Source organism: Phoxinus phoxinus, assembly GCF_949152265.1.
Source record: "Phoxinus phoxinus genome assembly, chromosome: 4".
Classification (NCBI taxonomy): domain Eukaryota; kingdom Metazoa; phylum Chordata; class Actinopteri; order Cypriniformes; family Leuciscidae; genus Phoxinus; species Phoxinus phoxinus.
The window spans coordinates 19900662-19961609 of NC_136879.1; the positions used below are offsets into that span (position 1 = coordinate 19900662).

Below are 60948 nucleotides of genomic sequence, written 5' to 3' on the forward strand. Positions count from 1 at the left end.
GGACCGAATAGGATGGTTCCCCATCTACGAGACGCGGCGGTGGGGGAACCGGGACAGGCGGATTAATGCGAGAAAAGAAAACGGGCTTAATTTTAGACACATGGAATACCGGATGAATTCTCTTGTACGCTAGAGGAAGGTTGAGGCGGACTGCCACCGGACTAACAATCTTGGTGACAGAAAACGGGCCAATGAATTTAGGAGCTAATTTATTAGACACGGAGCGGAGCGGAATATTCTTGGTAGAAAGCCACACTTTGGAACCGACGACGTATACGGGAGGCCTAGACCGGTGGCGATCGGCCTTGGCCTTGGTGCGTGCCCGTACACGGAGGAGAGTCTCCCGGGCTCTCGTCCATGTGCGGTGACATCTCTGGACAAAGGCGTGAGCAGAGGGGACCGCGACTTCGGATTCCAGACTAGGAAAAACAGGTGGCTGGTATCCTATACTACACTTAAAAGGAGAAAGGCCCGAAGACGATACTGGCAACGAATTGTGGGCGTACTCCACCATAGACAGTTGCTGACACCAGGAGGAAGGATTCTTCGCAGCCGTACATCGCAAAGTTCTTTCCAAATCCTGGTTGGCTCTCTCAGTTTGACCATTGCTCTGGGGGTGGAACCCCGAAGACAGACTGACCGTCGCCCCCAGCAGCTTACAAAACTCTCGCCAAAATTTGGACACGAATTGGGGTCCCCTGTCGGAAACCACGTCTGTCGGGAGGCCATGTAACCGAAAGACATGATTAACGACTGCAACCGCTGTCTCCTTGGCTGAGGGCAATTTGGGCAAGGGAATAAAGTGAGCTGCCTTCGAGAACCGGTCCACCACGGTTAAAACTACCGTGTTACCCTGGGAGGGTGGGAGGGCGGTAACAAAATCTAGCGAGATATGGGACCAGGGTCTCGAAGGCACCGACAGCGGTTGGAGTAGCCCATCTGGGGGTCGATTGGACGCCTTGCCAATGGCACAGACTGAGCAAGCCAAAACAAAATCGTGAACGTCGCGAGCCATAAGCGGCCACCAGAATCGTTGCTTGACTACAAATAGAGTACGACTAACTCCTGGATGACAGGCTAGACTAGAAGAGTGACCCCACTGAATGACGTCTGGACGAAGTTTCTCTGGCACAAATAAACGGTTAGGAGGACACCGGATCGGAGGCGTTACCCCTTCTAGAGCCTGCTTGACTCTCGACTCGACCTCCCAAGTGAGCGCAGAGATAATTAAGTTCTCAGGAAAAATGCGCTCGGGAGTAGATGCGTGTTCGGAACGATCAAAAATACGCGACAAAGAATCGGGTTTGATGTTTTTGGAACCCGGACGATACGAGAGGGAAAAATCGAAACGGCCGAAAAAAAGTGCCCACCGAGCCTGCCTGGAGTTCAACCTTTTGGCGGTCCTAATATATTCCAAATTCTTATGATCGGTCCAGACCATAAAGGGTACCCCTGACCCCTCTAACCAGTGGCGCCATTCTTCCAAGGCTAACTTGACTGCCAACAACTCCCTGTTGCCAATGTCGTAATTACACTCAGCAGGTGATAGACGATGAGACAAAAACGCGCACGGATGCATCTTGTTGTCTGAAGGAGAGCGTTGGGAAAGAACTGCGCCTACCCCCACCTCTGACGCGTCGACCTCCACCACGAACTGACGTGAAGGATCAGGGGCGATGAGAATGGGAGCCGAAACAAAGCGGCTCTTGAGTTTGGAAAAAGCAGTTTCGGCTGCTTCTGTCCACCTGAACGCAGTTCTGGGGGAGGTCAAGGCAGTCAGAGGCGCGGCTAGTTGGCTAAAGTTGCGAATGAAACGCCGGTAGAAATTGGCGAACCCCAGAAACCTCTGTAGGGCCTTACGGGAATCTGGGTTTGGCCAGTCTACCACAGCCTTAACTTTGTCAGGATCCATACGCATTCCCTCAGCCGACACGATGTGTCCTAAGAAAGGAACCGACTGTGCATGAAAAACGCATTTCTCCGCCTTGACAAAAAGCCCATTCTCTAACAACCTTTGGAGTACTCGTCGGACGTGCTGCACATGTTCCTGGAGAGACGAAGAAAAAATCAGAATGTCATCCAGGTAAACATAAATAAACTGATCGATCATGTCTCGCAGCACGTCATTGACGAGTGCCTGAAAGACTGCTGGACTATTGGACAGCCCGAAGGGCATGACCAAATATTCAAAGTGTCCTCTAGGGGTGTTAAAAGCAGTCTTCCATTCATCCCCCTTCCTGATGCGGACCAAATGATAAGCATTACGTAAGTCTAATTTTGTGAAGAGAGACGCTCCCTGCAACCTCTCGAAGGCTGAAGACATCAGCGGCAAAGGATAAGTATTCTTCACCGTGATGTTGTTCAGCCCCCGGTAGTCAATACAAGGTCGCAGTGATCCGTCCTTCTTCCCCACAAAAAAAAACCCCGCCCCCGCCGGAGATGAAGAAGATCGGATGAACCCAGAAGCTAGAGAATCAGAAATATATTTCTCCATAGCCTGCCTCTCAGGAACCGAGAGTGAATAAATCTTGCCCTTAGGCGGAGACGTACCTGGCAGTAAATCTATAGCACAGTCGTAGGGACGATGCGGAGGAAGAGAAGCAGCCCTTGACTTACTGAACACTTCTCTCAGGTCGCGGTACTCCGAGGGCACGTTTGACAAATCCATCACCTCCTCCTGTAACACAGGAACAGACACCACAGAACATGCGGACACAAGACAAGACTTATGACACTCAGTGCTCCAGGCTGATATGGTTCTCTGTTTCCAGTCAATGCGTGGGTTGTGATGATCTAACCAGGGATGACCAAGAACAATGGGTGTGTGCTGAGAGTCCATGATGTAAAATGCAATGGTTTCTGCGTGGTTTCCTGAGGTGATGAGTGTGAGATCCTCCGTGATCTGAGAAATGGCTGGAAGAGGCTGTCCATTGAGAGCATGTACCGTGATTCTCTGGGGAAGTGTTCTGAGGGGAATTTGAAACTGTAACGCGAAAGAGTGATCCATAAAATTACCTTCTGCCCCGGAGTCCACCAGTGCGGTGCATGGGTGATCGTGGATAGACCATCGGAGTCTTACCGGGAGGATGGTGGATGTGGATGAGGACTTCTCGGCGGAGATCCCACCCGATAGTAGCCTCAAACTTACTATCGGGCTTGGCCTTTTACCGGGCAGGCGAATGCAAAGTGCCCCGCTCCGCCGCAATACAAGCAAAGGCCTTGGGACCTCCGCCTCTCCCTCTCCTCCCGGGAAAGCCGAGCTCTACCCACCTGCATAGGCTCGTGATCGAAGGGACCGGCCGCGTCCATGCCACTGGACCGTAGATGTTCCCTACCTCCGCGAGGCATGTCTGATGGTCCCACCCGAGCTAGGCGAGAGTCCACCCTCAGGGCCAGATCCATAAGATTGTTAAGGGAGGTGGGCAGGTCCAGGGCGTAGATCTCCCTCTGGACGCGGTCGGCCAGCCCATGCAGGAACCTATCCCACTGCGCCTCCTCGTTCCAGCGACACTCGGCCGCCAGGGTCTTAAATTCGATGGCGTAGTCAGACACCGAACGATCCCCCTGGCGCAGTTCTGATAAGACCCTGGCAGCCTCTCTCCCCGCAACCGCACGGTCGAACACTCTCCTCATCTCGGCTGAGAGTGCCTGGAACGAGGAACAGCAGGTCTCCTGGTTCTCCCACACCGCCGTTCCCCATAGTGCCGCTCTCCCAGTCAGCAACGTGAGTACGAAGGCCACCTTAGATTCCTCCCTCTCGAAGATTCTGGGCTGCAGGGCGAAATGCATGCCACAACGTGTAAGAAATGGACGACAGAAGTTGGGCTCACCAGAATATGGTTCCGGAGTGGGTAAGCGGGGCTCCGACTGGGAGGCGGGCACTGGTGGAGTGGGAGGAACAGGCGGTGGAGCTGGCGCAGCGGGAGGTTGCAGCTGTTGAAAACGCTGGGTAAGCTCGGACACCTGCGAGACGAGAGCCTGAATCGCACGCGCTGCTTCCTCCTGATGCCGATCCTGTGCATCCATCCTCTGAATGCTAGCGCGCACAAAATCGTCCATGGTTGCTGAAGTTCCACCTGCTGCTTCCATGATGTGGTCGGATTGTTCTGTCACGGGGGGAACACAGGAAGCAAAAGCAGGTACTCAGAATATTTATTGTACACAAAGAAGTACTCAGTCCACTATCCACTAGGCTGGCGATTCAGGCTCACGCAGGGACCCGATGGTCAGACGAGTGCAGGTGAAGTGAGTAGTGCTGATCCAATCCAGGTGCCGACGTGAAGTGAATAGGAATACCACACGGAACAGGAAACACAGAAGGAACCCAAGACACGACCGATCTCATGGAGAGGAACAAACAACAATCCGACACTGAAACAGAGAATGAGGTGAGTATTTATGGGAGATGGAACGAGCTGCAGCTGTGAGTGATAATGATGGTAATCAGCTGGAGCGCTGATAGACACGTGAGCGGGACAACGCCCACTCACACATAAACAAACAAAGACACGAGACGAAAAGGAGGCAATGCACTTGACCACCGTGACAATCGTGTGGTCTGTTCCCGAACGTGTCAATCAAACGCTGATTCGGCGGATCACACCTGATGAAACACTTAGCGAAACACTTCGAGGCTTCGTTTGGCCATAGTCACGTGACATGGGTGTTTTGAATCACGCTTCGGATCAGTGTTTCGCGTCAGCCATCCCTAGCCTACGCACGTTCAGTGCTAGGCCCCTAATTAAGGTCACCACCAATGATAACCCTTTTCCACCAGCATGAACCGGCTGCTAGTTCAGAGCTAGAGCTATTGCCAGTTCGGAGTTGGTTCAACTTGCAAGTCTTCAAAGAACCGGTTTGCCTTTCCACAGGGTAGAGACCCACCACAGAGGCAGGTGTTATGTCACTGTATACATATTCCCAGCAACGCTTGCGCCAAACACAAACACTCCATCAACAATGGCGGACGTTGAGTTGCGATTGATGCTCATGGCTTTGCGAACCTACCTCGGCATCCAAACACGGCGGATCCAATGTGTTCGTGCAGCTCGCCGTAATTTATTAAGACGGAGGATACAATCGAGAATAACGGTAAGCATGTTTTATTATTAACATCGAATAATAAGATATCAGTGTTAGCATGTAGCCGTCACAGGTCGGGGCGGGCCAAGCCAGACTGCACCCACCCCTGAATACCGGGAACCACCTCGAGGAACGTATCAAGGACCAGACAGACAAGGGAATAAAAATAATGACAGTACTTTATTAAGTTAAAATTGGTCAATTGGATAATCCTAATTAAAAAGCTTCTTCTTGCCGCCAGGACCGTTCGAGCGTCTCTGGACCTCCTGGGACGGGAGGGGAGGAACGATCGTAGTGGGCCGGGGGCTCGTTGAATGGGGATCAGGGGAAATCCTCACGCCGTCCAGGTAGGTCACCAGGTAAGTATACAAGTGTGGGGGCGAGCGAGTCACTGGAACGATAAGGCAAGGTTTAACCGTTCGTCAGTATATGAACACTCAGCTGAGGTACCTTCTTTTCTTCCGTTTCGGGCAGATGCTTCCAATGAAGGACGTGTGGGGACCACCAGACGGGGAGGACACTTGAAGTGAAACGCTCCACTTGGTTGGGCACTGGAACGACACAGTAAGGTTAGCTGTTCAACAGTATATGTAGCTTTCAACTAAAATACCTTCTCTTCTTCTGAACAGGGCAAGACTTCCAATAGGGGCGGGTGGAGGCCACCAGGCAGGGAGAACACTTTGGACGAGAACGCTCCACTTCGTTGAGTACTGGAACAGTACAGCAAGGTCTTAACGGTTCAACAGTACATGAAGCTCTCTACTGATATACCTCTCTCTTCTTCTGAACAGGGCAACAGCTTCCAATAGGGGCGTGTGGGGACCACCAGGCAGGGAGAACACTTTGGACGAAAACACTCCGCGTCGTTGGACACTGAAACAGCACCGGAAGGTCTTAACGGTTCCAACAGTACATGAAGCTCTCTACCGATATACCTTTCTCTTCGTCTGAACAGGGCAACGGCTTCCAATAGGGGCGTGTGAGACCACCAGGCAGGGAGAGCACTTTGGACGAAAAACGCTCCGCTTCGTTGAACACTGGAACAAACACAGCACGGTTTTAACAGTCCAGCGATATATAAAACACTCAGCTTAACAGGGCCGGGTCTTCTCACGGAGGAAGTTGGGCTCTTGATTTGTCGAAACCTTCCCTTGGAGACAGCGGGTGGAAGACTGAATGGGAAGAGTGCACGGCAGACTTCTAATATTCCTCCACACAACAATTTCACTTCACAGCACAAACCGGGTGAATCGTCACTTCAGGCACTGTAATTCCACTCACACACCGTGCATTAGGGCCAGCACTCACCCACCGGTCTTTCTCCCACCAGATCGAATCTAGTCCTTGGCCAGGCCTCGACTTCGCTCCAGGAAAAGCAGAAGAATGTTGCAGCTGTCGTTACATTCGGCAAAGAGAGGACTGAAGTTGGAGACAGATCGTGCCACACACTTCCAAACTTTCAACACCACTTCAGTGTTAGTGCATATAAACAACGGATCCAATACTCATCACTTGCGTCTTTCCCACTGCTGACGATATTCCTTAGGTTTTCGCTGACAAATCCTTCACTCCTTCCTTTCTCTTCCTTAGCTTCGATCTTCGCCACTCCACAGCCCAGCCTCAATAAAAAGAACGACCCGCTGACAAACACAGTACCACACGGGAGGAGAACCACCCCACAGTCTGTTTTCTCTCTGTTTTTATAGCCCCATCTGAACACGTGTCCCTCTCACAGCGTTCCCTGTAATTGCCCCACACCTGCTGTCACTCAGGCAATTGGCCTCGCTGCCATGGCAACAAATTCGCAGTGCATTCACCAGGATCTTGGTCCTGTTCAGGTTTTTGTCACCCCGTGACATAGCTACCCTCCTAGCATCAACTTTGCTGTTAATTGATCACATTTTAGTTAAATAAAAATGTATTAAACATTGACGTTTATTATAAGTACAAGCACTTACAGTATTAAAACCTAAAGTAGTTAATCTGCAGGAAAATGTGTCTAGTACCAGTGTTGTACTATTCTATATTATGTCTTTTGATTAATAAAACTACCTGCCTAAGTGGTACTATATTAAGTGGTTCTTATAAATAGATGAAACTTGATAGTAAAAACATAGCCCCCTATATGCTAATAAATGAAACATAATAAAATGTGTATCTTTACAGGCAATCTTGTAGCTGAAGGCAAGACGGAGGTCACCTGCATTGTGGGCATACCCAAGATCTGATGCTTACAAGTTGTTAGAAATGGCCACTTTCTTTTTAACACAGAAGGGGCTGACATTAGAGCTGCATTAAAGATGCATTTTAACAGAGGGAACGAGTGATTTTTTTTGGAATATTATAAACAACAACGCCACATTTTTGTAACACTTGTCATTTGTGTTTGAGAACACCTGAACCATCATAAATTGTATTGTATTCTCCTCCATTGATTAAAGAAACTAAACCAGACATTTGTATTCCAAATAAATTGTTTATTTAAAAGAGCACAGTAAAAAAAAAAAAAAAAAAAAAGAATTCAAGTGCAGTAAATGAAAAAGTGATTTTTTTTTTAAATACATATTTTACAAAAAAAGAAAAACAACCTGTGGTGTGATTTATTTGCAATCATTTTTGCAATTGTGCCTCAATTACCGCCACCATGCGACCCATGAGTCCAAGCAGAGAACGTGTCTGCTCTCATTTCCTTCCATCATCCATTTCCTTGCTTTGCTGCAAGAACCTCTTATCTGCCCTTTCCAAATATTGGACGAGTTCAGAAGTAGTCTCTCTTCCCTTTTCCTGTGTACATCAACAGCAAATGACATAGGTCAATGTGTTGTCATAGCAATGCAAATAATTGTTCTTTTGCAGGGTATTATGCGTATGCATTTGCTACATGGTGATCATATTTTTGTGACGGGAATATTCTACTACATGTTATATTGCAGAACTATAGCATCATACTATATCACAACACTTCATCTTTTGCTCACTTCTGCTTTTTCTATACTTTAGCTTTAGGTAGTGTTATCTAATTTAATGAATGTTACATATCAAAGCTATTTGAAATGATATTTATTAAGTTAAATTAAGAAAAAATATAAACCTTATTTCAGTGTCTGATAGTAATATACAATATACGTATCTCTCAATGTTTGCATAGTGTATGGTCACGGTGTGACAACTATTTGCATAGCAAGTCTTACCCCGTTTGTCCTGTTCTGAAGATGCGGGACATGTATCTCCAGAGCTGCCACACGAAGGGACGGGAGAGCTGCACCGCTAGGTGGTGTTCAACTCAACATTGTCATCACCGTCGTTGATAGCAGACAATTCTATAAACAAAAACAAAACAGTGTCCACTACACTTGATACAATGTTCTGCAATACTTTATACACTGAAATCAGAGCTAACTTGCTACAATCCTAGCTAGCCTAGCTAGCAAAATTGCAAACACTGATGTGAGAAATTAGTTAAACAGATAATAAATACATAGCTGGCTGGGAACAAATGAGACAAATGTACGAATTGAACTTACCAGGATCAGTGGAACTTTGCTGCAGTGAATCATCCACCATTGACTCGAGTATTATTGTTGCCAAGATTAGAGCCCCGGTCACCTGGCATGACGGTCTATTGCAGAGGACAGAGTCGAGAACGTCAAAATGTGTGTTTCTACCATTGCATTGCAGCTTCGACCAAGGTCCCTTTTTTGGTTCCTGTACGCTTTCATTTTTTTTAGTTTGTTGCTGATCTGTTCGACATTCCTGTCGAACCCTGCTCCAGCCATCTCGCTCTGAGGCCACATTTACACATAGCCGGGTATTTAGAGAAACGAATATTTCTCCCCCTCCGTTTTCAATAATAACATCGTGCACACAACCCGCATAAATACGCCGTCGAGCGCCTTTATAACTATGCTAAACCTATGGGCGGCAGTGTAGGGAGAAGGATAAAGCCATGCAAGCCAATCAGAATCCTCAGAATCGACAAGAGAGAACCTAAAACCCCGTTTCTCCCAGTTGACACGACAACATATAACCGGCGTTTTCAGAAATCTCCACTTTGGCGGGAGTTTTTAGAAATGATCGTTTTCTGGGATAAAAACGGCGTTTTCGTGTAAATGACAGGCCAAAACGCAGAGAAATATCTGCGTTTTCCCATCGTGTAAACGGGGCCTGAATGTGCTCTGCTGTAATATGGGTTTCGTCCGTGAAGCTCCTCCCAATTTATTCAGGACTTCTGCCGAAGACCAGTGTGCAAGGAATCAGTTTGTTTCCTCCTCTGACCACTGTTGTTTGGGCTTAATAGCTTCCATCTTCTTTAGCTGCTGCTAATTCAAAAATGGCAGTCAAAACTTTATGCTTGTCTTGTTGGTCCCGGTAACCCAGCCCCTGACGCTACGGTTCTTAATTCTAGACCAGCAATGTATTGGTGCTACTTACGAATCACTTTTCCTGGTTCAGAGCTGGTGCTTTGGGTGACGAAAGACAAATAACTGATTTGAAACTAGACTCTGGCTCTGAACCAGCACTCAAACTGCCTTGGTGGAAAAGGGTATCTTGACAATTTTTCTTCTTTTGTATGTTCTTATCCAAAGCAGACTTTGTGTTCATTGAGGGAATCATTGTTTTTGCAACCTCGCAGATAACCTACCACTTCACTTCACTTCACTTTGTTTAGTGAAGTGCAAACAAAATGATAATGGCCCCAGTCAATCGGACACTGGCTTTCCTAATCTTTGAGCTACATCCTCTGCATCGCTCATTTTTTCCACAAGTTCAGACACCACTCCTTAGCAGATTTCCGTAACTTTGACCTTAAAATTCTTAATTTCTTTTTCTTGAACATTTAGTCACCACCTTAATTTGTAGTGCTGCTCTTCAGTGATTCTGCTTTCCGAATAAGTAATAGCAACTGCTTGTTCGGCAACTTTGGCTGTTAATTCGCCTTGGCACTTCTGTAAGTCTACAATTCTTCATTGACAAAAATGGGATGATTTCAGCTCTTCAATCTTGTTTGAATTTGTTTTGATCATTTCTTTAAGGGAGTCTATTCTCTCGTTGAGGATTGTGATGTTCTCGTGATGCTCATGTAATGAGAGATTACCTTTTGATTTTAGATTTTTTTTTTTTTTGCCGATGGAGTACATCGGTGTACATATATATATATATATATATATATATAATATGATTCTCATGTTTACTTTTCCACACTGCACTTTTAGTCTGCTAAGATAGCAGCATATTGTACAGGTACATTAGAGAGGGTTTTATTTATTCGGAATAGTTTCGATACAGAACTAACCACTGCCACAGGAAGTGAACTTCATGCTCAGATGACAGAATTAACATATCTCTTTATCTCTACCAATAATATGTGCTTTTTGCCTTTTTCTTTTATGTCTGAATGTTTATGTATGTAAATATAACAAGTTAGAAGTACACATGGGTGAAGTTCTCCTTTTGTTTCTCGGTTTGAATGTTGTTAAGCTGCCCATTGAGAACAACTTATTCGATTTGAAGGTAAGAGAACTTGCATTATTTTATTTTTATCGTAGTAAAACACATTTAGTTGTCAAATGACAATCTGTTAAACTGAAAAGCTCATGCAAGACTAGCACTGTGCTTCTTCAAACAAAACTTGTTTGCATGTGATTGTGTAATTTTAGTGTGTACATGTTTGATGTCATTAAGTTCTAGATTTACTTTGTACTGTGTAGGGAATAATATTTGTCAATTACAGCAATACATTATTTAACTTGGAGCAGGGCCGGATTAACCATTAGGACAAATGGGCAATTGCCCAGGGGCCCAGGACATCTAAGGGGCCCTGGGCACCGTCAAATATTATGTCAAATATTATGATTAAAATGTCTCCACGATCTGCTTTTGAAGAAATATCGTAGGATCGTGCATTCTATCAGTTTGCCGTTCTGGCGCCTCCGTCTCAACATACTGTACAGCGCGACGTAGGCTATATTCACATGAAATGCAGAGGAACGGGACACTGTAGTTCATAAAAATTAATTATTTGCATGTGCTTTAAAGCCTTGCCGGTTAAACATGTCATTCGCTGCTGATGTGCTGTTCTAACGGGCGCTTTTCTGAGCGCAATAACGTTACACCCGCCGACGCGCACATGCACATACTAAAAGCCTGTCTAACAGCGCCTGTTACTGGACTAAGTTATCTTTCGAGTCTTATTGCTCTAATACTGTCAAATACACACAAGGTTTACATAAACAAAGTTGGTTATGTCTAAAGTGAAAGAACAGTAGAAAAATATAGCTGCAAGCAGCCATTACGGGGCCAAGCGCAAAAGCAGACGACGAGATATGCCTACATGGCTGAAAGTGTGAGACAAACTGCAGCAAGGAGCAATTAAAGACATTTGAAGATGAATTTTGGCAAAATGGTTGAAAAATCACATACAATAACTAAAAATATGATTATCACTTTCGACCAATAGGTGGCGCAGTTACGAAACTGATGTGATGTGGTCAGAGTGAAGTGACAATGACACATACAAAGTTTGGTGTCAATATGTCAAGGCATTGCAGAAATAAAGCCTGAATAGTCATTTTGGCATCATGCCTCAACTTTGACACTGCGGTATACGAAAACGGTTTTGTCTATCGACACGAAATCCATAACTTTTACTCGGCACGGTCTGGAGATGACACGATCCGATTTTAGTGAAAATCGGACGTTCGGTCTAGGAGGAGTTCGAAAAAGTAGGTTTTAAAACAAAATAAAGATGGCGGACAGGAAGTTTGACTGACTATGGCGAAATTGGTATCTATGTTTTCAGCATAACCCAATGAATCTATTGAGATCAGTTTCATTACTATAGGCAAATTTATTCAAAAGTTATTAGCATTTTTGGAAATTTCATTATAACTTTTGACCAAAAGGTGGCGCTGTCTCATAATCTTTTGAGTACCTTTAGGGCGTTGTACTGATGACTCATACTGAGTTTCGTAACGATACGTTCATGCATTCATAAAATACAGCATTTTAGCACATAATTCAAAATGGCCGACAGCCAAAATGGCCGATATGGGAAAATTGGATATCAGTCATTTCAGCACGACGCCCTGAATCTAACGAGACCACTTTTGTGATTTTTGGACAAACCGTTCAGAAGTTATAAGCAAAAACATAAATTCTTCATATCTCCGGACCAGTAGGTGGCGCTGCGCCGAAACGCAGCATGTAGCCTCAGGTCATGCTTGTGATGACATGTACCAAATTTGGTCTGAATCCGATAAAGCGTTGTGGAGATACGGCCTTACGTCTGTTTTCGCAAGCGCTACGTAAAATTTATTTGCGCGGTATTCGAGAACGGTAATTCGAATCAACTTGAATTCCATAACTTTTGGTCGTCAAGGTCTGGAGATGATCTGGTTCATTTTTCGTGAAATTCGGAGCAACGGCCTAGGAGGAGTTCGAAAAAGTAGTTTTTTCGGAAAATTCAAAATGGCGGGAAAACTATTATGACGGAAAATGACGTCATAGGGTGCAGTCGAATCGTCGTGAGCTCAGGAATCAGAGGAAAAAAGAATTTTGTTTCTAGCCCTTGTGGTTCAAAAGTTATTAGCATAAACATGAGTGAAACTTTGGACAGCTGGTGGCGCTAGAGGGAATGAGTTGGAGACTCCAAATTTGCTATGGTGATACTTTAGGCTGTTCTCTATCACTGTGCCAATTTGTATAAGTTTCCCGCAAACGGTTCTATAGGCTGCCATAGACGCCCAGTCGGAAGAAAAAAAAGAAAAAGAAGAATAAGAACGGGAACAGATACAATAGGTGCCCGCACCTTCAGTGCTTGGCCCCTAAAAATAAGAAACAAATCTGCTTGTCAAATGTGTGTATATTAGACTCGTCGCGGGCAGATCTTAAAGAGACAGTAGCCCTAATAGTAAACATGCTGCCGCTTGTCCTTAAAGGGATAGTTACCCAAAAATAAAAATGATGTCATTTACTCACTCACTCTAATGCTGTTCCATACATACCGGTATATTAATTTCTTTCTTGTGCTGAACACAAAAGATGATATTTTGTGGAGTGTGGCTAACCGGGCGGTTGCTGGTCCCCATTGACCATAGTAGGAAAAAACTATTATGGAAGTCACTGGGGTACATCAACTGTTTGGTTACCCACATTCTTCCAAATAACTTTTATTTTCAACAGAAGAGGGAGACTTATTCGGGTTTGAAACGGCTTGAGAGAGTAGGCTAAATGATGACAATTAAAAATGTCCCTGTTAATAAAACAACAAAATACAACAGGGGGGGTCCTACAAGTCATTGTGCCCAGGGGCCTCTGAACTCTTAATCCGGCCCTGACTTGGAGTAGTAGGTCCGATTTATTTGTTAATGTAAATGCAGGGTGAATAAAGGAGTAAAAAAGGAAGGAGAAACCGTCTGACTCATTCAAAGCTGTGAGCACCAAAACATATATATTCACCGACACACAACGACAAGCAGCAAATGTGCTGTCAGAGTTTGTTATGAAGACACTGGTGCTCAACATAACAATATAAATGTCTTTATTTCATTAGCAGCTGAAGGAATGATGGTTCCTGAAGGGATTCTTCTGCTTCTGTTTGGTGTGTATTGTCTGGATACTGAATATGTGGATTTTTGTAAAACGATTGTCCTAATTTTTCGCTATACATAAGTGTTACTGATGTGATTCTCATAAGTGTTACTGATGCTGTTTTCCTGCAGTTATTCTTTCAAGCTCCTTCGGATCATTGGAAGTTCAAATAAAAGTGCCTGAAAAAACAGAAACAAATGAGGAAGGGTCAAGTGTGACCATCCCCTGTGCTTACTTAAAAAAAGAGGATAATTTTACACTATTGTGGTTTAAAGATCCAGATTTTGATGAGGATTCAAAAACGTTTAATGGGACTATTGTATACAGTAACAGAAAAGAACGTCCACAGTCACCGGATTACTTCAACACTTCGGAATACATCACTAATCTAACACCAACGGCGAAAGAAAACGACTGGATACAATGTGATTTAAGAATCACCGATCTACGAAAAACAGACAGTGGGAACTACAGCTTTAGATTCATTGGTTCAGAACAAAATAGGTACATGAGTAAAGCTATGACTCTCATAGTTACAGGTGAGCAGTGATTTACTGAATAAGACCAATTTGTTGTTTTCTTGCATGAAAAAAAGGTCATCATTTACTTATCCTCATGTCTATCTGTATTCCGTGAAACATAAAACAGACGTTTATCAGCAAGTTCATGCTGCTCTTTTTTGTAAACAATGAAACAATGTGACTAAGGGCTCCAAAAATGACAAACAGTAAGTGATACAAAAATTAATCCATATGACCCTGACACTATTTTTAGTCTACATGTAGATCCCAGTTAGCAAAAATATGTTTTGCTAACGTTCCCATTAAGTTTTGAATTTTTTTTATTTCTGCATTCTCTCTAAATGTTCGTAATGTCCAGATTTTTTTTTTGCAGATTTTTTGTTTCTTTTTTCTTGACTATGCAAAAGATAAGGGAACACTAACTGTTATCATTTTACAAACATTATGGGAAGGGGACTTAATGTTCTCTATTTTTTTTTTTTTTTAAGTATAGTAACATTTTAAAAAAAATGACAAATGTCCAGCTAAACAATTTCTGAAAAAAAAGTTCCACGAACAATGTATAAATATTTTTTTTGCACTAACGTTTTGAGAAAATGACCAAAGACCCAGATAACTTTGAATGAACATTCTGTTAATATTGATGGAATAACATTTGTTCTTAACTTTGAAAGAACCTCGCCAAAATGTTAACCAAAGTTCTGAGAATGTTCCCTGCAACACTGGTTCACATGTGAATAATCACATTTTTGAATCTACAGTAGAGGACATTATCAGTGATTAATGACTTACATTTCAGTACACAAACCAATTGTATGACTTCAGAAGAATATTGTGCCGGAGTCTTTGATTTTTGTCATCTTTGGAGCTCTTTATTTGTTCTAGTGAGAGAAATAAAAAACAGGTTTTGAAAAACAAGATGGTAAACAAATTATTATTATATTTTTTTTGTGAACTAAACCTTTGATAATATAGATTTCTTTGTTGTTCTGGATCACTTGTTTTCACTCCATATTCTATTTATTTCAGACAACCCTTGTAAGGTGCAGGTTGAACCATCAAAGCTAAAGAATCCACTCAAGGAGTCAGAACAATTTACTGTTAACTGTTCCACATTTGGTTCCTGCTTGAAATATCCGGAGTGGCTCATCCACACATCAGACCAAAAGGAAGAATGGCTGTCCTCCTCATTAAATGATGTAATAATAGAAAATGAAGAAGAAGAGGGCAGAAAGGTCACCAAACTAAAACTCAATGTGAAATGGAAGGATGACAAAAGAATTCTGTCTTGTCGTCCAGCCCAAGCTCAGGACAGCTTCCAGATCAGAAACATCACTCTGTCTGTGGAATGTGAGTGTGTACCTCATGTGTCTGTAAACAAACACTGTAAATGTACTGCCATCCACTTCATCTCTATTTCTTCTCCAGATGCACCTAGAGAGACAACCGTTAATGTGAGCTCTGAGAATGTGAAGGAGGGAGATTCTGTCACTCTCTCATGCGACAGCAGAGGTCGCCCTGATGTCACCTTCTCATGGTTCAAAAATGAGAAATTAGAAAAGTCTCAACAAACGTCTGACTTGAAACTAAATAATGTGAAACCAGAAGACAGTGGAAAATATTATTGTGAAGCTAAAAACAATTATGGAGCAATGACATCAAGTATCATTATAATTGATGTGAAATGTGAGTTTTATGTGTTATGGAAACAGATGAAGAAATACCTAAACCCAATTAATAATCTGCTCAAATCGCTTGTAATCTTGTAATCAAAATGCATTTCCCATGCCTTCAGATGGTCCCAAGGGTGTCATAGTGGAACAGACGGTCAGTGATGAAGATCTCAAAGAGGGAGACAAACGGATTCTTAAGTGTTCAGTTCAAGAAAGTAACCCACAAGTCAAGAAGTTTGAATGGTACAATAACGACAAAATGTTACAACAAACTAGCGATACATTAACCATCAGCAATGTTATAGCAGGCGATGGAGGATCTTACTATTGCCAGGCTGATAATGGTATAAAAAAAGAGAAGTCAAATGCAATCCCAGTGTCTGTAAAGTGTAAGTATTGTCATTTTCATTTTACTACAAACATGCTTTATTATGTTAAATAAATAAAAATCTAACTTGAAACCCACATTAGTGTTACCTAATGAAGCTGTGATTAATCACTTGTTGTAATATTTCAACATTTGTACATTTTCGCAAATCAAACTAATGTATTTTGTTAATTACCAAAAGTATGTTAGATGCTGAGTCGCTTAACATAAATTAATTTTAATGATATATTTCTACCAAAGCCTACATGTATTTTACAGCGTGCAATGTTAAGCTTTCTAAAGCATGTTTTTAAACAGATTCACCACAAAACGTCACAATACAAGGCAAACACTCTGTAAAAGTGAACTCCAGACTTGATAGTAAAAACACAGCCTCCTATGCTAATAAATGAAACATAATAAAATGTGTATCTTTACAGGCAATCTTGTAGCTGAAGGCAAGACGGAGGTCACCTGCATTGTGGGCATACCCAAGATCTGATGCTTAGAAGTTGTTAGAAATGGCCACTTTCTTTTTAACACAGAAGGGGCTGACATTAGAGCTGCATTAAAGATGCATTTTAACAGAGGGAACGAGTGTTTTTTTGTGGAATATTATAAACAACAATGCCACATTTTTGTAACACTTGTCATTTGTGTTTGAGAACACCTGAACCATCATAAATTGTATTGTATTCTCCTCCATTGATTAAAGAAACTAAACCAGACATTTGTATTCCAAATAAATTGTTTATTTAAAAGAGCACAGGAAAAAAAAAAAAGGAAAAAAAAAGATATTTTTTTTTAAATACATATTTTACAAAAAAAGAAAAACAACCTGTGGTGTGATTTATTTGCAATCATTTTTTGCGAATCATTTTCACCATGCGACCCATGAGTCCAAGCAGAGAACGTGTCTGCTCTCATTTCCTTCCATCATCCATTTCCTTGCTTTGCTGCAAGAACCTCTTATCTGCCCTTTCCAAATATTGGACGAGTTCAGAAGTAGTCTCTCTTCCCTTTTCCTGTGTACATCAACAGCAAATTACATAGGTCAATGTGTTGTCATAGCAATGCAAATAATTGTTTTTTTTGCAGGGTATTATGCGTATGCATTTGCTACATGGTGATCATATTTTTGTGACGGGTATATACTACATGTTATATTGCAGAACTATAGCATCATACTATATCACAACACTTCATCTTTTGCTCACTTCTGCTTTTTCTATACTTTAGCTTTAGGAGTGTTATCTAATTTAATGAATGTTACATATCAAAGCTATTTGAAATGATATTTATTAAGTTAAATGAAGAAAAAATATAAACATTATTTCAGTGTCTGATAGTAATATACAATAAACATATCCTTCAATGTTTGCATAGTGTATGGTCACGGTGTAGAGGATGGATACACGACCCGAGCCCGACGGGACCCGCCGGTACTCGACGGGCCGGGCCGGGTTCGGACAGATATTTAGAAATGATGTTCGGGTTCGGGTCGGGCTCGGTCACATCAGCGCGATAAGGCATTGAACATTTTAAATTTAAAACAGGTTATTATGTAGGTAGCCAATGTGCCTGATGCTTTCACTTGATGCAAACGATCGTTTTTGTGATTAAAATACATGTAAAATATTAACATAACATCTGTCTTCCTGTGTGCGGACATTTGTTTATGTAGCCGTGACAACGAAACACGTGCATAACGTGCCTGTGTCAAGAACGCTTGTTGCTCCGCGCGCTGATCCGCTCATTCTGTTGACATTTCCGATTGACTTCCTACAGTTGCTTAATAAAAGCGGGCTTTCCACACAAACAAACGTACAATTGTCATTAGTATGAGAAAAAAATGGGATTTTAACTGCCGGTCTCTGGTCGGGCTCGGACATAAATATCTTTATGCCTGTCGGGCTCGGGTCGGGTTCGCTTACTGCTCTGTCGGACGCGGGCCGGGCTCGGACAGAAAAATTTGGCCCGATCCGCACTCTATCACGGTGTGACAACTATTTGCACAGCAAGTCTTACCCCGTTTGTCCTGTTCTGAAGATGCGGGACATGTATCTCCAGCTGCCACACGAAGGGACGGGAGAGCTGCACTGCTAGGTGGTGTTCAACTCAACATTGTCATCACCGTCGTTGATAGCAGACAATTCTATAAACAAAAACAAAACAGTGTCCACTACACTTGATACAATGTTCTGCAATACTTTATACACTGAAATCACAGCTAACTTGCTACAATCCTAGCTAGCCTAGCTAGCAAAATTGCAAACACTGATGTGAGAAATTAGTTAAACAGATAATAAATACATAGCTGGCTGGGAACAAATGAGACAAATGTACGAATTGAACTTACCAGGATCAGTGGAACTTTGCTGCAGTGAATCATCCACCATTGACTCGAGTATTATTGTTGCCAAGATTAGAGCCCCGGTCACCTGGCATGACGGTCTATTGCAGAGGACAGAGTCGAGAACGTCAAAATGTGTGTTTCTACCATTGCATTGCAGCTTCGACCGAGGTCCCTTTTTTGGTTCCTGTACGCTTTCATTTTTTTTTTTTTTTTGCTGATCTGTTCGACATTCCTGTCGAACCCCGCTCCAGCCATCTCGCACTGAATGTGCTGTAATATGCGTTTCGTCCGTGAAGCTCCTCCCAATTTATTCAGGACTTCTGCCGAAGACCAGTGTGCAAGGAATCAGTTTGTTTCCTCCTCTGACCACTGTTGTTTGGGCTTAATAGCTTCCATCTTCTTTAGCTGCTGCTAATTCAAAAATGGCAGTCAAAACTTTATGCTTGTCTTGTTGGTCCCGGTAACCCAGCCCCTGACGCTACGGTTCTTAATTCTAGACCAGCAATGTATTGGTGCTACTTACGAATCACTTTTCCTGGTTCAGAGCTGGTGCTTTGGGTGACAAAAGACAAATAACTGATTTGAAACTAGACTCTGGCTCTGAACCAGCACTCAAACTGCCTTGGTGGAAAAGGGTATCTTGACAATTTTTCTTCTTTTGTATGTTCTTATCCAAAGCAGACTTTGTGTTCATTGAGGGAATCATTGTTTTTGCAACCTCGCAGATAACCTACCACTTCACTTCACTTCACTTTGTTTAGTGAAGTGCAAACAAAATGATAATGGCCCCAGTCAATCGGACACTGGCTTTCCTAATCTTTGAGCTACATCCTCTGCATCGCTCATTTTTTCCACAAGTTCAGACACCACTCCTTAGCAGATTTCCGTAACTTTGACCTTAAAATTCTTAATTTCTTTTTCTTGAACATTTAGTCACCACCTTAATTTGTAGTGCTGCTCTTCAGTGATTCTGCTTTCCGAATAAGTAATAGCAACTGCTTGTTCGGCAACTTTGGCTGTTAATTCGCCTTGGCACTTCTGTAAGTCTACAATTCTTCATTGACAAAAATGGGATGATTTCAGCTCTTCAATCTTGTTTGAATTTGTTTTGATCATTTCTTTAAGGGAGTCTATTCTCTCGTTGAGGATTGTGATGTTCTCGTGATGCTCATGTAATGAGAGATTACCTTTTGATTTTAGTTGTAGTTTTTTGCCGATGGAGTACATCGGTGTTCTGGAGGGGACGTGTGGAAATTACTTGCTGAAATCCATTTTATTTTACAATTGTTCTTTACCACTTATCTTGGCTTATTAAATTCCAGAGGATATGAGTGGTCCTTTATGTTTTCCTGTTGTCCTGCTGCCAGAGACTACATTTTTTTGTTTCCTCATTTAAGCTTATCAAGTCAAAAATTAACTTAAAAAAATGTATAAGCAATTCAGGCTAAACAAACTAGACAGTCCATTAAAAGGTACACTATTTAACTTTTGGCCCTCTAATGATTAAAAAATAAATTGCATGCATTTTGCAGACCAGCATTGTCTTGGTTGTGTTTCGGCTTTGCGTGTCTGTCTGGATAAATTTGGTTTGCAGCACCGGTGAATACATGGAAATCCAAAAAAAGATGTCATCTGAGCATTTTATGCTGTTGTTTTGACTAATGGGAAAACTGATTTTTTTTATTTATTTAATGACGTTACAACAGTTGTCAATAACGATTGCTCATCTAATACGGTCAAACGCTGTCATTTTTTATAACTGATATTCTGGAAAAACTGACCATGGTAGTAGGCCTTATTCATTTATAGACTGGCATTGTTATCAACATTATTTCATGCATTTGGCAAGCCTATATCACTAAATGATTTATTTATATAAGTTGAACCTGTTCCAAATGGAACCTTAAGTCCTCGCAATCTTCCCCCGAGTCCACATTTTTGTGATGTATAATAATAATAAACATTTATTTGTATAGCACTTTTTATATATGGAATGCAACTCAAAGTGATTCACACGCATAAAAACAAATAATGGGAATACAAATTGTCAATGTTAAAATATTTGAAAACGACTTTAAAAGTTTTACAATGTAAAATAAAGGAATTGCCAATATATTTTCACCTCAATATCAATATAAAATAATATAGGTAAAACATAATAAAAAAAACAAGAGTATCAGAAGCTTAAATAAAAAATATAAAACAGACTTCTTTAAAAAGATATGTCTAAACTAAAAATAGGAATGTTAGTAGCCTCTTTCACTTCATTTGGTAAACAATTCCAATTTGTTGGAGCATAATAGCTAAAAGAGGTACCATCAGATCGTTTATGGTTTACTGTATAATGTGCCATTGTGTGCGATTTGGAACGTATCTCGACAGGCAGTCTGAAATGTATAAAGGTGCCATATTACGCAGTGTTTTATAAACCAATAAAATAACCTTAAAATCAATCCTTTGATGAACTGGTAACTAATGGAATTGCACTAAAATCGGTGTAATATGCTCTCTCCTGTTTAATTTCATTAATACTCTGGCTGCTGCATTTTCTTTCTTTTTTTAAGCTTTTTTTTTTTTTCTTAATGTGTAATGCTGCTGCATTTTGTATAAATTGTAACTTCCCTAAAGAACCCCATAAGCCAGTGTATACAATAATCAAGATGAGAGAAGATACAAGCATGAATGAGTTTGCGTTGAAACACTGTGGGAACGCCCCTGCGTGTATAATCAGTCCGATGGAGAGACGAGACGTCATAGGCTCTGTATGAATCTGTCTTGGCCTATTTATTGTTGTTTGTCAACAAGCATACATATATTTATATTATCTAGACAGCAGTATGGGGAGCAAACAGCTTTGGATCGTTATTCATATCGTTATAGAACATTAAATATGTAACCATCTTATCTTTGAGGAGTAAATGTCTATATTAATACACTATATTCAGCCGTTCACCTAGACCGTTTCTACTTGTCTGGTTGATATTTGGCTGCATTTAATTTTTGAGAAAATGAAATATGTACTCATCTGATCTTTGAGGAGTAAATGTCTGTATTAATATACTATTCAGCTTTTTCATCCAGACCGTGTTTACTTGTCTGGTTGATATTTGGCTGCATTTAATTCTTGAGAAAATTAAATATGTAGTCATCTTATCTTTGAGTAGTTGGATGTCTGTATTAATATACTATTCAGCTTTTTCATCCAGACCGTGTTTACTTGTCTGGTTGATATTTGGCTGTATTTAATTTTTGAGAAAATTTAAATATGTACCCATCTGATCTTTTCATTCTGATTAAATAAATGGTGAATTCCCAGGGGTAAATGGATAACACCTCATTATATGGTGCCCATCTCCCTTCGGTGACCTCCAGCGAGTTGAACTCCTCGCAGAAGGAGGGTTTAAGAGGGGTCAGTTCGGGTTTTTTTCCCTGCCGATCATCCGTTTTAGGACGCTGGATTGGTTTCGCTAGCTATACTAGATACCAGTCTCGAGAGGCTGGTTTCTTTAGTAGTCTCAGCCGTAGTGGTTTTGGGATAAGACATATCTGAGGACAGTCGTTATCTCGAAGAAGGCTTCGACTAAGAAGAAGTCCTGATGCTGAGGCTGTCAGACTTCTGAGGGCAGTCCCCTCCGGGGAGAAATGGTTTCCACCTCATCAAAATATGATGCCTGTTTCTCCTCGGCGCCCTCTGGGAAGCGACTCTCTGAGGAGGGTTGCAGCGCTACCAGTTCGGTTGTTCCCTGCCGGTTCTCTGCTTCAGGGCACCGAGGTGTTAGCGTTCCCGAACGATCCTCCGAGGAGGGTCGTAGAACAGCCAGTTTGGTTGTTCCCTGCCAGTTCCCCATACAAGGCACGGAAGTGAGTGTTCGACCAATACCAGAGGCCAGTCTCAAGAGACTGGTCCCCTTAGTAAATTTTCTGGCAGCGTGTAAGCTACTGCCAAATATATCTCATTGGGACCTGCTTACTTTAGAGAGGGTTACATAATTCAGTTCGGTTCTTCCGCCCAGATTTCTTGGGGTCCTCCCTACGGTGGTGGGCCCTGAGCAGGCTCTGGTTATGGAGCAAAAAGTACAGACTCTTCTGTGAAAGGAGGCTATAGAAAGGGTTCCTCCTCCCAGCAGGGAGTCAGGGGTTTACAGCCGTTACTTAATTGTTCCAAAGAAGGATGAAGGCTTACATTCAAACAGATTGGGTCACAGATTCAGTCCGAGGACTGGTTTGTCACGATAGATTTGAATCAAATCATATCACGATCAAATTATTCATGTAGGCTAGGGTTAGTGTTAGGCTTATGATGTTGTGAACATGACAGGTTATGGACATAACAAACAAGTTCATTTTCTGCCTGTTACAAACGTTAAGTTACAAAATGTCAAGCTTACCCCAAGTTCTTCCAACTCTGTTGGAAAGTAGTTTCATTTGGAGGTCACACACAGCCTCAATCAGAAGTTCTGGAAGCTCATAATGTACAGTAAGGTCTGAAGAGACTCGTGTGAAATCATACTTGAGAGAAGCCAGTCAGTTAAATTGTGGTAAAACCTTTATAGTGCTTGTATATTGTTGTATTTCAATGTATTTGATAAATCATAGTCATAAATTAGTAAAAAACTGAAATGACATTCATTACAAGATGATTTAGTTAAAACATTCAATATAACATATATATATAATATGATTCTCATGTTTACTTTTCCACACTGCACTTTTAGTCTGCTAATCTAGCAGCACATTGTACAGGTACATTAGAGAGGGTTTTATTTTCTGAATAGTTTCGATACAGAACTAACCACTGCCACAGGAAGTGAACTTCATGCTCAGATGACAGAATTAACATATCTCTTTATCTCTACCAAGAATATGTGCTTTTTGCCTTTTTCTTTTATGTCTGAATGTTAATGTATGCAAATATAACAAGCTAGAAATACACATGGGTGAAGTTCTCCTTTTGTTTCTCGGTTTGAACATTGTTAAGCTGCCCATTGAGAACAACTTATTCGATTTGAAGGTAAGAGAACTTTCATTATTTAATTTTTATCGTAGTAAAACACATTTAGTTGTCAAATTACATAATCTGTTAAACTGAAAAGCTCATGCAAGACTAGCACTGTGCTTCTTCAAACAAAACTTGTTTGCATGTGATTGTGTAATTTTAGTGTGTACATGTTTGATGTCATTAAGATCTAGATTTACTTTGTACTGTGTAGGGAATAATATTTGTCAATTACAGCAATAAATTATTTAACTTGGAGTAGTAGGTCTGATTTATTTGTTAATGTAAATGCAGGGTGAATAAAGGAGTAAAAAAGGAAGGAGAAACCGTCTGACTCATTCAAAGCTGTGAGCACCAACACATATATTCACCGACACACAACGACAAGCAGCAAATGTGCTGTCAGAGTTTGTTATGAAGACACTGGTGCTCAACATACTAATATAAATGTCTTTATTTCATTAGCAGCTGAAGGAATGATGGTTCCTGAAGGGATTCTTCTGCTTCTGTTTGGTGTGTATTGTCTGGATACTGAATATGTGGATTTTTGTAAAACGATTGTCCTAATTTTTCGCTATACAGTACATAAGTGTTACTGATGCTGTTTTTCCTGCAGTTATTCTTTCAAGCTCCTTCGGATCATTGAAAGTTGAAATAGAAGTGCCTGAAAGAACAGAAACAAATGAGGAAGGGTCAAGTGTGACCATCCCCTGTGCTTACTTAAATAAAGAGGCTGATTTGACACTACTGTGGTTTAAAGATTCAAATTTTGATGCGGTTTCAAAAACGTTTAATGGGACTATTGTATACAGTAACAGAAAAGAACGTCCACAGTCACCGGATTACTTCAACACTTCGGAATACATCACTAATCTAACAACAACGGCGAAAGAAACCGACTGGATACAATGTGATTTAAGAATCAACGATCTACGAAAAACAGACAGTGGGAACTACAGCTTTAGATTCATTGGTTCAGAACAAAATAGGTACATGAGTAAAGCTATGACTCTCATAGTTACAGGTGAGCAGTGATTTACTGAATAAGACCAAGTTGTTGTTTTCTTGCATGAAAAAAAGGTCATCATTTACTTATCCTCATGTCTATCTGTATTCCGTGAAACATAAAACAGACGTTTATCAGCAAGTTCATGCTGTTTTTTTTGTAGACAATGAAACTGAATGTGACTAAGGGCTCCAAAAATGACAAACAGTAAGTGATACAAAAATTAATCCATATGACCCTGACACTATTTTTAGTCTACATGTAGATCCCAGTTAGCAAAAATATGTTTTGCTAACATTCCAATTAAGTTTTGAAAACGTTATTTCTGCATCCTCTCTAAATGTTCCTAATGTCCAGATTTTTTTTTTTTTCAGATTTTTTTTTCTTTTTTTCTTGACTCTGCAAAAGATAAGGGAACACTAACTGTTATCATTTTACAAACATTATGGGAACGGGACGTAATTTTCTCTAAACATTTTGAAAAAAGTATAGTAACATTTTTAAAAAATGACAAATGTCCAGCTAAACAATTTCTGAAAAAAAAAAAGTTCCACGGACAATGTATAAATAATTTTTTTGCGCTAACGTTTTGAGAAAATTACCAAAGACCAGATAACTTTGAATGAACATTATGTTAATGTTAATGGAATAACGTTTGTTCTTAAAGGATTAGTTCACTTTTAAAATGAAAATTCTGTCATCATATACTCACCCTTAAGTTGTTTCAAACCTGTATGAATGTCTTTCCTCTGCTGAACACAAAGGAAGATATTTAGAAGAATGTCAGTCACCAGACAGTTTCTGGTTCCCATTGACTTCCATAGTATATAACTTAGGGTGAGTATATGATGACAGAATTTTCATTTTAAAAGTGAACTAATCCTTTAACTTTGAAAGAACCTCGCCAAAATGTTAACCAAAGTTCTGAGAATGTTCCCTGTTAGCTGACGCCAAACACTGGTTCACATGTGAATAATCACATTTTTGAATCAACAGTAGAGGACATTATCAGTGATTAATGACTTCAATTTCAGTACACAATTCAATTGTATGACTTCAGAAGAATATTGTGCCGGAGTCTTTGATTTTTGTCATCTTTGGAGCTCTTTATTTGTTCTAAGTGAGATAAATAAAAAACAGGTTTTGAAAAACAAGATGGTAAACAAATTATTATTATTATTTTTTTGTGAACGTACTCGGTTACTAACGTAACCTCGGTTCTCTCTAGAGAGAGGAACGAGTACTGCGTTGTCGTAGCAACGCATTGGGGAAAATCCTTTTCCACGAGAATACTGAAGCAAAAAATTATCCTTAATTTTGTATCTATGTAAAACGCTTTGCCACAGCATACAGACCTAGGCGAGACAGCTCGCGCGCCTATTGGCTGCTGTGCGGCAAAAGCTTAAGCCAATCGAGCGAGCCCTTGAGTGACGTCACACCCAATGAAGGCGCTTCGCGCCCTCCCGCGTCACGTCCCGCCGAAACGGGCGTGGCTTAGGGCTATATATTCCGCTCACAGGCTTATGAACTCTGATTTTTAACAGCGAAACAACCAGAGCGCATACACGGCAGGAAACGCAGTACTCGTTCCTCTCTCTAGAGAGAACCGAGGTTACGTTAGTAACCGAGTACGTTCTCTTACGAGAGATACTCTCGTACTGCGTTGTCGTAGCAACGCATTGGGGAACACCCTGTAAGACGCCGTGTGTGCAGTGATCCGACACCATAGACCCAGAGCACTGAGCTGGGGTTCATATAGTACATAATCACCTGTAGGACTCACAGAGAATCCTGAAAGAGGTGGGCTCTAACCACCATCTCTCACAAAAATGACTGCCTTAGCAGATCAGTATAGAATTGACTGCGCTTAGCAGATCAGTACAGAATACACTGCGCATAGCAGATCAGTACAGAATTAACTGCGCTTAGCAGTTTCAGCATAAAAATGCCATAATAGACGACTGAAATGTCAATCTAACAAATACGGTTATTTAAACCGATAATATCTTGGCCTGTAAGGCGGGTACCTCGAGGTTATAAAACCTGATAAATGTAGACGGTGAGGCCCAGCCTGCCGCCATACAAATATCCTGTAAGGCAATCCCACTCGACCAAGCCCACGAAGAAGCCATACTTCTCGTGGAGTGCGCCCTAACACCCAAAGGGCACTGAATGCCCTTGGATGCGTACGCTAGAGCTATAGCGTCCACTATCCATCTGGATAGGCTCTGTTTCGAAGTGGCTAGTCCCTTGAGACGCCCACTAAACGAAACGAAAAGCTGCTCTGTCTGCCTGAAAGCAGACGAGCGCGACACGTAAGCTCTCAATGCCCTCACCGGGCAGATTAAGTTTTCGTCCCCATTATCCCCGATGACCGGAAGGGCAGAAAGGGAAATAACCTGCGCCCTAAACGGTGTGTTTAGGGATTTTGGAACGTAACCATGCTTAGGTTTGAGCACGACTCTGGAGTCATTAAGCCCAAATTCCATGCACGACGCGCTCACTGAGAGCGCGTGTAAGTCCCCAACGCGCTTCACTGAAGCGAGAGCCAGGAGAAACACCGTCTTGAGCGACAAGTGTTTCATATCAATCTCCTAAAGAGGCTCGAAAGGAGGACCCTTCATGGCGTCCAGCACCGTGGAAAGGTCCCAAATGGGAACTGTGGGAGGTCTGGGTGGATTAAGTCTCCTAGCTCCTTTAAGGAACCGAATGACTAAATCGCTCCTTCCTATGGACTGGCCGTGTGCGGTTTCAGAAAAAGCCGCTATAGCCGCCACATATACCTTGAGTGTGGAAGGGGATCTCCCGCTATCCAACATCTCTTGTAAGAAGGACAAAACCTCTGTCACTCCGCAGTCTGGGGGTGACACGCCGCGAGACGTGCACCAGGCAGAAAAAACAGACCATTTAGACGCATAGAGCCGCCGTGTAGACGGAGCTCTAGCTTGTGTGATCGTGTTTAACACTCCCTGAGGGAGGTCAGCGGATACCCGTTGATGGCCCACACATGAAGGGACCATAGCTCCGGGTGAGGATGCCAAATCGAGCCACTCGCTTGAGAGAGTAGATCTCTCCTCAGAGGCACTGGCCACGGGGCGGTGCTGGCTAACTGCATCACAGCTGGGAACCAGGGTTGATTCGACCAGAGCGGCGCTACTAGCAGCACTGAGCATCCTTCCTCCCTGATCCTCTCCACCACCTGGGTCAGGAGGGAGACAGGGGGAAAAGCATATAGGGGGCGGCGTGGCCACTGATGAGCCAGCGCGTCCTTGCTTTTCGAGAAAAATTCTAGACAGTGAGCGTTCTCTGGGGACGCAAAGAGGTCCACTTCCGCTCTGCCGAATTTCTTCCACAACAGTTGTACTGTGTGTGGGTGTAATGACCATTCTCCTGCCGGAACGCGGTTCCTGGACAGTATGTCTGGTCCAACATTCAGGTGCCCCGGCACGTGCGCCGCCCTTAGTGAAAGGAGGTTGCAGCGCGCCCATATCAGAAGGCGTTTGGTCAGCCTGTATAATGACAGGGACCTGAGGCCGCCCTGGCGATTTATGTATGACACCACTGACATGTTGTCTGAACGTATCAGTACATGGCAGCCCATAATCAGGGGACGAAAGCGAGTGAGCGCTTTGCACACCGCTAACATCTCGAGGCAGTTTATGTGGAAGAGCTTCTCTCGCTCTGACCAAAGGCCAAACAGCGGTCTGCCCTCGAGCAGCGCTCCCCATCCTGCGTTGGATGCGTCCGTAGACACCACCCTCAGACTCGAGGAAGTCCCTAGGCTTACACCTGACAGGTACCAGTCTTTTGACCTCCATGGTTTCAAAGCTGCAACGCAAGCTTGATTGACCTTGAGGCGAAGCCGACCGGTGGCCCATGCTTTGCATGGCACCCTTCCTTTGAGCCATATCTGCAGCGGGCGCATGCGCAGCAGACCCAGCTGCAGTACTGCAGATGCTGAGGCCATCAGACCTAGCATTTTCTGAAAGCTCTTTAGAGGGAGAACAGCGCCACAGCGAAATGAGCTGACTGTGCGCTGGATGCGCAGAGCGTGCTGTTGTGACAGCTGCGCTGTCATCGACAGCGAGTTCAGTTCCAGTCCCAGAAAAGAAATATTCTGACTGGGGGACAGCGAACTCTTTTCCCAGTTTACTGTGAGACCGAGACTCTCGAGGTAACTCAGCAGCAGGGCCCTGTGCGCCACTATCTCTGAATGAGATTGGGCTAGAATGAGCCAATCGTCCAAATAGTTCAGCACTCGAACACCCTGCAGTTTGAGGGGAGCGAGTGCTGCGTCCATGCACTTCGTAAATGTACGGGGTGCTAGAGACAAGCCGAACGGCAGGACTTTGTACTGGTATGCCTGGCCCTCGAAGGCAAATCTCAAAAATCGCCTGTGACGTGACGCAATCTGTATTTGAAAATACGCGTCCTTTAGATCTACTGACACGAACCAGTCTCCTTGGCGAACATGCGCGAGGATTTTTCTGGTCGTTAGCATTCTGAACTGGCGTTTCACAAGCGCTCTGTTCAGTTGCCTCAGATCTAGTATGGGTCTGAGACCCCCGTCTTTCTTGGGTACCAGGAAGTATCTGCTGTATAGCCCCCCTTCGCTCTGAGCCTGAGATAAAGGTTCGATAGCCCTTTTTCTCAGAAGTTTCTGAATTTCGGCTCGAAGTAGGTGTGCTACATTCGAATCTACCGAAGTCTCGATGCGCGCCGTGTGGCGGCGAGGGCGTCTGCGAAACTGTAGCGAATAGCCTTCTTTTATGATGTTTATCACCCATTTTGAAACCCCGGGAAGCTTCTCCCATGCATCTGCACGTGTAGCTAGGGGTTGAGTGAAAAGCACGCTCTGATCGACTCGCGATACAGCGGCTTTCGTGAGCTGTGACAGAAATGTCTCGCTCGCAACATCTGAGGCCGGGGCCGCGCTTATGAAAGCGGGCAGAATGTCCGCGCTCGACCCCTCGACAGCATTTAGGCGGGAGAGGGAGGGCTGGACGGGCTCCGTAGGAACCGTGAATCTTGTGTGGGAACGCGGGCACTGGGGACTGGGCACGTTTACCACCTTTATAGCATCGCTCGCCGGAGCGGAGCGCCTGCACGCAGGTTTCGTTTTTACAGAAACCGTGCGATGAGCAGAAGGCAGCATTAGTGGGCACTGGGTAGTGGGCACGTGAGCTACTTTTAACGCGCAATCGAACTGAGTCGATTTTATGTGCGCGGGCCCTGTGTGTGGGGCCGTGTTTGTGTGTAGGGATGTGCACATTACAGCGGGCAGATTTACTACACAAGAAACACCATCGGCCGTGGCCGGGACACCAGAAAATGCACTCTTTAATGGATTTATCTGGGTAGCCGTGAAAACGGCTGTTGTGTGCAGGCAAGCGGCCAGTGAGACACGCCTGTTGGCTGCAATGATCGCAGGTACAATCGCTTCGCTTGGGACTGCACGAGCGGTGAGCTTCGGTGAGGGTCCGGCCGCAACGGGACTTGAACACCGACGCTTCCCTAGCAGTGCTAGGATGTCTTCGGGGGCTCTGGCTTCAACGCTACCTTCTGTCGCGGGCCACGCGGCGCGGCGACCGGCAGAGCGAGAGCGCGGTCTCGAGCTCTGGGTCTGGCGGCGTTGAGATGAGGAGCTGGGCGGCGGTCTCGGCTGTGAGCTCTGAGCGGGCGGTTTCGCACGGTCTGCTGCAGAGCTGGAGCGCTTCGGCAGGAAGTGCTTCATAGCCTGGGTCGCCTTCTGCACCTCTGCATACCTGTCGGTGAAGTCCTTCACCGAAGTCCCGAAGAGGCCAGCAGGGGAGAGCGGGGCGTCGAGGAACGCGGTCCGTTCTGCTTCTGGCATGTCTGAGAGCGTTAACCAGAGGTGCCTCTCAGACACGGTGATCGCCGCCATACTGCGTCCGATGGCTTGGGCTGCAGACTTCGAAGCGCGAAGAGCCAGGTCTGTAGCGCTTCTCAGGTCCGCCACGCAGATCGCATCGGGTCCGTTCTCGTCCAGCTTGCGGAGGAGATCGGCCTGGAAGATCTGTAGCGTCGCCATGGAGTGCAGCGCTGACGCGGCCTGTCCGTTGGCGGCATAAGCGCGACGGAGCAGGGATGACGTCATGCGGCAAGCCTTTGAAGGCAGCGCCATCTTAGCCCGCCGTCCAGCGGAGGGTGGGCATAAGTGGGCCGCGATAGGCTCTTCGACCGGCGGGAGGGAAAGGTAACCTCTGTTCTTAGCGTCGTCGACCTCGGAGAACGCTAGAGAAACAGATGACCTCGTCCTCGTAGAATACGGGGAAGTCCAAGCTCTCGCGACCTCCTCGTGAAGCTCAGGAAGGAAGGGGGCGGGCTTTGAGACAGGCGTCGACTTCTCCCCAGGCAGAAAATAGCCATCCAGCCGGTTTTTAGCGGGCTGCTCGGGCGAAACCCACTCAAGGCCAAGGCTCGCTGAGGAAGCCGGAGACACAGTTCGCGGGCGCGCCGGCGAACTTGGGTGGCTTGCCGGAGGTTCTGGGTTCCGCTGTGCACGGCGCTTTTTACGGCGCGGCACAACAGCGGAGAACACGGGCTCCTGGAACGACGCCAGGCGAGTCCGCAGAGTCGCCAGAGGCAGTAGTTCACAGTGATGGCAGCCGCCATCCGCAAGAGCGATAGCCGCGTGTTCCTCGCCCAGGCAGGAAGCGCATATCACGTGGCGGTCCCCGTCGCTGAGCGTGGTCCGTTTGCACGAACCGCAAAGAGGCATCTTGAGAAAAGACGCCGCTTGAGATACAACAGAGAAATAAGTGTGAGTCGCGCCGGCGACCTCACACACACTCAATAAGTGAAAGGATATATAGGCGCCGGAACGCGCAGCTGGAAGGCGACGAAGGCGGCGGTGCCAGCAGCTTGTCGTGACTTCTCCCGCTGAGGTGCTCTCTCGACGGCGCAGCTTCTTCACTCGGATCAGCGATGAGTTGTCCTCGCTGAAGGATAAAAAATCAGAGTTCATAAGCCTGTGAGCGGAATATATAGCCCTAAGCCACGCCCGTTTCGGCGGGACGTGACGCGGGAGGGCGCGAAGCGCCCTCATTGGGTGTGACGTCACTCAAGGGCTCGCTCGATTGGCTTAAGCTTTTGCCGCACAGCAGCCAATAGGCGCGCGAGCTGTCTCGCCTAGGTCTGTATGCTGTGGCAAAGCGTTTTACATAGATACAAAATTAAGGATAATTTTTTGCTTCAGTATTCTCGTGGAAAAGGATTTTCCCCAATGCGTTGCTACGACAACGCAGTACGAGAGTATCTCTCGTAAGAGAACTAAACCTTTGATAATATAGATTTCTTTGTTGTTCTGGATCACTTGTTTTCACTCCATATTCTATTTATTTCAGACAACCCTTGTAAGGTGCAGGTTGAACCATCAAAGCTAAAGAATCCACTCAAGGAGTCAGAAGAATTTACTGTTAACTGTTCCACATTTGGTTACTGCTTGAAATATCCGGAGTGGCTCGTCCACACATCAGACCAAAAGGAAGAATGGCTGTCCTCCTCATTAAATGATGTAATAATAGAGAATGAAGAAGAAGAAGAGGGAAGAAAGGTCACCAAACTAAAACTCAATGTGACATGGAAGGATGACAAAAGAATTATGTCTTGTCGTCCAGCCCAAGCTCAGGACAGCTTCCAGATCAGAAACATCACTCTGTCTGTGGAATGTGAGTGTGTACCTCATGTGTCTGTAAACAAACACTGTAAATTTACTGCCATCCACTTCATCTCTATTTCTTCTCCAGATGCACCTAGAGAGACAACTGCAAATGTGAGCTCTGAGAATGTGAAGGAGGGAGATTCTGTCACTCTCTCATGCGACAGCAGAGGTCGCCCTGATGTCACCTTCTCATGGTTCAAAAATGAGACATTAGAAAAGTCTCAACAAACGTCTGACTTGAAACTAAATAATGTGAAACCAGAAGACAGTGGAAAATATTATTGTGAAGCTAAAAACAATTATGGAGCAATGACATCAAGTATCATTAAAATTGATGTGAAATGTGAGTTTTATGTGTTATGGAAACAGATGAAGAAATACCTAACCCCAATTAATAATCTGCTCAAATCGCTTGTAATCTTGTAATCAAAATGCATTTCCCATGCCTTCAGATGGTCCCAAGGGTGTCATAGTGGAACAGACGGTCAGTGATGAAGATCTCAAAGAAGGAGACAAACTGATTCTTAAGTGTTCAGTTCAAGAAAGTAACCCACAAGTCAAGAAGTTTGAATGGTACAATAACAACAAAATGTTACAACAAACTAGCGATACATTAACCATCAGCAATGTTACAGCAGGCGATGGAGGATCTTACTATTGCCAGGCTGATAATGGTATAAAAAAAGAGAAGTCAATTGCAATCCCAGTGTCTGTAAAGTGTAAGTATTGTCCTTTTCATTTTACTACAAACATGCTTTAATATGTTAAATAAATAAAAATCTAACTTGAAACCCACATTAGTGTTACCTAATGAAGCTGTGATTAATCACTTGTAGTATGTCAACATTTGTAAATTTTCGGCAAAACGAACTAATGTATTTTTTTAATTACCAAAAGTATGTTAGATGCTGAGTCGCTTAACATAAATTTATTTTAATGATATATTTCTACCAAAGCCTACATGTATTTTACAGCGTGCAATGTTAAGCTTTCTAAAGCATGTTTTTAAACAGATTCACCACAAAACGTCACAATACAAGGCAAACACTCTGTAAAAGTGAACTCCAGACTGACTTTGAAATGCTCAGGTGATGCCAACCCAACGCCAGTACAGTACACTTGGAAACACACATCTGGACTGTCTTTCCCATTTCCATCTCAAACTGGAGAGTTAAACATTGAAAATATAACCATTCAGCATGCAGGGAAGTACACATGTGTTGTTGCCAACGCCATTGGATCAAGTTCAAACACCTTTAATGTTGATGTGCTTTGTAAGTCTGTTATGTTTTAAAATCTGAAGTCAAAGTGAATAATCTCACACAACATCACACATCCAAATAATTTTGTCTCTTCTTCTCACGTCTCCATAAACTCTGCAGATCCTCCATCTAAGCCCAGTTTGAATATGAAGAGTGAAGTGAGAGAGTTTGAAGTATTTCCAATTATCTGCACGGCTCAAAGCTTTCCTACGTCAAAGCTCACAGTGACAGGACCTCAGGATATCAGAAATATTCAAAACAATCGAGGGAACATCACTGAGTCTGCGAACAAATTAACTATATACTTGAACGTAACTGAGTCACATGCAGGGAGGTACAAGTGCAAAGCAGAGAATTCAGAGGGAAGGCTAGAAACTGAAAAAGAGCTAACTGTGTTGTGTAAGTATAATCAATTAAAATACCTACAACTATTAAAGATATTTCAAGAATTTGAGGAACATTAGATGCTTTAATTTACTTTGAAGTCACCAAACCGATCAATAAGACTTTGAGCATTACTTTAACTAACATAATTTGGATTTCATCTTCTTATATCACGGGTTTGCAGATGCACCTAAAAATGTGACCGCAAGTTCTAAAGGAGAACAGACGTTGGGGAGTGAGCTGACTCTTACATGCGAGGCTCGTTCCAAACCAGCTCTGTCCTCATTTGAGTGGATGAAAAGCTTCAATGGACAATTAAAGACAGTTGGACATGCACAGAAACTACACTTTCATTCTCTGAACATCTCTGACTCTGGTCAGTTCGTCTGTATTGCGAATAATTCCATTGGAAAAACAAGATCCCAATCAGTAGACATCAGGGTGAAGTGTGAGTACTTTTTCCTAGTTATTTGACACACATAAGCTTTTAGAAGCAAAAAGGCTTCTTTGACTTTTCTACAAGATACAATATTGTCCAATATTTTTTTATTAGTTTAAGTAGTCTAATGAATATGCAAGCTTGTTTCCGCAATTGCAAGAAATAAAGTCAGAATTGTGAGGAAAAAGGTCAGAACTGTGCGAAAAAAGTCAGAAATGTGAGATATTAACTCACAATTGAAAGAAAAAGTCAGAACTGTGAGAAAAATTGAAAAAATGCGAGATGTAAAGTCCAATTCTGAGAAAAAAAAGTTTCTTATTGCATTTTGCCATTTATATCTCACAATTCTGACTTTTTTTCTCATCATTGCGAGTTTATGTCACAATTCTTTTTTTCCAAGTAGTTCTGGACTTTATAACAATCGCACGTTTATATCACACAATTTTGAGAGAAAAAAAGTCAGAATTGTCAGATAGAAATTCGCAATTGTTCATGACAGTTACTTGAATGGATTAATATTACTGTCTGTTTGCCTTTTATCTACAGATACTCCAGCCACAAAAATTGTCCATAATAAGACAGCTGAGTGGAATCTGACCTGCAGTGCAGATGCGTATCCTCCCGCCACTGACTACAGATGGTACAGAGAGGAGGACAACACCACCGTCCTGTCAGACCAGCAGAACTTCACTGTTCTACCTCAGAACCCAGGAATGTATTATTGTACAGCAGCCAATAGTATCGGAATATCCCGATCCAAACACATCATGTTATTTGTCAGCAGTGAGTATGAAATTATACATTTATAAAATAAATCAAATAATAAAATGCTAATGACTAGAGATGCGAAATAAACAAAAATAATCTCTAGAACTTCTTCCACCAGACTTTAGACACTTTTCTACAACTGCCGCTTTAGCGTAACTAATGTGAGCAAGAAAGTTATTTACCTGGTCTAAAGAAAAGGAAGCTCTGAATCTGTCAAGCGCTCATTTCCCTCTTGTGATGAAAACCCTCTCGTCTTGCTTCTGCTTTTTTTTGTCCTTTGTTTTGCATTTTAGTTTCTTTATATTCCTTTGCTGATTTTCATATGGAAGCTTGTTTCCGCCATTGAAAAAAATTATAATAATTGTGACTTTTTATCTTGCAATTCTGACTTTTTTCTCAGAATTGCGTGATGTAAATAAGGATGCTTCATCAGGATTTTTGAGGCCGATCACTGATAACTGGAAGCAGTACAAAACGATACGATTACCGATAACCGAAATAATACTATTCTTATTAACAATGCATTTTAAGTATAAAAAAAATTAAAGATGAGAAAGAGTTGACAACTCTGTTAATCTGAAAGCAGCATGTGCAACATATTCCAGTCCCTCTCTTAGAGATGATTAGGAACAACTTATCAAATATAGCATTCTTATGAAATAAATAACACAAATTAAAAACAGAATAGTCTTTATGAACAGAAGAACGTAATTAAATGTAAAACAACACTAGTCTTCAATGTTTACATTAAATATAGATTATAATAAAGAGCAATGAGTGATTATCTCTTTGTCTTTTCTTGTTTGATTAACATTAATAATATGAGTTTACATTAATATTAGTTCCCTTTCAGTAATTGGGATCACTTATCATCTTCGAGTATCTACAGAACAAGCCAATGCACATTGGTGTGTGAGATTTGCATCCCGTGCCCTGCCCCGCAGCGCGGGTATAAATACGGAAGTGCATGCCCACACCTTTTGTCTTTCACTCCACCAGGCCCAAGTGCTCATGGACATGCACAAGGGTGGTTCTGACCCAAAGCTCCTCCGGGAGCTCCTTTTGGCAACCGACCTCGCTCTCCGAGCGACGAAGGAAACCGCACGTTCCGTCGGTCAGGCGATGTCCACATTCGGGGTCCAGGAGGGGTCCTAAAGCGCTGTGAACGCTGAAAATTATTGTCTGGCAGAAATGCCTCACAAGCTTTCTGATTGGCTAAGCATTAATCTGACCTAGACACTTTTTATTTTACAGTGTAGGCTACAGATAGGGTTGTCACAGAGATTGTTGCGATATCTGAAGACAGTTATTTTAATGATATCCTTCAGGGAATAGGATAATTTTCTGCATACTATTCCATAAAAACGTAATAGAAAATGTGTAGAATTCAATAAGAAAATCGTAAATGCCTGAATAAAGCCAAATGCTGCAATATTTTGGACTACTTTAAAAGTTTAACTGGACTAGGTTATGAATTTGAGGTTAGATTAAATCATGGTCAGGGTTGAGTTTTGAAAATTATGTGATCATGATATCTCCCCAAACCTCTCTTATTTTAGGTTACTCTCTTAAGGTGCTCTGGCAGATAATCTTACCTATCATTCTGTTGATTCTCATTGCTGTGGCCATCTTTATGATACGCAGGTACAGACCCATTTCTTTTTTCTTCTTTTTTAACTACTTAAGTGAAGAAAATAGTCTTAAAATAAGCTTACACTATATTTATTAGTTTTTCTTCATATTACCGGTAGTGGTCCTTTTAGATGTTGATTTTGGTTTGTGACTGTCAGATTTATTTAGGCCTATTTCTTTCTTCCAGTCATCATCTTCCAATAATTGTGCTCATTATTTTGCAGGACTATCATCAAGGCAAGATTAGATCCGCAAAGGGGAGCAGATTATCCATTGTGTTTTTTCCCAGTATTCCTGTTACGCTCTTCTACAGTGGCAAACTTACTTTTATTGGTTATTTAACTTAAGTTTGTTTCAGTAACTGGGTTACTTACTTGAACTCACTTTATTAATCATTGTTTTAAAAATGCAAAATAGTATCTGTTTGTTTAATAAGAGATAACGTCTGTTCTGTTTGGAATATTTTAAATCTCAGGGATCACAAAATAACACCCGGGAGAATCTGTCAATAGAAGAGATTCCAGATCCATTTCATGGAAGGGTTGATCAATCACATCCAACACCCGATTCCCAAGATCCTACACGAGCACAGGACCTCAATCCAAGGTAACAGCTGCAGAACTGATGGTGACATTAAAGGGATAGTTAACCCAAAAATGAAAATTTGCTGTTACTTTACTCACCCTCAGACCATCCAAGATGTAGGTGTCTTTTTTGTCTGACTTGCAATATATGAATCACCGAGGACCACGGTTTCAGCTAAAAATCTTCAAAATGTCTGTAAACCCTAACGCTCAAAATAATTAATTGGTAGGATTAACTTAAATGAAACTAATTAGTTCAGTCAAATTAACTTGTACGAGTATTTAGCACTTTTTTTCAAGTTCACAGAACTGATATATTTTAAGTAAAATGAACTGTTTCATTGTTTTGAGTTTTTAACTTAAGTTTAAAACTTAAAACTTTTAGAACTTAAGTTTAACTGAAATGGCTGGGATGTTTATTTCCCAGCATGCTTTGCCGATGGCACTCAAAAGGAAGAGTAAATGCTACAATTAAGTGTAATATAATGGGGTTTTAAAGTGGGATTAACACACTGTTAAGTTAACACAAGATTAATGTTAAGTGGGAGATTTAGAAGTGATTAATGTTTTGTTATGCTAATTTAGAAGATTTTTTTGTTAATGTTAGTTTTGGGATAGTTACTATCATGATGACAAGTGGTGCATGAGCTTGATTTGAGAGCAAATGATACCTTTATATTGTTGCACTCATACAGCAAGTGCTTCTGTAACATACTGTTCTGCTTACTTAAACTTTGAATTTCATAACTTAAAAAAATAGTTTTTCAACTTATTTGGGTTTACAGTGAAAAAGACACCTACATCTTGGATAGCCTGAAGTTGAGTAAATTATCAGCAAATTTAAATTTTTTAGTGAACTATCTATCCCTTAATGCGTCCACTTTTTGTCATAAAATGTATTCATCTTTTTTTTCGAAAGGCCAAAATCTAATATCCACACGGTGTATTCTGCCATTAAACTGCCACAAATTAAACAGGTGAGAGAGTGTTTTTCTTTCAAATGCAACAGGATGTAGTTGAAATATCAAAATAGCAAACAACTGATGTTTTCATGCTTAGAAAGATGTCTTTTTGTTCTTACAGGGAAAACGTTCCCCAAAACCACAAAAACCTGGATATGTGGATAATGACTTAGCTACATCTACATTAAACTACGTCACTCTTGATTTCAAGGGACAAAATGAGCCAAAAAGGTAAATGTAAATTATAAAAATCAGAAGTAATTGTACCCTCACAAATTAAATAACACTTATCTTTATATTGATAATGATGAGATTACTTTTTTTTTGAAGATGATAACAAAACATAACAAAAATGTGACTGAGTGCAATGCTGCTGCTGTTAAATATATGATTGTGTTTTTAGAGCACCCGAAGGTTCAGCAGTCTATGCCAGGGTGTCAAAAAATAAGCAGCCAAAGGTAAGCCGTCAGACTTTAACAAACATTAACAAAACATTTATCTTCTATTACTTTAAATTTACCGAGCGAACAGCTTTTCACAATAAGCATACACTGAAAAGCATGTGGAGCAAATTTGTATACAACTGTATAGTGTATATTGAGAGCATTTTGTTTTACTATTTCTTCCTCTTCCTAGAATCCCCAATCAGAACATCACGATTATGAGAATGTTTCTTCTGCATGTGCCTCAAGACTTCCCTCCACCAATATAGACTGGGAATCTGATACCAGTGAAGAAGATGAAGTGAATTACTCCACTGTGTCTTGTTCTGCCAAACCTGATGTTAAAGAACCCAAACATAACCAGAGGAGCCGTCTTAGCAGTTCAAGCTCTGATGATGAGGACGTAACTGAATATTCAGCCATAAAAACAGCAACTATAAACAGTGGGAGTTTCCAAATGAAGTATTAAAACCTTAATCTCTATTATAATTATAGTATTAGTTATTTCTTATTAGTTATTATGTTATTTGAAAGTTATAATTAAGATAATTGTATACTAGTTATGATTATCTTAGAGTGGTAAGAATGCCTTCCACTCCTCTTTTGTATTTTTTTCAGTGTGACTTGCCATTGCATTAATATAATATTGAAATATTCTGAATTATGCTTAAATATACTATTCATTTGTATCAATGTGCCATATATTTGTGTGATCAATTCAGTTGTGCTTGAATTGGAAATATGATTTAGGAGTTCAGTTTCCCCAATAAATAGTGTGGACAATGTTTAACTAAATACTGTGAAAAGTAACAATAAAGCTATCTACTTTTATTAAACATGTTTGCCACTGAAATTTACCATATTGCTGAACTTTAGCTATGCTGAGAACATTTAACTGGTAGCATAGAGCTGTGTATCCATAAATTACTTCCGAGTAAATCTCCAAGGCTCAATGCATTCAGCAAGGGATGACATCACAGGTTTATTTTATGAGAAGCAAATAATTGTTCTGCAGTGAGATGCATTGAACATGAAACTTCACGCATATGCATTAGTGCTTAGTGGAATTTACAATTTTGTTGTCAGTTTGACGTCCAGCCCCTCTCTAGATGTGATGGGTGGAGCTTGATGTCCAGCTCCCCCTCTCTGGATGTAATGGGTGGAGCTTGGCATCCAGCTCCCCCTTTCTGAATGTAATAGGTGGAGCTTGAAAGTCCAGCCACACCATGACCTTGATTGCATTTCACAAATACTTCGTAAGTAGACGTAGAACCATTGGCACTGGTGGTCTCTAGTCTCTAGTATGATGGTCTCGTCTTATCTCACAATACTTTTGAGAAATGCTTTTGGCTCTGCAGTGAGCAGCACATTACAAGCAAGCAGTGAAAGGTGAAAAAAACAAGACAGAAGAAATTAAATAAATACAACCAAATGGTATGTCAACTAGAAGTAACAATATGATTTAATCAAATTAAATAGTCAGGTACAAAATCAGTAGAAAACATTTTTTTTTTTTTTATCTTTAAATCTCTAAAAAAAAAAATTTTTTTTAGATATACAATTCATAATGATACATCAGAGTGTCATGTACAGGCAGGTGAAGATGAGGCGAGGCAAAATGATCTAATACAGCTTAAACATATAATTAAATAAAACAAAAGAGTAATATCCAATAATGAGAAATAAAGGAAACAGTGTGTTAATGCACATTCAACACTAAAATAACTGAAATAACTAAGGGCAACAAAATAATGAACTGAATATAAAACAGGTGTGAGATAATAAATGAACCAATTAATCACCATGGCAACCAATGAAAACATACTTAGTAACAAAGGAAACACAGGAAATAATGAAGACAAACTAAAAGTCCTTGAACATGAAACTGAAACAACAGAACGTGACACAGAGCATTGTTTTCTTAACCAACTTGCCCAACAGAACTGGAATTACTAAGATATATGCATATAGTATATAAAGGTAAGTTAAGTAAAGTCTATAAAATAAATATGGTTTGAAGTCAACTTGAAGTTTGAAGCCCATTTTAGTTGTTTGATGTACAGCATTTTCATCAGATATTTCCATACATGTTGAGTTCATCCATGTTGGTATACTCAGCATCACAATCATAATTCTTAATGGAATATTTCAAGACAAAACAGGGAGCCAGACATCAATCAATAACATATTTTAGTAAGCATTTGTCATATGATCGGAGCATGTTTTCCATAGTGCAACAATGTGTAAATAATATACTCACATTGTAGGATTTTGGGTCACTGATGTGCATGGTGGGGAAAAAAAATGTGGTTATTCCACTTAAATATAACAAATATATTTCTTTTTTTTTTGTGTACATTTTTTTTATATTGAACTAAAAAAACCCGGAACATCTACTAATTAACAATGCATGTAAGTCTTTCAGAGACTTATAAGGGTTCAAGTGTACTGTACCTCTTTGGTGATGGCATATGAGGTTTGGAGAAAGGTTTGTTTCCTGTCACCGTACATACATCTTTTGACCTGGGGACAGATGTTATGTCAAACTTTCTTCATGAACTTTCCGCCCTTTTTTATTTCAATTCTTTCTTTTATTTCCTCTTTGATTTTACCTCCAGTCAAATGCTTTTCATTAACCTAATTGCTGGATGTTGACTAAAAGTGATAAACATCAGTGCATAATATCAATGTGAATTTTCAAAATGATCTACTGTTACATGATATATCTTTTAAAAGAAGGTATAGAAAATAAAATGATTAAAGACCATCTCATCAAGCAGCAAAAGAGCAAGAGTAAATGCAAAAACATATTTTATCTAGATAAGCACTGCTTATCATCCAATGAACATCTATAAAGCCAAATATGGTAACTGATATGGCAACTTATTAGAAGTCATCTACTTTGTTCTCAGAATAACACTTTAGCATTTGCTAAAAACACGGCTTAAATTTAGACATTTTTGACTTAAAGGGTTAGTTCACCTAAAAATGAAAATTCTGTCATTAATTACTCACGGTTGTAAGGCAGTTTTTTCCCTTCAATGTTACATTTTATTTTGTTCTAATAAGCCTTGTTGAAGAAGGCCTTTAAAGTTGTAGACTTTATCTTTAGATAATACTTTTAAGAAGTCATCCATCCATCGATTCCATTATTCAAACCACTTTATTATTATTAGGGTCACGGGGAGCTGGATCCTCACCCAGCGTCTGGAGCCATAGGCGAGGAAACAGGATGGATGGCCAGTCCATCACAACACAGAGATTTTAAGAAGTCATTTGATAATTTCTCTTGTCAAAATGAATCTCTCTTTAAATATGAGGTGAAAATCAGCATAACTTCATGTTACTTCAGCATAATCAATGACACCCCCATGTGGCTCAAACTTATTCTTTCCATTGGCTCGATTTACCCCTCATTGGGGGCATGTTGAGCCAAGAGACCACTTTTTTTTTTCAAAGTTTATTATTTATTCAAATTGGTTATTCACAAGGATTCACCACATCCTGCAATTTATGTAGAGGTTTTAGTTGGACACATTACAGTAATACGCTCATTTTCAAGACAAATTGGCTCAACTCATCCACTCTCTGCTATTCTCTTACCAGAAACCACAGCGACAGTGATCAAAGTAATATCAAAGATGGTGTCGTCCATAAAACTACAAATCACTTTTGATACGACAAGAGTCCAATCAAGCCGTGAGTTCATCCGTCAAATATTCATTAACTGACGTTTATATCTGGGTGGAGAGCATTTGACTTGCATGTAGATCACAAAACTGACAGGAGTGGCTCCAGTGGAGAGCAAAGACTGGATCTAAAACCTTTAGATAACACACAGCTCATATCTCCATCGCTGTAAGTTACAGAAAACCAGAGGTGGGTAGTAACGAAGTACATTTACTTCGTTACATTTACTTGAGTATTTTTTGGGAAAATTTTTACTTTTAAGAGTAGATTTAAATGTGGGTACTTTTACTTTAACTCGAGTACATTTCTAATAAAAAAAAAGGTACTTTTACTTCGTTACGTTGAGCGACGTTCCTCTCGTTACTTTATTTTAATGCAATACGTGTTGTTAAATGCGTAGTTTATTCCAAGCGCGCTGTATCTTTTTTTTGGGGCATGAGCGATGCTCAATTCACAAATGAATCACTCTTTTGAGTCGATTCTGTTCAAAAACTTCATCAAACAAGTGGTCAGATCTGTCTAAATCGGTTCGCGAATCAGTTTGTATTATCTGTTCAGTTTCCTGCACACACTGAATCGTCTGAAGCACTTTCAATTCACACTCGACTCGGAGTCGTAACAGGAAGATTTAAGAACATCAAGAGCGTTGGATGAAGTGGCCGTGGACCTACAGTACAGTCAAGTGAAAGCAAATCTGCAAATGCATATTTTTTGCCAGCGATGAAGATCTTTATTAGTTGAACATCTTCGTAAGCTGTCTGTGAATGAATGATTCCACAGGACGATATTCGATTTAATTTAATTCAGGTAATATATTTTACAACCAAACAGATTATTACGATATGATAGCACTACTTCAAAGTATGACATTACCCATTTTTTTGGACATATACATTACTTTAAACAATAAATAAGCTACCATTGTCCACATATGAAATGAACACCGCCATCCCGCGGTAATGTGTGCATATTGCGCAGTGGCGTGCGAACTCAACTTGAAAACGAATGCCTTTGCCTGCCTTAGACACTGTTGCATTTTGGAAAAGAGACAGAAGAAGATCCGTCGATGTGCATTTGATCGTTGTTTGTGTTCAGGTGTTCAGTAGCGGTCAGCGCGAGCACATGTGAAGAGTTTTAACTCTTTCTTCTCGGTGTCAATGTTTCCCTTTACATGCCTTTAAATGCAAAACTCTGCAGATTCACTATATTTCGACATTGTCTAATAATCCAACTGTAGTTGTATAAGTTACTATTATACAAACCAAAGGACAGGCAATGATTTTCGGTCTACAGATGGCAGAAATAATGCTTGTCTATTCTGTTTTTGTGGCAAAGATAGCCTATCTAATTATGATAATAATCATTTAAATAAAAAATATCTAAATAATATCATGTTTTATATATATATCATATATATAGGCCTATGATCCGAAGTAACTAGTAACTAGCTACTTGAATAGTTTTCTCATTGGTTACTTTTTTACTTTTACTCAAGTAACTATTAAGATTATTACTTTTACTTTGAGTAAATATTTCTATAAGTACTTGTACTTTTACTTGCGTACAGTTTTTGGATACTCTACCCACCTCTGCAGAAAACCCACAACACATGGGAGACGTATTTTTGCAGTGCAGAGCGTCTCTCGCGCACTGTATGACATGACAGACTAGTTGTCAAGTCCGGATCCGTTCTGTTCACACAGCACATGTTTTACAAGAATGACAAAATGTACGGGTGTGTTTTCGGTTAGTATGCGGTTGTCACTTAGAACCCATTATTAATTGTGTGTGAAGGTAACTGTATTAAGGACCATATTAAGGACTCAAATACAAAACTTACAACTGTATTCTCCTTCTGCGTGAACCTGGCCTTTGGGAACCTCTGGTCTAAAGTAACATACAAAGAGTTACCTTTGCCGCTTCTTGAATATGATGACTCCAGGAATTATGCAAGCAAGGAGTAACACAAGTAAAGGTGCCAGGATGTACAGACCAATAGTCTTCAGTTCAGTAAGCAATGAGTCTGCCTCAATGAATGGGGCTAAAAGGATTAAACATTATTATTAGCATACAACTGAAAATATCATAACTAAAAGGCAAGGCAATGATGTAAGCGGGAGCTAGAGGGAAAAACAAAGCGCATGCTTCTATTCTGGAGTGTAAGGAAATATGAATGAAGAGACATGAGAGATCACACACATCATACAAGATGCTAAAATATCACTTACATTGCACATGCAAAACAACAGATGCCGTAATGTCTTGTCCAGATAATTTTCCAGTGCAAATCAGTTTCTTCCCATGGTCATCTTTTGAACCCAGAAAGGTTATGGTGGAATAGGTGACACGATCTAAACCAGAAAGTTTGTTACTGTCATTTGAGACTGTCATGTTCTCATAGTTCCATGTGATGGTTGGAGTCTCCCTCTGGCAGGAGTGATAGACATAACAAGTGAAGTTCTTTGCGACGCCCTCTGTGACTTCTGCCAGTTCAGGCTCAATCGTTATTTTATGATGAACACCTGCAATTGAACTGAGATGTAATAGGTATTTTAAAGTGAACCTAATAGCACACAAAGCAGTTCATATTTGTGTTTACTCACATTTGGCACTTTTGTCGTTTGTAGCTGTCACTGTTATGCCACCATAATGTGTTACAGAACACCTAATAGTAACATTTTCTGATTTTACGACACCTGTGCGTGTCAGAGTGATTTTCCACAGGCCATCTTCAATATGCTCATTTTTTAATTGGTCAGTTCCTTCAGTACCGTTCAGAATGATGTTTGGTTTGCTGTATGGACATGTGTGGAAAGTCGAACATGCTACTGTTATGGGTTCACCCGTCCTTTCACCTCCATAAATACTGATGCTGGGCTGCTGTGGACTTGCTACAATTAACGAAAATGTCATAATCAGTCAACACACTCTCATAACCAGATCAAGAGACCAAATTATTTACATACCATCAACTACAATTGTGGAGGTGATGTCATAAAATGCGTAGGTGCGCCATCCAACATTTTCAGGGTCAATCCATGCATACAATGTCTCCCCATGATGGGTGTGTTCCAGTTTCTTGATCAGCAGACTGCAATCCCTACTTGAGTTCACATATAAATCAGTTTTTCCTCTGAACTTTTCAATGACTTTGTTTGGATACCATGGATCATAAACTAAAGGATAACCTTTAGAGACCCACTGATACCACACAACTCTACGTGGGTCTTTGGGTGGATATGATGTGTAAGAGAAAGAACATGGTATAACCAGACAGGAACCTTGGAGGCCGTGAATGTCTTTCGGCATTTTCACTTCCCATGCTAAAGTATCAAACAGCAGAACACCTGTGGGACAAAAGTGGGAGCCATTAGCATGGCTGTGTGTTTATTTAAAGTCGGCATGAAATCAAAATTGACCCTATTTACTTTGTTTGCGGATATTACTCGTCTTGTGGTAAACAATTAATCCGTGCAAGTTAATACACGGGAAAAAATTGTTTGCCGAAGTTATCTTTAATCAAAGTCTGAAAAGTTACTTCCGGGTCTGAAATGAGTCTTTTTCTGATGACATAGGCTTGACAACTTGGGTTGGTTAAACGCTTAACCACTCCCCTCAAACCGTTACTCTGCTATGGGCGAGAGATGGAGAGGAGGAGCGCTGAAGTAAAACCCTGCCCTCTGTTCAATATTCCGTTTCACTCGGAAATGCGTCACAACACTTGAGAAAAGTCGTTTGCAACTTCCGGTTCACGCAGACTTTAAGCTGGCATTTATTCAGCATTTCATTTCACTCATATTGTTTTCTGTTAGTTATAGTACACTGAACTTAGTTTGAACAAGTGTCAGTAGATTCAGCTCTTTGTAACTGCTGTAAACTTTTACTGTAAAGATGTATGGCTTATTGTATGTTTGGTTATGATTTTTAAATCTTCTCATTGTTAATTTGACCTTTGATTTTTTTTAAATGAACCTAGGGGTTAATAAAACGTGGGTACCGAGTAGACCGTTCTCGGGATGTTTTCATGCTAATCGAATGTACCCAGTTTTAGCTCGAACCACTGATTAGCTTATAATGCTAGTATATAGGGCATAGAGTAAGTCTGGTGAGAAATGATTCGCGCAAACATTCATTCATTCATTTTCATTTCTCTTTCATTCTTTTCATGAAAATTCATTGTTTGTACTAATCACATACAATTCATTTAAATTTTTCCTTTACATTTCCATGATCAGAAAAGGAGCAGATGGAAGTCATTTTGGAAGTCAACATGAAAGCATTGACGATGATCGTCCCTTTGAAAACAAAACTCAGCCACTGCATCTTCAGCGGTTTAGATTTAGAAACATCAAAATGACTGCTGTGTTCGTTATTACACCCAAGAGCAGAACACCACAATCGCTTAGATGCCATTCTGCTCCAGCGTATCAACAATGGCGGACTATGATGACAGCTCGCTCAGGGCGGGTCTGTGTTGAAATGCTGCTGTCAATTAACAATCGTGGGAGGGGCGTCCAACCGTGTGACGTCACATGGTCAGACAGCTCGATTTGAGACAGGGGAAAACATATAAGGAGATTTAAAAAAAAAAAACACAGGATGAATTTGTATCATTATATGATGGTTGTGTACAGGCACTGCCAACACACATTTCAGTACAATCAACTTGTAAAAGTGCACGTACCATTATATGACCCCTTTAACAGTAGACAATCAAATAATAAATGAGAAATAATAATAATTCATCCATAATCAGAATCAAAAGTTTAATAAAGAAACATAACATGAACAGTTAAAATCACTTCTAATATTTCATGTGGTCTTCGGGTGATTTTGACCCGGAGAAGATTTTCTTTTTCCCGGAAATACTAGTTTATGTTATCGCATTGTACTGAAACTTAGTGACTTTGTTCGCAAAGGGTATGACTACTTCTCAAATGTTTTTGGACAATTTTCTTACTTTTTTAGTGGGGGGTTTGTCACCTTGTTACACTTGTGGTCTTCCCGGGTCAAAATGAACGGCTTACAAAATTTGCTTATAAATCTCTCATTATACTATATTATCACCCAATATTGGATTCAATCTTTTTGTCAACTTGTTCTCGTTCAATTAGGACTGGTTTTATATTTCTATTTGCATCTGATTAATCATAGGCCTCATTTATCTGAGAGTAGGCATCACATTTTTTAGTAAAAACATTATTTTTGAATATTTTTGGAAATATTAAATTAAATATGAAGGAAATTGGCACTGTTGATCACACTAGTCTATTTAATTTTTCATCAGGAAGTTTTTTTTTTGAAAAACTTTTATTTTGTAAAAAATGGCACATAGTCACACTTGTGGTCTTCCCAGGTCAAAATGACCGGCCTATAAAAAAATTCTTATAAATCACTGATTATGCTATCACCCAATATTGGATTCAATCTTTTTGTCAACTTGTTCTCGTTCAATTAGGACTGCATCTGATTAATCGTAGGCCTCATTTATCTGAGAGTAGGTATATAATTTTTTTAGTAAAAAAAATATTATTTTTGAATATTTTTGGAAATATTAAATTAAATATGAAGAAAATTGGCACTGTTGATCACACTAATCTACTAAAATTTTTCACCAGGAAAAAAGTTTTGAAAAACTTTTATTTTGTACAAAATGGCACAGAGTTACACTTGTGTGGTGTTCCAATGAGCCATTGAGGGCCATTGTTTCAATGGGCCATTAAAAAAGTGAATGGTAGAGACTGAAAATAAGAGAAACATTTAGTTTTCAGGAGCGTGTTAATGTATGTGCATGTGTGCTTGCAAACATCGAGCCCTTGGACGTGTTCATGTGTGGATACATGCATACACACACACACACTACCAAACACACACACACACACACACACACACACACACACACACACACACACACACACACACACACACACACACACGTTAAAATACACAAACTGTTTTGAGTATTCTTTTTCTTTTTCACGGAGAGAAACGTACTCGGTTACCTAACGTAACCTCGGTTCTCTCTAGAAGAGGGAACGAGTACTGCGTACTGAAAGTACGCACCGGGTAAAGTCTCTTTGCTCGAGATATTGAAGCCAAAAATGTATCCTTACATTTGTATACATTGTCAACGCAGTGCAGCAGCAGTCAGACCTAGAGCGGTCTGTCTCGCGCGCTCATTGGCTGCCCCGCGGCAACTGCTGCAGCCTACCACTGAGCTCCTGGCGTGACGTCACGCTTCGCGCCCTCACGCGTCAAAGCCCGCCAAAACGGGGGTGGCTTAGCGTATAAAAGGTAGCTTGAGGCTGCAAAACAGTGTTTTTCATCGCTTGAAGCGAAATGAGCTCGTTGCGCGACACGGCAGGGAACGCAGTACTTGTTCCCTCTTCTAGGGAGAACCGAGGTTACGTTAGGTAACCGAGTACGTTCTCTTACGAGAGGTTCTCTCGTACTGAAAGTACGCACCGGGAACCCCTGGTCAACGCCGTGTGCGCTAAGCAGTCACTACATGAATCCCAAGGGGGGACGCCCCAGGCCAACAGAGTGGGCTCGCACATGTACATAAGCACTTTATAAGGGGATACACATACAGAGCGGCACCGCCGGTCTTATATTGAACACATCTACCCTTGTAGCGCACTTCACCAAGTAAGTCGTTTAGGACTTTTTTAGACTGAAAGAAGTCTAGCCTGTAGGGCGGGGACTTCTAGGTTGTAAAACCTAACAAATGTAGACGGGGAGGCCCAGCCTGCCGCCGTACAAATGTCATGAATAGAAATCCCGCTGGACCAAGCCCATGAAGAGGCCATGCCTCTGGTGGAGTGAGCTCTAACGCCCAAAGGGCATTGCAGGTCTTTTGACGCGTAAGCCACAGCAATAGCGTCCACTATCCATCTGGATAGGCTGTGTTTCGAGGCGGCGAGACCCTTGGTGCGCCCACTGAACGAAACAAAAAGCTGCTCCGAGCGCCTGAAGGCGTCGGAGCGCGTGACGTAAATTCTCAGCGCTCTGACAGGGCAAAAGAGGTTCGCATCGACCTCGCTGCCTGATGCCGGCAAAGCTGAGAGTGAAATGATCTGCGCTCTGAACGGGGTGCCGATCGCTTTGGGGATATAGCCATGTCACGGTTTAAGGACGACTTTAGAGTCATTAGGTCCAAACTCGAGAAACGCAGCGCTCACAGAGAGCGCGTGTAAGTCACCCACACGTTTAACTGATGCCAGAGCAATCAGAAACGCGGTTTTGAACGCGAGGTACTTCAGATCCACAGAGTGTAACGGTTCAAAGGGATGTGCTTTCTGGGCCTCTAAGACCAAGGAAAGATCCCAGATAGGAACCGAGGGGGGCGGTAGGGGATTCATCCTCCTGGCTCCTCTAAGGAAGTGGATGATGAGCTCATTCCTTCCTATCGCCTGGCCGCGCGTCGACTCGACGAACGCTGCGATGGCCGCGACATATACTTTGAGTGCCATTTTGGAGATGGCGGGCAAAGGTGCACTGCGACCGCCTCTTCCACTGGGGGAATCCGGCTGTAGCCTTTTTCGACGGCTCCGTCCACGTGGGAGAGAGTTGAATAAGCAGGGGAGCGAAGTCTCGCGGAGAATGGAGCGTTCCACGATTTAGAGAGCTCGGTGTGGAGCTCTGGCAGGAAGGGTGCTGACCTAGAGGCAGGCGCTAGGCGGCGGCTAGGAAGGAAGCACCCGTCGAGCCTGTTGGGCGCGGGCGCCAATCCAGGCCTAGCTGGCCGACGGCCACAAAAAAACGTACCTTGATCAAATGATCTGATGAAGAACATAACGCGCATTCGTGTGTGTGTGTGTGTGTGTGTGTGTGTGTGTGTGTGTGTGTGTGTGTGTGTGTGTGTGTGTGTGTGTGTGTGTGTGTGTGTGTGTGTGTGTGTGTGGATGAATATTAGATGGAGTTCAGGGTAGGATCAAGTTTCTCTCTGTGAAAAAGAATGTGTGTAATTCTCAAAACAGTTTGTGTGTTTTAACGTGCGTGTGTGTTTGGGTAGCGTGTGTATGCATGTATCCACACATGCACACGTCCAAGGGCTCGATGTTTGCAAGCACACATGCACATGTGTACTTGAACATAATGAACATGCTCCTGAAAACTATTTTTTTCTCTTATTTTCAGTCTCTCCCATTCACTTTTTTAATGGCCCATTGAAACAATGGCCCTCAATGGCTCATTGGAACAACACAAGTGTAACTCCATAACTGCCATTTTGTACAAAATATTTTTTTTTCAAAACACACTTTATAGTGAAAAATTAAAGTAGACTAGTGTGATCAATACTTTTTCTTCATATTTTATTTAATATTTCCAAAATTATTCAAAAATAATGCTTTTCTTACTCAAAAAATGTGATGCCTACTCTCAGATAAATCAAGCCTATGATTAATCAGATGCAAATATAAATATAAATCCAGTCCTAATTGGAAGAGAACAAGTTGACAAAAAGATTGAATCCAATATTGGGTGATAATATAGCATAATGAGTGATTTATAAGTTATTTTTTATAGGCCGGTCATTTTGACCCGGGAAGACCACAAGTGTGACTATGTGCCATTTTGTACAAAATACAACTTTTTTTGGTAACACTTTATTTTGATGGTCCCTTTTGAACATTCTGTTAACTATAAGTAACTGTGCAACTACATGTCAACTAACTCTCATTAGAGTATTAGTAGAATGTCTGCTTAATATCTGCAAACTCTTTATTGTGATGCACCTCCAACAGACATTCTACTGACTATAAGTAACTTTGCAACTACATGCCAACTTATTCTAACCCTACCAGTCTACTAATGCTCTACTAACACTCTAATGATAGTTAGAAGACATGAAGGGGCAATGTTACTTATAGACTGGCGCCGTTGTACTGTGGCTGCCGTCGCATCATCCAAGTGGATGCTGCACACTGGTGGTTGAGGAGAGACCCCCTGATACGATTGTAAAGCACTTTGGGTGTACAGTAGTACATATGAAAGCGCTATATAAATTCCTCATTCTATTCTATTCTATTCTATTCTATTCTTCTTTTGCTTATCAGAACAGGGCTAAGTTCCTATATCGCATCAAGCAGACACTCAAGACACATATATATATAGCTTTCATGGTTTCATTCTCCCCATACCCTGTACGTGTCAGAAAGTTGATGATCTCAATGCAATGCACAAGAAAGAAACTGCCCCGATTTGCAAGATGTTTATCGAAGATAACATTTGTTTAGCACTATAACTGAGGCATTTGAGCTATACTTGTGGTCTGTCATTTAGAAACGTTGTGGTTTTCGCCCCCACCTCACCGCAAGTACAAAAGTTGGTAACACTTTCTTTTGATGGTCCCTTTTGAACATTCTGTTAACTATAAGTAACTGTGCAACTACATGTCAACTAACTCTCATTAGAGTATTAGTAAACTGTCTGCTTAATATCTGCAAACTCTTTATTGTGATGCTCCTCCAACAGACACTCTACTGACTATAAGTAACTTTGCAACTACATGCCAACTTATTCTAACCCTAACCCTACCAGTCTACTAATGCTCTACTAACACTCTAATGATAGTTAGAACACATGAAGGTGCAATGTAACTTATAGACAACAGAATGTGTTAAAAGGACCATCCAAATAAAGTGAAACCCAAAAGTTCACCCACGGCCAATCAGCTACATTGAGGCATAAAGATTAATAAAAGAAAAGCATTACCCTAGTGAAAAATAAATATACTCAAATATATTTTATGCTAAGTATACTACAATACATTTACATATTTGAATGTACTTAATATTAATACACTGCAATTGTACTTTTAGTATATTAAATTGGTACACTTAAAGTCTGATAAATTGGAACAACTAATTTTGTACTTTATCTACTTTAGTTTTTCAGAAATAGTTCTGATTTCCAAAGATAATACATGCTAAAGTGGAACTATTGCAAGTATACTTTAGGTACACTTTAAATATTTTGCATTGAAAGACTGATGTTATACAGAGATATACTAATATACGTAAATTTCGATAATTTAATAAATAATAATACGTAAATGTAATATTATGAAATTGTGAACAATGCATTGTGCAATAAAGTTTAAATATAACATTTATATCTGTAAGTTTCAAGCGAAATGCCAGTAAACATGTTAATGAATTTGTAGTTAACTGTTGTACAGTATTATATCAAGTGCAATGCAATTACCATGCCTACTTTTCTATTCTAAACACCTTTTTGTTACAGATATTTAGCCATTGTACTGCATATAATGCATTGTGTACAATGTTGTTATTTTGTTTCTAAGAAATACCTTATACTGTATTGGCAGATATGTACAGTAATTAATAGTTATTTATGTGTGTGTGCCTATACCCATGAGAAGGAGGAGCAGAAGTGTGCATATGTGTGTGTGCTCAAGGACACAAAGAAATGAATGCTTTAGCATAAGTTCTGCCGGGAAGACTTAATTGTTACGTCGCTGTACCTTTATCTATCCAATCACATTCCAATACGCGTGGTATAAAAGATCGGTCACTTACTCATGTCTGAGTTCGCAGATGCTGACGCTCCAATTCACCACCATCCTCCCCTCCACCTCCAAGTCGAATCCTCCCCTCCATCCTCCCCACCACCACCAGGATGGTCCCTTCCATACCTCACAGGGGGTCGGCTGCGCCCCTGCCTTGATCTTCAGGCAGGATATGCAGAGTCCGGACCCTCAGACTGCGAGCTACGGACGGGGCCTACGCCAAAGAACTTTATTGCTTGCTGGGTTGTTAATAAATGGATAATTGTCACCGTATTTACTCTCCCAAGTCTTTCTGGTAGAACTGTGGTTCTTGCATAACCCCTGGGTCGGAACTACCCTCGTGCAATTCCTTGAGCGCCGTGGCATGGTAGACCTGCAGGAGCGCCATGGCATGCAGGGCGGAGGTTCTCCACAGGCTGAGTAAGCTTTGTCCGCGAGAGCGGATGAGGACTTACACGCCCGGGAGGGGAGACGTGGATTTCCGCGCCAGGAGGTAGCGGTCTTGGGACACAGCTGCATCGCCACAGACCGCTCCACCGGGGGGATTTCCACGTAACCCTTAGCTGCTCCGCCGTCGAGGGTAGTGAGGGAGGAAGGGGCACCAGAACAGTTTCGGGCAGAAAAAGGTGCCGTCCACACTCTGGTAACCTCTGCACTTCCAGAAAGAAAGGCACTGGATCCACCTCTTTCGAGGTAACGGAGTCTCGACCGTAACGCCACGATGGTCATGTTCCCGCAATGAGAACATGAGTCATCCATGAGCGCCATTTCAGCGTGCCTATAGCCCAAGCACGTGATCAGAGGTGGAAAGTCCAGGGGTCAGAAAGTAAAAGTCCTGCCATATGTTTATTCCCCCCATGAACTCAGTCAGCTGATTTCACTAATTAGTTATATCTCCTGCTGAAAAACTGTGCTAATTAGCAAATCCAGGTGATTGGAACAAAATACTGAGGAGGACTTTTACTTTCTGAACCTGGACTTTCCACCTCTGCACGTGATACAGCGATTATGCCCGTCAGCCGGAGTCAAACATTGAACGCATCCAGAAACACACGATCTGAATGACATCTTGAAAAAGACGCAATGTTAGCTCTTTTAGAAGTGCTCTGAGGTGCTGAAACGCACAGGGAGATAGCCGCGGTGTGAGCACTCACTCTCAGTGTCACCAACACCAAACACAGAGGCCTCCTCGCAGAGACTTGTAGATTAACGTTGGTAGAAATTTTGCAGGAGTTAGGAACAGCATTCACTGTCTGGCTCCGAAGCGAAAGACAAGAATGCGAATGCACCTTCTGCTCGTTATATGCTCACACCGCGATGCACAGCAGCTGGTGCAATTATCGTATGCCAATATGCATTGGCTCGTTTTATTTCACTCGAAGTAGATAGGCTCTCGCCAGCGATCTCCATTTGTCAGAATCACTTCTGACTCACGTTGTAGTGATCTGACAAAGGGGAACCCAGAGCTGAAGACAAGAAAACCCAGAGCTGTCTACACCTTTGACTCTAAGGCTGCATTTACACTGCAGATCTTGTTGCCCAATTCCGATTTGCTGATTTTTTTGACGACCCGCTTACACCATCTTTTAAAAGTGACCTGTATCCGATATTTGCATTTACACTATACACTGCCGAAACAACCCAATATAGACGTTCTGACCCGAAAAATTAAGTAAAACAGCGCGATATGTATATGTGTATATGCGATATGTGTAATGTCAAGTAAAAAAAAAAAACATTCTGATTAATTTCGGGTGGGTCGCGGGTGGATATGATAAATCATTATTAACGAAAATATTAACTACATTCTCTAAAATATGAGCATGTTCCATTCCAGTTTAAGTTTCAAGGTAGTAAAGCCTGTTTATGCCATTTAAGAAAATGAAATTCTGTCAAATAAATTTAGTTTGAAAGAAATGTTAATTTAAAAGCAGTGCTCATTCAGTGTATTATACCAGAGATGCGCACATCAACCGTCGCCGTTGAAGGTAATGATAATCAATTTATCCTCACGCATTACAACACATAAGAATAATAGTAATTTGACCAACGGGTGTGGATACTTAAATCAGATAAAATTATTGGTGCGGGTGAGTGGCGGGTGGATGATTTGTTTTTGGCTGCGGATTCGGGTGACGTTGGACCTCATCCGTACATCTCAAATTTTTGTGTTTTACTTTCCGCACTATTTTCAAAGGTCAGCAAAACATTGGTTTCGTAAGGCGGAGAAAAACTCCACTGTGTTGAGCCTTCGTCCTCCATCGCGCCAATGATAAGTCATGCGATCACCATCTGAGTTGACGTCCCCTTTTTAATGACGTAGTACGACTCGCATTTACTGGGTTGGGGAATATCCGATTTCTCTGCTTACATGGCAGACGCAAATGCACGTATCCGATTCATATCGGATTTATTTCCACATATGACTGAGGCCTGAAACCGATCTGAGAATATCGGAATCCATGTGATTTTTTCCTGCTTACATGTTCTTCGCCGGTCATATCTGATCTGTGCCACGTGAGAGAAAAAAAATCGGAATTGGGTCACTTGAACCATGCAGTGTAAATGGGCCGTGATTATTTGCCTTCATATTTTTGAAAAAAGAAAAGTAACCAATTAAAAGATATTTGATTGATTACAATAACTGCCCAACAAGGCTTGATTTTTCAAAGACATTATACAAGAACATATATTACAGAGAAGTTTGCTGACCGAATTGTAAGTAATTTATATTTAATTTATATAATTTAGGCCAGACTCAACTTACTTTATCTAACCTGAGAATCATAAGAAATAAGGTTAATGGAGTTAAGATCAAAGTACACTGCAAAACAATAAATGTATTTTAAATACATTTTGGTATCGTTTATTTTAGGGAACAGATGCTAAGGGCAGAAAAAGACAACCTTTGGCTACAGTGTAAATGTAACAATGAGCTATTTGCAAATACAATTAATTTGTAAAATATTTAAGTAATAAATATTTAAGTAATAAATCAGAAATGTATTTTTGTTTAATCCTCTGTTGACCTGTTATGATTAAATGTAGGCTACAACACAATGAGCTGTATTTGAGTTCTACATGTTGGGTATACAAACAGTATAGATAAAAGTTTATAGGAAAGGTGTTTTGAATTGCAAAAAAAAAATAATAATAATAATAATTCACAATCATGAAGTAAGCTTAATAATTATGACCTTTAACTTGTCAATAAGTTAACCTTAAATATCAGATATTGTTTAATTAAATTCAAATCAATTTATGTTGCATGGTTGCAAAGCAGCTTAAATATAGAATGTAGTTACAAAAGTAAACATATGTAAATATGACAAATAATGAAAACAAAATATGGTCAGTTTGAAATGGTGTAAGAAATGTAGGCCTGCCTGTATCCGATAAATAAATAAAAAGACCTTTGGGCTGTCAAAATATGATTAATTATTAAACAAATTATTAAAATAATCCTGAACAGTCCTCAAAAATTACACAAAAAGTTGTCAAATAAATTCAGAAATGTTACATACATAAAAAGTAACAACATAAACTGTATTAAAATAATTACAATCCATGCGTCACGTTGCGCACGTTCACATTCTTCCAACGAATGAACTGTCCGTGTTTTAGTGCGTGAACAAGAATAAAACTAATATTATGCCGGCTTCCTTCAGCGCTAATGAAAGATCATGTCAGGAGGTAAGCAAAATATTATTGCAGAAGACATTTAATGTTGTGTCTGCTGGCTTTATTTCTTTAACAGCTTCAATTTAAACGCACTTTTGTACAGGCCGTTTCGCGTTTATTTTCACACACCGCTTACTGTGCATATATTGAGATTTTTCACAGCGATTCGATTTTTTATCTGAACTTGTAACAGTAAAGAAAGAACACAAAGTAACCCCAGTTTTGCGTGATTCACATCTGCGTGAGGGCGCCACTGGTAAAACTCGTGCATTTGTGAGCATGCGACTCGGGCGACCTGGGTTCAAATCCAATCCATTGTGGTTCCTATAGCACAGCAATGTACATACATCTGTTCTCATTGTCTCACTGATGTTATGGATAAGCGAGTTACTGGTATGCTGGAGTTTGTCTGTAGAAGGCAAATTCTCAAGCATTGCCATTATTTATAAAGTTCAATTTATGTACATTTCTGTTCAATTTTATTAATACATTTAAACATGTATTGTTACAGAAAATAACCAAAAGATATCTAAAAGAGAAAAACAGGCACTGTACCTTGGAAAAGTAAATGAAGTAACAGCTGTGCTTTCATGTTCCTTGGTCAATACAAAGACAAAATCCAAAATTACATGCTAATAATGGTTAAAATTAATGAATTTCCAGCATTCTGTACATCATTGCTCAAAGTTTACACTTAAATTTCAGTTTTCATAAATACATTTTTATTTTTTCCTCTCACTTCAAACTTCTTCTAAAGCATTTTTTCATTCTTACCTTCTTAGTAGTTCTCTGTAGAGGACTGGGAAAATAACCTACTTCCAAGAAGAGAAAAATTAAAATAAGAGAAGTGAACAAGGGTGTTTTTCATAAAGATTAGCTTAGCACATTTGTTGCTGTGAGGCTGACACCCACCAAGATGAAAAAAAGATTTCCTTGTCGAGGCTCATCACACCAAAGACGTGACCTCAGTCAAATATAGTATTTCCTGACAAGAAACACCACCATTTGTGACTCTGACAAAAGGGTCTGCATTACGATCTTTAATATACACAAGGGGTATATTTAAAAAGAAAGCACAAAACATGTTCTGAACCTGCTATTGTGTCAGATAAGGATTATACAAGTTTTTCTTTCACTACTAATTTCTAAGTAATAACTAAGTAATTTATTTCACTATTGTTACAAAGATTATTATTTCTGAGAGCATTTGGTCTAATCACAATCAGTAATTAATTACAGTACAATTTAATTACTGTAGTTGACCTTTTCAAGTTCATAGAAACAGTTTCCCTGCACAATGAAATGCTTACTTTGCCGTTCCACACCAAATGTCATCCAATAACAATATCATACAACAAAAATACACAAAATGAACAGTAAAAGCAATGAAGGCAATAATGTTAAGTGCTTTTCATAATAAGAGCAATAAAAAGATAAAAATTTAAAAAGAGGTGGTGCAGTTCTATATAAAATAATAGAGTTTCAACATACTCCTATCAGCTGTTTAGTAGTCTGATGGCAGAGGGGAAAAAAGAGTTCTTAAATCTGGAAGTCCTGCATTTCACACTTCTGTACCTCCGTCCTGAGGGTAGAAGTGTGAACAGTTCGTGCTGGGGGTGGGAGGGGTCTTTGAGGATGGAAGCAGCTCTTCTGCGGACTCTGCAGTGGTAGATGCTCTGCAGAGAGGGTAGTGGAGTCCTGGTGATCTTCTGTGCAGTCTTCACCACTCTCTGCAGGCGTTTGCGGTCCATAGCAGTAGTGCTACCGTACCACACAGTGATGCAGTTCGTCAGGACACTCTCAATAACGCAGCTGTAGAAGTTTTTGAGGATCTTGGGCGACATGCCAAACCTCCTCAGCCTCCTCAAAAAATACAGCCGCTGTTGGGCCTTCTTGACCAGCTGCGTGATATGAGGTGTCCAAGTGAGGTCCTCACTGATGTGGACACCTAAGTATTTAAAACTGCTCACCCTCTCCACTTTAAGCTTTGACCTCTGATTGTCCTCTTGTTCACAAAGGAATTGACTGGTTCCTCTTCCTTCAATCTACAGGATCCTGCTCTATTCTAATGAATTGTAAATGCTCACTGACACAGTTTGGTTATCTTTTCAAACATATGATTTAGCTGGTGATGCTTCTAGGCTTTATTGATTAACCAGTGAGGCCATTGGATTAAACAATAGTGTAATGTGAATAGTGTAAAAAAAAAAAAAAAAAGAAAAGTGAATGTGTCCATAAACAGCTGGGGAAGTCACATGCCTCTCCATAGAGTGCTGTTTATGCCATCTAGTGGTTACAACATGGTTCTACGCTTTTTCTCCATACTCTCACCAGATGGTGCTAATCTGCTTCAATCATTTTTTTGAAGGCCTAGAGTAGACTCTATATTAAACTAAAATACTGCATAAAAAAATAAAAAAAAATAAAAATTTATAAATTTTTGTATTATTTTCAATGGCAAAAATAGACCATAAATATTGCATACTAATTAATAAATTCAATACAATTCTCTCAAAATACAAAATTAAAAAGAAAAAATATTATAGAACAAAAATAAATTGCATTGGTTTTACTGGAATGGAGGAAATATAATTTTTAGGTGTCCGGTCACTTCTGACCGGGAAGGCCCAGGAGGTGACTCCGAAACGAAGACTTACTGTTATATTATCTGTGCGTATACATAAGAGATTTTAATGTTCTTTAAATATTTTGTTGCATTGTAAAAAGTTTCGGTGCATAGGACGGACCTATCCGCGATCGCTCTCCATGGTTCTTCTGACCAAAGAATCATCATACATGGGTTGCATTTCCCAATAACGTTGTCTCTTAGCACGCTACAAAGACTCTTAAGGTATAACTTAAACTAAAGTAAAGGTATAACTATTAACTAAAGGTATACCATTTCTAGGCGTGTTCCCCGAATCATACCTTAGGAAGCTGCATAAGGTTTATGTGTGCGGTCGTGCGCTTGAGTGCGGCTATCAGGGGCGTAGCACCAAATTCTGGGCCCTGTATACTCTCAATGTCAGTGGGCCCCCTACACATGCCATTGTACGATGCGGGTTAGCAAAATGAAAATTCAATTTTGAATGATTTTTTATTATTATTATTTGAATATTAACAAGTATAAATAGTGTTTAAATCTATAATCAAATCAGATTATAGTAATGACTGGTTCTTTCATTCACCACCTGAATTGATGCATTTGGCCTACTTGTGCTCAAATACCTTTAAACCTTAGGCTACATCGGGTTTGTGTACTAACATTTTGATCCATGATACTGATGCAAGTTTTAAATTAAAAACATTTATTTTTGAACAGGAGAACACGAGACAACTGTACCCTCAGAAACCAATCTAATAAGCTAAGCCTGCCATAATGGGAAAAAAAAAGTCAATTATAAAAAAATAAGTCAAATGAGATGTCGCAGAGATATTAAAGTGTGCTGCATTAAATCTGCTTGTTTTAGCCAAGATTATGCTATAATATATTTTCCTCAACTATATTTTAGTTCCCTGTTAAAGGAATAACCTTTCAGTTTTGTAAATTCCCATTAATTCCCATAATATTCCTGTTAACTCCCATGGAAATATTCCAACTTTGAAAATTCCCAGAATTTTGGAACCCTGTTCATTGGCTTTGATAACATCATGAATTTATTGAGCATTGACTATAGGTTTTAAGCACAGCACTGTGCTGCAATGCTAGGGCTTTTCACCAAACAAAAATGATAATTTGCTTTATTGCTCAAATCAATATTACCTGTGTGCACTTGAGAACACAGTGATATTGGTAGGCACATCTATATGTGCAGAAATATAGGCAGATAATTTATTAAGGAGTTTGAGAATATATCACACATTATAAGCAATAGTAGGGCTAGTAACTTTACACTGTCCTGCCACTATTTCCACCACTCCAATAGCACTAGGCTATAGCACACACATTGAATCAAAAGGCTTACTTATTTAAGGTAAACAAGGAAGCAAGGGGGAGCTCGCCCTTTGAGCAATGATCTCACCTGGTCTTTCCTCATTTCTGCTCTCAGTCTCAGCCTCATCTCCAGAACAGCAGCCAGGGCCAGTGCTGCTACTGGTGTGTCAGAACCACTGGTTGTTTCTGAAACTGGTTAATGTTGGCAACCTGACGTTAGCTGGCCTGGCCCATAATTTATTTACAGCAACAAGCAGCCTGGTTGACAAACTAAGCTAAAGATTTAACATTAGCATACATACATTAGCAGCAGCTGTCTGGAGTTGACTACGTTAACTTTAATTGGATGTAGGTGCATAAC

General features: G+C 40.9%; 3 protein-coding genes and 1 long non-coding RNA gene across 12 annotated transcripts; 2 read left to right on the forward strand and 2 right to left on the reverse strand.

Annotated features, from left to right (window-relative positions):
• Positions 1-7617: 7617 nt before the first annotated feature.
• Positions 7618-9232, reverse strand: LOC306997375. Its single transcript, XR_013797359.1, has 3 exons — positions 8607-9232; positions 8274-8402; positions 7618-7866 (listed from the first exon to the last, which is right to left on the reverse strand). It is a non-coding gene; the product is annotated as an uncharacterized lncRNA (long non-coding RNA).
• A 466-nt stretch (positions 9233-9698) lies between these two features.
• LOC306996783 (B-cell receptor CD22-like) lies at positions 9699-16955 on the forward strand. Of its 2 annotated transcripts, XM_079609666.1 has the most exons (8): positions 9699-10030; positions 10561-10593; positions 13634-13681; positions 13803-14210; positions 15222-15542; positions 15621-15878; positions 15988-16254; positions 16673-16955. In XM_079609666.1, exons 3-8 carry the CDS (start codon positions 13645-13647, stop codon positions 16732-16734), a joined length of 1353 nt encoding a protein of 450 aa, XP_079465792.1. In that variant the 5' UTR covers positions 9699-10030; positions 10561-10593; positions 13634-13644; the 3' UTR covers positions 16735-16955. The 2 variants fall into 2 exon arrangements, with proteins under 2 accessions (XP_079465792.1, XP_079465793.1); XM_079609667.1 differs by lacking the exon at positions 9699-10030 and having other exon boundaries at positions 10406-10593.
• A 6551-nt stretch (positions 16956-23506) lies between these two features.
• Positions 23507-39581, forward strand: LOC306996784 (B-cell receptor CD22-like). 5 transcript variants are annotated; one of them, XM_079609668.1, is made up of 18 exons: positions 23507-23599; positions 23879-23931; positions 24050-24097; positions 24201-24608; positions 31958-32281; positions 32360-32617; positions 32727-32993; positions 33288-33548; positions 33657-33935; positions 34105-34368; positions 34906-35142; positions 36687-36771; positions 36984-37092; positions 37235-37365; positions 38263-38320; positions 38427-38536; positions 38709-38763; positions 38942-39581. In XM_079609668.1, the coding sequence occupies exons 3-18, from the start codon at positions 24061-24063 to the stop codon at positions 39215-39217; spliced, it is 3159 nt and encodes a 1052-aa protein (XP_079465794.1). In that variant the 5' UTR covers positions 23507-23599; positions 23879-23931; positions 24050-24060; the 3' UTR covers positions 39218-39581. The 5 variants fall into 5 exon arrangements, with proteins under 5 accessions (XP_079465794.1, XP_079465796.1, XP_079465797.1 ...); XM_079609670.1 differs by having other exon boundaries at positions 36984-37074; XM_079609671.1 differs by having other exon boundaries at positions 36984-36996.
• A 612-nt stretch (positions 39582-40193) lies between these two features.
• Positions 40194-57590, reverse strand: LOC306997148 (sialoadhesin-like). Of its 4 annotated transcripts, none has more exons than XM_079610274.1 (9): positions 57428-57572; positions 57209-57249; positions 45405-45785; positions 45042-45329; positions 44667-44960; positions 44350-44479; positions 41203-41271; positions 41009-41027; positions 40194-40882 (listed from the first exon to the last, which is right to left on the reverse strand). In XM_079610274.1, exons 2-9 carry the CDS (start codon positions 57243-57245, stop codon positions 40820-40822), a joined length of 1281 nt encoding a protein of 426 aa, XP_079466400.1. In that variant the 5' UTR covers positions 57246-57249; positions 57428-57572; the 3' UTR covers positions 40194-40819. The 4 variants fall into 4 exon arrangements, with proteins under 4 accessions (XP_079466400.1, XP_079466398.1, XP_079466397.1 ...); XM_079610272.1 differs by having other exon boundaries at positions 40785-41027; positions 57428-57465; positions 57566-57590; XM_079610271.1 differs by having other exon boundaries at positions 40785-41027.
• Positions 57591-60948: the final 3358 nt, after the last annotated feature.

Excerpts from the sequence above, each read along its gene's own strand:
- LOC306996783 (XM_079609666.1), top strand. The coding sequence starts at position 13,645 with ATGATGGTTCCTGAAGGGATTCTTCTGCTTCTGTTTG. Across the intron at positions 14,211-15,221 it reads TATGACTCTCATAGTTACAG|ACAACCCTTGTAAGGTGCAG; the intron begins GTGAGCAGTGAT and ends TATTTATTTCAG. Across the intron at positions 15,879-15,987 it reads CATTATAATTGATGTGAAAT|ATGGTCCCAAGGGTGTCATA; the intron begins GTGAGTTTTATG and ends CCATGCCTTCAG.
- LOC306996784 (XM_079609668.1), top strand. The coding sequence starts at position 24,061 with ATGATGGTTCCTGAAGGGATTCTTCTGCTTCTGTTTG. Across the intron at positions 38,321-38,426 it reads AACTGCCACAAATTAAACAG|GGAAAACGTTCCCCAAAACC; the intron begins GTGAGAGAGTGT and ends TTGTTCTTACAG. Across the intron at positions 38,764-38,941 it reads CAAAAAATAAGCAGCCAAAG|AATCCCCAATCAGAACATCA; the intron begins GTAAGCCGTCAG and ends TCCTCTTCCTAG.
- LOC306997148 (XM_079610272.1), bottom strand. The coding sequence starts at position 57,245 with ATGAAAGCACAGCTGTTACTTCATTTACTTTTCCAAG. Across the intron at positions 45,330-45,404 it reads CTCCACAATTGTAGTTGATG|CAAGTCCACAGCAGCCCAGC; the intron begins GTATGTAAATAA and ends CGTTAATTGTAG. Across the intron at positions 44,480-44,666 it reads TGTTGTTTTGCATGTGCAAT|CCCCATTCATTGAGGCAGAC; the intron begins GTAAGTGATATT and ends TAATCCTTTTAG.